The sequence below is a fragment of the Colossoma macropomum genome, unplaced genomic scaffold (genome assembly GCF_904425465.1).
Source record: "Colossoma macropomum unplaced genomic scaffold, Colossoma_macropomum, whole genome shotgun sequence".
In the NCBI taxonomy this organism is placed as follows: domain Eukaryota; kingdom Metazoa; phylum Chordata; class Actinopteri; order Characiformes; family Serrasalmidae; genus Colossoma; species Colossoma macropomum.
In genome coordinates this window covers 171,427-243,515 of record NW_023495286.1, presented here as the reverse complement: position 1 = coordinate 243,515, position 72,089 = coordinate 171,427, and the positions used below count along the sequence as shown (strand labels likewise).

At 36.7% G+C, this 72,089-nt stretch overlaps 2 protein-coding genes across 2 annotated transcripts in view; both read right to left on the bottom strand.

Annotated features, from left to right (window-relative positions):
* Window positions 1–12,266: 12,266 nt before the first annotated feature.
* Window positions 12,267–55,003, bottom strand: LOC118801599 (NACHT, LRR and PYD domains-containing protein 12-like). The gene is made up of 12 exons (XM_036561957.1): window positions 54,908–55,003; window positions 50,392–50,529; window positions 48,578–48,637; window positions 44,643–44,999; window positions 43,839–43,928; window positions 35,322–35,487; window positions 29,281–29,454; window positions 28,890–29,063; window positions 28,006–28,179; window positions 26,100–26,273; window positions 13,811–13,857; window positions 12,267–12,947 (listed from the first exon to the last, which is right to left on the bottom strand). The coding sequence occupies exons 2-12, from the start codon at window positions 50,411–50,413 to the stop codon at window positions 12,409–12,411; spliced, it is 1,977 nt and encodes a 658-aa protein (XP_036417850.1). The 5' UTR covers window positions 50,414–50,529; window positions 54,908–55,003; the 3' UTR covers window positions 12,267–12,408.
* A 16,466-nt stretch (window positions 55,004–71,469) lies between these two features.
* Window positions 71,470–72,089, bottom strand: part of LOC118801601 (zinc finger protein 239-like) — an 8,957-nt gene continuing 8,337 nt past the window's right edge. Inside the window, exon 2 of the mRNA XM_036561959.1 lies at window positions 71,470–72,089. This exon is cut by the window's right edge and continues 2,928 nt beyond it. The gene's annotated coding sequence lies outside the window, so the exon portion shown is untranslated.

Below are 72,089 nucleotides of genomic sequence, written 5' to 3'. Positions count from 1 at the left end.
TTTTGAAATTTGATCTCTGGGTCAAAAATTACTCTGAGATTTTAGGGATGGAGGGTGACATAAGGTGTAAAAAAGCCCAGAAGTCCTAGAAATCTTTCAGTAGATTTATTATGATTAAACACAATGAGTTTTACTGTCAATATTTGAATGAAATGACTGGTGGTCTAATTATTAACATCCACAGCACACTCTGATCCACTTTAATCCTCTTTCAGCTCTGACTACCAGACAGGAAAGGACAGTTTCCTGTCTCTTTTGAAAGACAGTGTGTCTGTTATCAGAGCAGTGCAGTTCCCAGGACTGATTATAGTATCCAAAACAACAGTCTGGGCCTCCTTTCCTCCCGATTCTTCTGTATGATACTGCTATACCAGGACTCTCGCTCCACTGAACCTCCCAGTAACAGCGTCCAGTCAGACTCTCCACACTCAGAACCTGAGCCATGCCATCAACAGCAATCATACTATAACACTATAATAACTATTACATACAGAACATTACAGAATAATGAGTGTTTGTAATAAAGGTAACGTTTATAGGTGAAGGTTGAGATGCTTCTGTGCCTTTTTCTTCATACACATGAAGTCTGTGACTGTGAACAGCTCTACTAGCGAGACTGAGCGTGTTCTTCTGTCTCTACGCTGCACCGACTTTTCTTGATTCAGATTTGTATATCGACATGAATAAAATATGTTCTCAGAGGAGCGACTGTGTCACATGATCAGAGTGTGGGAGCGCAGTGGGAGTTTGGGAGAGCAGAGCTGCTCTGTGTGTCTAAGGAACCTCAGGTGGAACTGCAGCCTGTTTGTCTAAATGACAGTGTTTCAAGGTGTCCATGGTAACGTGTATTTAATATTGCAGCTCACTGAATTACTGAAAACTGGCACAAGTTTAATCAGCACACAAGCATTTATCATCCCCACAACAAATCCCATCAGTCTTTTATTTCTTTATATATTCTACCATGTTAGGATATCATAACCAATCTACTGTTCATCCTCCACCATCTCTCTCTCTCAACATCATCGCCTCCACATGTGGATTTCTCAGAGAAAACGGAGGAACTGGTGTGTTCTGGGACTAAACTCTGCCTCTCCATCTCAGCCAGGATACGAGTTTTACCCAGAAAGTGTTGAGCACCATCTTTCAGCATACGAGGTAAACCAGTCTAATCTGTTACCTGTGTCACTACAACCTCAGACTGACTCAGAGGCTCCTGTTTTCTCCACAAAGCTGGTTCTACTTAATATCAGATCTCTAGGTAACAGATCGTTTTTAGGTAATGACATTATGATACTCTACAAATTCAGTTTCCTGTTTTCTTCATGGAGATGAGGTTAGCACAAGGCAGCAGTGCTGCTGTTCTCAATGAGACGCACCAGCAAACTTCCACTTTATGAAACGGTAAGAAAGGAAGAGTAACTGCTTTATTTAAAGATGCATTCCAAAGCAAAGAGATTGTACTTGGATACTTTATTTCTTTTGAATACCTCTGTTTCTTACTGAAGAGTGCTCCCAAAATTCTATTTCTCCTCATTTACAGACCTCCAAAATACTCTTTAAATTTTATTGATGATTTTGCTGAACTTCTAATTATATTATAGCTTATTTTTACCATAACAGATGATAATAACATGGACAATAATGCCAAAGAACTTGGCAGCAAAGCTGAGCTTAACTGGAGAAAAACTAAACTGCAAATCCACTATGACATCTATAAACAAAGCCTTTGTAGTTTTAACTCTGAGCGCTCGTGCTCTATTTGAAGTCAAATTTAATGAATTTGCTTGTTTTATCAATTAATAAATCAAAACCATTAGCCTGCCACCGATGCCACACAGTCATATAATGAAACTGTGCACTCTCTACAACCACCAAGAAATAAATACAACAAAAAATACTAATACCGATAATACTAATATTAATAATAACATTAATAAAAATGATAAAAATAATAAACTGCTACCCGGCATTTTCCCAAAGTCACTAAAATCAGCTTTAATTAAGCCACTCTTAAAAAAGAACTCTGGATGCTTCTGTGTTAAATACCTACAGATCTGTTTCAAATCTGCGTTTTACAGCTAAGATCATTGAGAAAGTTGTTCTCAATCAACTCAATAGTTTTTAAACTTAAATGGTAATTCTGACAAATTTCAGCCAGACTTCCTCACCACAGCACTGAAACTGCTCTTATAAGAGTGGTGAATGATGTACAGCTGAGTACTGATTCAGGTAAAAAGCAGTTCTGGTTTTAATAGATCTCAATGCTGCCTTTGACTCTGTAGATCATGGAACACTGCTGGACAGGTTGGAAAACTGGGTAGGACTTTATGAAAACAGTCCTTAATTAGTTCAGGTTTTATTTACTGGGTTAGGCTGGAGTTACTTTGTCAAATGGCAGTTATAAATCTGATACGATGGCTATGACATGCAGAGTCCCTCAGGGTTCAGTTCTCAGACCTCTTCTGTTCAACCTCCCCTTGTGAAAAGGACGTATACTTAAGAGCACTAAAAGTACATTCAAATTGTGTAAAGAACGCTGAAAGTGCATTTTTCATTTTATGTTCTTTATGAAAATACACATCAAATATATTTCTCTGTATTTCTATAAAATATATTTTGAAGAAATATATTGAAAAGTATACTTTAGTGTGTTGTTTGAGAATGGATTTAGAATAAATGTGCTTCTAAACAAACTAAAGCATATTTATCATGTCAACTAAAGTGTACTATTTAAAATTATATTTTTAAAAATTTATATTTAAAGTAGTGCCATTTAAAGTATGTTTTAATGCAACTTTAGAAGTACACTTCCATTAATATATTTATTCACATACAAAAGTGTACCTAAACAAAAATATCTAATTTTCATGTTAAATTAAATTTATTATTAAAGAATTATATTTAAAAAAAATCCTTTTAAAGTATACTTTAGTCTAACTTAGGAAATACCTTCAATAAATGTATTTGTTCACATACTAAAGCACATGCAACCAAAAATATATTTAATTATCATGTCATTTTAAGCGTGTTATTTAAAAATAATTTTAAATATTTAAAGTATGCTTTAGTACAACTTTGGAAGTACACTTGTGTGAATGGATTTTACTTACATACTAAAGTCAAGTCAACTGAAAATGAATTTACTTATGACCTAATTTAGACAACAAAGGGTTCTTTCTTTCTTTCATAAAATCTTTAGATGTATTGTAGTTTAAATTGTACTTTGTCATACTTTATACACAAAGCATAATTAATGTAGCTTAAAATAATGGAAACAAAGTAATATTTCTCAATGATTTATTAGTACATAAATGTAGAACATATTAAAACAAAACAAAAACACTTTCACACATTAAAATTCTCTTTTGTACCCAATGTGACAGAGTAAAGCTGATGAGCGTTTGATTATAGTCCTTTAACAAGCCTTTTAAATGCAACAAAAAAAATATTTCACAAAATAATCACACATTATTTCATGCATGCTTGAACTTGGATGAAGTGTTTAACTGACTATTCCTGACTTGTCAAGCTCCTTTATCACCATGCAGCACTGTTTTTCACCTGCACAATTTGCATCAACCAGTTCCAAAGCTACAAGGTTCAAGACTGCACAGTGTTGCATCTTGTAGCAAAAATCATACCAATGCACCCATTGAATAGTGTGGAGTTCCTGATTAATTTCATCAACTAATTCATGAGCTGCAAGACTCAAGACTTTGCACAATGTTCTGCAACAGAATTCTTTCTCTTCTGCAACCTGTTGTTACCTTCTGAGTGATAGATTACATCATCTATAAGGAACCGGCTGTAACTCATACACTGTTACTGGAACACCACTTAAGGCTTCAGTGGCTGAGATGTGTGATGCAGAAACTCTGTTTGAAGCAGCACCAAAAACTCTCATTTCCACTCAGGTGTTCTGATGTGGGAGTCACAGAACTGCTGTTCTGAAGTTGAGAGAAGAGCTCTTTGATGGTATTATCTGCATTCTTCATGCACTCCTCCCCCCTTTTAGGTAGACTCCTCCCACCTAAGGAATCTCTTTACTATCTGGACAGGTACATGTGTAGTTCCAGTGAAGTACTTTACAAGAGCGCCATTGAATGACTCAAAGAAAACATGGAAGTCGCCCACAAAGGACCTCAGTTCCTAACGCTGGCTGCAATGTGTGTCAGCAAGTGTACATTAAATGACACATTTTCAATGTCATTCATACCTCAAACTGGACAACAAGCTTCTGAAGTGCCATTTCTGCTGCATTAACACTGCATAATTCCACCTTTTCTTGAAGAAGCATGTGAATGGCAAAAACTAAAATAGATTATGTATTGTTAACATAATGCATTGTAAGTACTGTTCATTAAAAAATTATAAGAGCTCATAAGTTGTATTTGTCCGCTCTAAGTAAAGTGAAGCGTACTGTACTAAAGCCTCCTCCAGTGTTCAGAGTGAGGCTGAAGTATTTACTGAAGGATTTACTGAAACACTAAAACATACACAGTAAAGCACATTACAGGCTTCAAATGTCAGAGTTTAAACAAGTGCTTTACCCAATGAGGGAAAGTCAATGTACACCACTGTTAATGTACACGACTGTTGGTGCATCTGAATATTCAGAATATTCAAGCCCCAAAGATTTACATTTACATTTACATTTACATCATGTAGCAGACGCTCTTATCCAGAGCGACTTACAAAAAGTGCTTTGTCTATCCAGAGAAAGAATCTTTGCTAGCTACCAATAGGTTAGAGAGAAAGACAGTCCTAAACTTTGATACTGCTAGAATCAGAAGGTCATTGACACCTAGTGAAAAGGGACAGAGTTAAACACAGAACAGTGCAATACAATACAATACAATCAAAGATGCAGCCCTAACAGCACCAGCAGTGGCAAATAAAATATTGGAAATCTGTCTTTACGATCTCCAAGCTGGGACTGACTTCTTTGGCACTGACAGTATAACATGTTATTAACACTACTTATAATGCATTATATAAGCAATTCATGATGTATAATAAACATGCCTATAAAGTGTAATTCAGTGTAATTTATTTTTCTAAATATTTATAATCATGTTTATAATGCCTTATGAATGCAGCATTGTGGTTCAGTTTTGGCCCAGTCCTCTTGGAAAACCATCTTAAGTTCTCCAAGATTACACTTTGATGGTCAAGGTCACTTTGATAGACCCAATTTCAAAATGCTCTTTCAATTTTCATTGTGTTTCAAGTCAGGAAATGGGGCCAAGCCATGGAAGCAATCAATTATCATTTGGTGACTTCACATCCTTGTGTATCTTTGTGTGGTTCTAAAAGGGGCACCAGTAATATTACTGGTAATTGTCTACAGGCCTCATTGCTGGTACAATGCTAACTTTATTGATGAATTTACAGATATTGTCGTCTGTGTCCTCTGATTTTGATCATTTTGTTATTGCTGGTGATTTTAACATACATATTGGCAATTCCAATGGCAACCATGCCAATGAAGTCTGTACCATACTGGACTCTTTTGGACTCAGTATGTGACCAGGAGCGCACACTGTCATGGTCACACTCTGGATGAGGTCATCTCGAAGGGATTCAACATATCAGCTACTGTATCCTGCCCATCCTGTGCATCTGATGCTGTTCTTCACCTGTCTTGATCAGGTGCCCACTGCTTGCCTGCCTTCTAGACCAGTTTGACCACCATGGAGCTTCTTGCTGTACAACGCTGTGCAAACCTCACCTGCATGAACTGACCCTCCTGATGATGCTGCTGCTGCACAGATTCGAACAATTTAATGAGCCATTGGTTCACCTGTTTTTCCTCTTTTTATGTATTTTAATATTTTATGCTAATTGGTAAAATCATATTCCCTGTTCATATTGTTCTTGTGTTATTGTTTGCTGTCCAGTGTGGACCAGAGGAGGATGGGTTCCCCTTTTGAGTCTTGGTTCCTCTTAAGGTTCATTCCTTTTGCTTTTAGGGAGTTTTCTTGCTATCTGGCTTATTCCAATTAGGCAGGAATATATACACAACTATACATACATACGTACAACCCCATTTCCAAAACAGTTGGGATGCTGTGCAAAATGTAAATTAAAACAAAATACAATGAGGCACAAATCATTTAAATCCTATATTTCATTAAAAATAGTATAAAGACAACATGTCAAATGTTGAAACTGAGAATCTTTTTTAATATATGCCCATCTTCAATTTGATGCCAACAACACATTCCAAAAAAGTTGGGACGGGGGCAACAAAACGCAGGTAAAGTTGTGTAATGCTAAAAAAACACCTGGTGGCTGATTAGCAACAGGTCAGTAACATGATTGGGTATAAAGAGCATCTCAGAGAGGCGGAGTCTTTCAGAAGTAAAGATGAGGAGGGGTTCACCACTCTGTGAAAGACTGCATGATTAACGTTTCTCAACATAAAATAGCAAAGAACTTCAGCTTTTCATCATCTACAGTACATAATAACATTAAAAGACTCAGACAATCTGGAGAAATCTCTGTATGTAACGGGCCAAAAACCAGTATTTGGGGTTGTATTTTAAAGATTAAAATTGCTGAGTGGAGTCATCACACTTCAAACGAATCATCCCTTGGCAGTGTCAACACTAGGTTAAAGGCCACAAAATAATAATTATATGCATTTATTTGTTTACACCATGTGTACAAAAGTATGCAGACACCCTTTTCTAATGAGTGAATTCAGTTACTTTAAGGTCACTCATTGCTGACACAGGAGTTCAGTTACCCACACAGCTATAAAGTCAAATAGAAAAGTACTGAGTAATAGAATTGGACGCTCTGGAGCAGCTGCACATGAGCATAAGGGGTATAAAGCAACATTAAGGGGGCAAATTCTCTCTAAATACCTTATTTACTTGGTATGTAGATACAGTAGATGCATACATGCAACAACAGTTTATAAACAAGTTAATATGACTCAAACAAGATTTCTCTGGAACAGATGTGTGTAACTCAAGGCCAAAAACCAGTATTTGCTGGCTGTGATCTTTGGGCCCTCAGGCTGTACTGCGTTAAAAACAGACATGATTCTGTAGTGGAAATCACTGCATGGGCTCAGAAACACTTCTGAAAACCACTGTTTGTGAAAACAGTTCATCACTGCATTCACAAATGCAAGTTAAAACTCTAAAACTCAAAGAAGAAACTGTACATAAACAGGATCCAGAAATGCTGCCACCTTCTCTGGGCCCAAGCTCATTTAAAATGGACTGAGGGGAAGTGGAAAAGTGTTCTGTGGTCTGACAAATCAATATTTGAATTTCTTTTTGGAAATTTAAACATAAGTGTGTGTGTGGTAGTGCAAACAACAGTGATCTACATCACGTATAGGAATGTAATTGTGGTGCACAATAGTCTGAGTCTGAATCAGGGTGTAATAACTCTCTGCAGAAGACAGGAGCAGCTCTGGCCCAGCAGATGATATTACTGGCCATATTATTTATGGGTGATGGCCTGAGGAAAGAAGCTGCTCCTGTGTCTGACAAGCTTAGTGGGTTCTGTAGCGCCAGCCGGCGCAAAGGTGTTGAAAAGGGTGTCCAGAGTGTGAGGAGTCTGTAATGACTTTCCCTGCCTGTTTCCTGGTTCTTGAAAAGTCCTGAAGGGTGGATTTTTCAGCTGACTTTACCATTATTTGCAGTCTGTTCTTGTCCTGTTTTGTGGCTCTGAACCAGACCATGATGGATGTGCGCAGGACAGATTCAATGACTGTGGTGCAGAACTGGCTCAGCAGCTCCTGTGGCAACCCAACTTCCTCATCTGTTGCAGAAAAAACATCCTCCGCTGGGCCTTTTTGAGGATGGAGTTAATGTTGGTCTCTCACTTCAGGTCTTGGGAAATGTTAGTTGCCAGAAACCTGAAGGTCTTCATGCTGTCTAACTTTTAATATCTAGAAATAATAGACAGCTCTCTTAATTTGTCTTACAATACTTTAAATCATCATCATCTTCTTGACTGCTTAATCCAGATATGGTCATGGTAAATACTTTAAATAAGATGTTTATTACAAAGTAAAACAGTATCACATCAAGCACCATAAAGTACCTGAGAGGGGATCCGTGTCAATTCTGAAGTGTCCCCTCCAGAACAGTATAGCCAACTGCTTATATAGAGTGGTTGTTTTTGAAAAAGGGAACAGAACATATGGTCCTTTTTAAAATGATCTCATCCATCTGGAACTAAGAGAGGAAGGGAGAGGAAGGGAAAGGGGCCCATTCCCTATGGGGTCTTGACCCTTGGACCTTTGGACCAGGGGCCCCTAACTTTAACATTCCAAACCTGCAAAAACAGATAACACACAGAGCTCTAGATACCACACTACATTACAATTTTTACAGTGCATATGTTTCTAAATAAGTCATGAATGTAAGTAGTCCATAAGCCTAGGATAACTCAGTGTACACCACGTTTATTCTGTTATTAAGACTGAATTATGTCAATTTGAAAAACTGACATATTCTTTGACTAAATACATACATACATACATAGATCATCTAAACCGCTTATCCTTCTGGGTACACTCAACAATTTCAGCAATGGAGTAGATTATCATGTGGAAACTGGAGTAATTGATGGTCAGATAATAAACATAGAAGTGCAGATTCTGTTCTGTTTATTCTTGTGTGTAATTTTATTTAAACGCTTTTAATCAATAGGCTTTAATACAATGTGATTATGGTAACATAATGTAATTCATTATACTTCTGTAGTCTTTATTTAGTAAGATGACTGATTCAGAAAGAATCAGCAGGAAAAGAACAGGTGTCTTTCTCTACTTTCCTGACTCATTAAATGTATTCATTACTGAACTAAAGGGTTAGTAATGTACCCACCAAAAGGTTTGATGTGTTAGAGAGCAGGAAAGCACAGCATCAGGCAGGACTGCAGGACAGTGACATCACACACCTGGTGTTAAACACATCTCTTCCAGAGAAATCTTGTTTGAGTCATATAAGCTTGTTTATAAACTGTTGTTGCATGTATGCATCGACTGTATCTACATAACAGGTAAATAAGGTATTTAGAGAGACTTTGCCCCCTTATTGTTGCTTTATACCCCTTATGCTCATGTGCAGCTGCTCCAGAGCGTCCAATTCTATTACTCAGTACTTTTCTATTTGACTTTATAGCTGTGTGGGTAACTGAACTCCTGTGTCTGCAATGAGTGACCTTAAAGTAACTGAATTCACTCATTAGAAAGGGGCGTCCGTATACCTTTTCACACATGGTGTAAACAAATAAATGTGAATAATTATTGCTTTTTGGCTTTTAACCTAGTGTTAACACAGATTCTCTGAATCTTTTAATGTTATTATGTACCGTAGATGATGAAAAGCAAAAGTTGTTTTCTATTTTATATTGAGAACCATTCTTCTTGAATTGTTGCACTATTTGATGGTGCAGTCTTTCACAGAGTGGTGAACCCCTCCTCATCTTTATTTCTGAAAGACTCCGCCTCTCTGAGATGATCTTTTACACCCAATCTTGTTACTGACTTGTTGCCAATCAGCCACAAGGTGTTATTTTTAGTATTACACAACTTTAGCATCCTTTTGTTGCCCCCGTCCCAATATGGCATCAAATTCATAATGGGCAAATATTATTCAAAAAACAATAAAATTCCTCAGTTTCAACATTTGATATGTTGTCTTGTACTATTTTTAATTTTTAGTTTAAATGATTTGTACCTCATTGCACTTTGTTGTTATTTACATTTTGCACAGCGTCCCAACTGTTTTGGAAATAGGGTTGTAATAGTCTGCTATAAGGGATGCAGAAACTACTGAACACACCACATTACATATTCATACTCATTATCCAATTATTAGAAATACCTACCATATAGGTGCACTTTGACGGAGCTGCCCTCCCCCACAGTATATAAGCATGGACTTTGTGAAGGACATTTCATGTGACTTTTAACATATGAATGAACAGACAGAAGCTGTTTTAAATGCCATTTATTAATAGATGAGATTTATTAAAAGATGGAAAGTTTAACTGTCAACAAAACACATTGTTTTAAGAATTGTTAAACATTATAAAATATGATGTATATGCGAAACACATATGTATGTTTTACATCCATATTTCCAAAAAAGTTGGGATGATGTGTAAAATGTAAATAATAATAAAATGTAATGATGTGCAAATCATTTAAACCCTATAGTTGATTGAAAACAGTACAGAGACAACACAGCAAATGTTAAAACTGAGAAACTGTATTGTCTTTGAAAAATAAATGCCCATCTTGAATTTGGTGCCAACAACACACTCCAAAAAGTTGGGACGGGGTTAAATACAATATCAAATGTTGAAACTGAGAAAACATAATTTTCTCAGTTTCAGCATTTGATTTGTTGTCTTTGTAGTATTTACCTTTTAAAATGTGGTTTACATGATTTGCATACCATTGCATCATATTTTTATTTACATTGTGCATTTGTTAAAGCTTCACATTATCATGGATTAGTTATTTGATTATAGTAAATCCTATGGGAGTCTGGGATATTTTTTTCTACAGTATACTTTTTCAAATTAGCTTGTTATAAAGTTTACTTGTCATTATTAGTAAATCAGCCTTTTCCCTCAAGCTGGGTGAGTTGTAGTATAGCTTTAACATCACATTCATCACAAAGAGTGTAAATATACTGATAGAACCAATATCCCATTGTATGACACTTTTCCTAATACAGATTTATCATAGCACAGTGTATTGTAAACATAACTTGAAGCACATCACAAAATTATTATAATGTTTTTAATTGTGCTTCATTAAATCAGTTTTGACAGAAATAAACAATTCTTATACACAGTTATTATAAAAACATTTATAATTACATTTATAACTTGATGACAGCAATGCATCTCAAAAAATTTGGGACAGGGTCATGTCTACCATTGTGTAGCAACTTTTTTGAGATGCGTTGCTGCCATCAAGTTCTAAATGAGTTAATGTTTTTGAAGAAATGGTAAAATGTCTCTCTTTCAACATCTGATATGTGTTCTCTGTTCTATTGTGAATAAAATATGGGTCTATGAGATTTACAAATCAATCAGCGTCCCACCTTTTTTGGAATTGGTATTTGTTGTATTTACACTATAGATTTATAAAAGGCACAAAAAGAGAAAACCATTAAGTGATGATTCTATAGAGTATGTGTTTTCATCATCAGTATTTTGGATACATGCACAGACATTAAAACTCCAGGGAACCTAAATCCATGATTGTATAATGTTGGATTTGTGAGGATAAAGTCAAAATCAGGCCCTGTAAATAATTAGATGCACTCTCACTAATCACAATACTGATTAACAGTCCCATTCTCAGAGATTGAGCAACACTTTGTGCAAAATTGTGAGAAAATAAATGTACACCACCGCTAGCTTGGTGCTACTGTCACATTAAAAATGAGAAACTGTGTGTTTTGTTTACACCTGAAAAAATATGAACAAATCAATAAGTACATGGCTAACATTTATCTATAATGTACATTTAAATCAGATAATGATCAAAGTACTGTGCTTTTCTACTTATTTATTCATTCCATCCATTGATCTGATATAGAGACATTAACACATACAGAAATACAAAATGTTTATAGGTTCAATTTAAATAATAAAAAGATGAAACATGTCTGAGATGAACTGATAGACTGTTCCAGAGTCTCTGACCAGCATTCACTAAACCATGATCATCCTTCAGCTTTAGCTGGACTGAAGAACAGTCAGCAGTGGGAGGAAGACTTTAAGGGTCTAGAAGCAGAGCATGTCCAAGCATATCTGCAGTGTATGATAGATATGGATGACTTTTTTAGATCTTGCATACTTCAGAGCTGAAAAATCAGATCTAATTAACTGCCTTAAATTGTTCTTGAAATTTGATCTCTGGGCCAAAAATTATCCTGAGATTTTAGGGATGTATCATGATATGAGGAGTAAAAGAGCCCAAGAGTCCTAGAAATGTTAACGTTGTTGTTTGACGTCAATGACTGGTTGTCTAAATTTTAACATCCACAACACACTGACCACTTTAATCCTCTTTAAGCTCTGACTACCAGCTCTCAGTGGAATATAGAGCTTTCAGTCATCGATGTAACAGTGAAAGGATCTTATCTGTATCTATGAATTAAATTAGTAGTACTATAAAGTGAGCTAAAATCAAATTATGTGTATTATCACTTACATATCACACACAGATTCGAGAGATATTAAATTTGTGTGTGTGTGTGTGTGTGTGTGTGTGCGTGCGCATGTTTGCACTTGCCTAAATAAAAATAAAACTGTGGACATCTCTCAAATGCACACTCAATGGGGACACCAACTGGAGGGCAAACAATTAAGCTTTAAAATCTTTAAGCTATTTAACACACATGTGGAAGGTTATTCTATCTCACATAAACACACCGAGGAGTCAGGAAGTAAAAGCCAAAACCCAAACGCTGCATAAAGCGGTTCAGTGAATGTGGTTCTGAATGTGTGTAGGTGTGTCAGTGTGTGTGTATCAGAGGAGATGCTATAGAAGGACAGAGTGCCAGCTGGATAGTCCACATACACTCCTACTCTGTTTGACGGGGGCCTAGGAATGTAGATGTGTTTGTTATTGTGTCGGACAATATAATTTTCATTTCTGCAGACTAGACACCAGGAATTTCTACTGTATCCAAACATACTGTCAGTATCTCCTTTCCTGCCAATTGTTTTATAAGTCACTGTTACAGCAACCCACAAATCCCACTCTGCCTCCCAGTAATGTCGTCCAGTCAGTCTCTCTCTGCACAGTACTTGTGGATGATGAACAAATCTCTCTGGAAAATCAGAATACGGCTGCTGCTCATTCGCCAACAGCACCTTTCTGTTCCCATCAGACAGAGAGAGAAGTATGTGTGCTGTGTTTGGATCCAGAGTGAGCTTACAGGAATCTGCACACAAGAAGAGAGATTAGAGGAGAAACATCAACACACAAGGAGAGAGATTAGAGGAGAAAAATCAACACACAAGAAGAGAGATTAGAGGAGAAAACACAACACAAAAGGAGAGATTAGAAGAGAAACATCAACACACAAGGAGAGAGATTAGAGGAGAAACATCAACACACAAGAAGAGAGATTAGAGGAGAAACATCAACACACAAGGAGAGAGATTAGAGGAGAAACATCAACACACAAGAAGAGAGATTAGAGGAGAAAACACAACACAAAAGGAGAGATTAGAAGAGAAACATCAACACACAAGGAGAGAGATTAGAGGAGAAACATCAACACACAAGGAGAGAGATTAGAGGAGAAAACACAACACACAAGAAGAGAGATTAGAGGAGAAACATCAACACACAAGGAGAGAGATTAGAGGAGAAAACACAACACAAAAGAAGAGAGATTAGAGGAGAAACATCAACACACAAGGAGAGAGATTAGAGGAGAAACATCAACACACAAGAAGAGAGATTAGAGGAGAAAACATCAACACACAAGGAGAGAGATTAGAGGAGAAAACATCAACACACAAGGAGAGAGATTAGAGGAGAAAACACAACACAAAAGAAGAGAGATTAGAGGAGAAAACATCAACACACAAGGAGAGAGATTAGAGGAGAAAACATCAACACACAAGGAGAGAGATTAGAGGAGAAAACATCAACACACAAGGAGAGAGATTAGAGGAGAAAACACAACACAAAAGAAGAGAGATTAGAGGAGAAACGTCAACACACAAGGAGAGAGGTTAGAGGAGAGAGGTTAGAGGAGAAAAACACATAGGTAGAGTGTGTTTGTGTTTATCTTACATTTCTTCAGTCCTGGTTTCATCCTGATTGTCCCTCCATGGTCCACCCTAAAGAACACACACACACACACACACACACACACACACACACACACAGAAACGTTTAACTCGATTGTTGTAAGCATTAGAGACAATCAGCAATAAGCAGTAGTAGTAGGTCTAATAAACAGCAGAGCAGTGGTACTAAATCATTAATAAGCAGTAGTAGTCAGTAGTTATAAGCAGTAGTAGTAAATCAGTAATAAGCAGTAGTAGTGAGTCAGTAACAAGCAGTAGTGCTAAATCAGTAACAAGCAGCAGTAGTCAGTAGTAATGAGCAGTAGCAGTGAGTCAGTAATAAGCAGTAGTAGTGAGTCAGTAATAAGCAGTAATAGTACATCAGTCATAAGCAGTGTGTGATGTTTTACACACTGGAATGTTCTGAATGTTTGGCTACCACAACATACTCAGCTGTCACTGTGTCTTAAGATGTCTTGACAGTGTTTATAAGATGTCTTGAGACATTGTTTTATGCCAAGACATCTCAAGAACGTCTTAAGACGTGTGAGTGAAGACACTGTCTTTGTCTTGAGACATGAAAGTTCACGTCTTAAGACAAAGAAGTAATTATTTTGTGTGTGTTGAAGACGAGGCATGACTTAAGACATCACTTTGTCTTAAGACATAGAGATGTTGTGTCTTAAGACAGTTCAGTGGTCCATTAAAAAAGGTCCTGTGGCATGAATGTGGTATTCCTGTGATACTGCCAAACTGAAAATTACTACTGAGGAATACCAGGATTACCACAGCACTGCCTAATGTAGACTATAATGAGAATATAACAATATAAGAGAGAATATAAGTATGTCCTCAAGAAACAGCCTGCTGTAATCTTATGGTTTTTGTTTGATATTAATAAAAGAACATTCACTAAGGTTTTACTTAGTGTACTTACTGTACTTTTGATTATTGCAGAAATATGTTTACAGTAGCAAAACAGCAAAAGATAAAATCAATTCTTAAACCATTTACCTTACCTTAAAATGTTTACACTCATTTCCTTATATCATTGAAGTTCATGGTAGAATAACTTTTGATTTATCTCCATTGGTAAATGTTACAATCACAGTCACTCACAGCCTTTGGCTCATTTGCAGAAAACATGCTATGATTAACACAACATTGATCTATTTTCAAATGTACAGTGGTAACCAGAGACAACAAGCTAGGAACCAAGATAAAACAACTTTGAGCTAATAGGACGTAAATGTACTTAACAGCTAACCTGAGTACTTTAGAGATCACATACCACCAAAACTTAATGCAGAAAAAGCCCCTGGTTCACTCTCTTCAACATCTACACTTCTGTTTATTTTCTTAAGCAGATCAGGGCTGCCCAAAGTTAGACCATTAGGACTTTTAATTTGGCCCAACAGAAAAAGAGAACAAACTTTTTAATATACCATGTATAACTTTCAAAATTATTATCTCCAGGTATTTGGAAAACACAAACAATAATAAACAAATGTATTTGAGTAGTTATATAAAGATCTGTATTGTTTCACCATGTAAAATTACAACATAAACAGATTTTTGTTTAAATGTCCAACTTCATACTTTGACTTTAATATATTAAGACATGGCCTCCAGTGATGCTTTGTAAAATAATGCTGTACAGCTGTCTCGTGTATTTCAAGAGTTTGCAGTTTTCTACTCTGTGTCTAGATTAAAACAAACAAACAAACAAACAAAAACAAAACAGCACAGTTCATTCAGTACAGAGAGGCGCGAATCAGAAAAAAAGATCTATGGGAGGACAAACAAAAGACTGGCGGGAGTTTCAGACCAATCAGAGCGCGGGACTCCGCCTCTTGGACGTTCGGTTTTGAAGCGCGAGCGCTCTCCGCCATTCCTCCGTTTAAAGCCAAACGCGGCCATTACAGCCGTTTACAGTGAGCGAGTCTCTCAGGTCGCTGACGCGGGCAGTTTATCGAGTTTGTTTAGCGAGTGTTAAACCTGATAAGACTCTCTTACACTCCTTACTGAGACAGCGCACTGTAAACATACCGCCCAGCTTCAGCTCTGTACAGCTGTCTCACCCAGCAGCGCACTGTAAACACAATGACCGTCCAGCTTCAGCTCTGTACAGCCGTCTCATCCAACAGCGCACTGTAACCATACCGCCCAGCTTCAGCTCTGTACAGCTGTCTCATCCCAGCAGTGCACTGTAAACACAATGACCGTCCAGCTTCAGCTCTGTACAGCTGTCTCACCCAGCAGCGCACTGTAACCATACCGCCCAGCTTCAGCTCTGTACAGCTGCCTCACCCAGCAGCGCACTGTAAACATACCGCCCAGCTTCAGCTCTGTACAGCTGTCTCATCCCAGCAGCGCACTGTAAACACAGTGACCGTCCAGCTTCAGCTCTGTACAGCTGTCTCACCCAGCAGCGCGCTGTAACCATACCGCCCGGCTTCAGCTCTGTACAGCTGTCTCACCCAGCAGCGCACTGTAACCATACCGCCCAGCTTCAGCTGTGTACAGCTGTCTCACCCAGCAGCGCACTGTAAACATACTGCCCGGCTTCAGCTCTGTACAGCTGTCTCACCCAGCAGCGCGCTGTAACCATACCGCCCGGCTTCAGCTCTGTACAGCTGTCTCACCCAGCAGCGCACTGTAAACATACCGTCCAGCTTCAGCTCTGTACAGCTGTCTCACCCAGCAGTGCACTGTAAACACAATGACCGTCCAGCTTCAGCTCTGTACAGCTGTCTCACCCAGCAGCGCACTGTAAACATACCGCCCAGCTTCAGGTCTGTACAGCTGTCTCACCCAGCAGCGCACTGTAAACATACCGCCCAGCTTCAGCTCTGTACAGCTGTCTCATCCCAGCAGTGCACTGTAAACACAGTGACCGTTCAGCTTCAGCTCTGTACAACTGTCTCACCCAACAGCGCACTGTAACCATACTGCCCAGCTTCAACTCTGTACAGCTGTCTCACCCAGCAGCGCGCTGTAACCATACCGCCCAGCTTCAGCTCTGTACAGCTGTCTCACCCAACAGCGCACTGTAACCATACCGCCCAGCTTCAGCTGTGTACAGCTGTCTCACCCAGCAGCGCACTGTAACCATACCGCCCAGCTTCAGCTGTGTACAGCTGTCTCACCCAGCAGCGCGCTGTAACCATACCGCCCAGCTTCAGCTGTGTACAGCTGTCTCACCCAGCAGCGCGCTGTAACCATACCGCCCAGCTTCAGCTCTGTACAGCTGTCTCACCCAGCAGCGCGCTGTAACCATACCGCCCAGCTTCAGCTCTGTTCAGCTGTCTCACCCAGCAGCGCACTGTTAACATACCGCCCAGCTTCAGCTCTGTACAGCTGTCTCACCCAACAGCGCACTGTTAACATACCGCCCAGCTTCAGCTGTGTACAGCTGTCTCACCCAGCAGCGCACTGTAACCATACCGCCCAGCTTCAGCTCTGTACAGCTGTCTCATCCCAGCAGCGCACTGTAAACACAGTGACTGTCCAGCTTCAGCTCTGTACAGCTGTCTCACCCAGCAGCGCACTGTAACCATACCGCCCAGCTTCAGCTCTGTACAGCTGTCTCGTCCCAGCAGTGCACTGTAACCATACCGCCCAGCTTCAGCTCTGTACACCTGTCTCATCCCAGCAGCGCACTGTAACCATACCGCCCAGCTTCAGCTCTGTACAGCTGTCTCATCCCAGCAGCGCACTGTAACCATACCGCCCAGCTTCAGCTCTGTACAGCTGTCTCACCCAGCAGTGCAGCCATGGAGGCTCATAAGGTTTGGAGGATGGACAGGTGAGATGTTATGCTAGTGTGCAGCAGAATCAGTCAGTTGAAGCATTGAGGTAGCTGGAACAAATGAAAGGCTGCCTCAGAATTAAATCTAAGACTGATCACAGTGCAGCAGGGTCAGCGCACTGATCACAGCGCAGCAGGGTCAGCACACTGAACAATACAACAGTGAAACTGAACACAGTCCGTCAGTCTGTGTAGCTCAGAGAGGGTAGTAATGATTTTAATTTGCTCAGTTACATTTACTCTAGTAACGTCTTGGACTTGTACTTTCTAGAGTATTTTTAAAATGTATTATTTGTGCTTTATATTAATAATCTATGTTTTACTCGGCTACATTTATTAGTAATATATAATGACCAGTTTGTTTTGTGTTTAAGTTCATTGTTATGCTTTGCTGTTATTGTTTTGCTGCATTTACCTCATGTGTCTGTTTTGTTTTAGATGTTTCTCATCAGAAATCATCTGAAGCTGAGCAACTGGTGAGACTCAAGTTTTAATTTTTTAAATAAAACTATATGAATGTCAGACAAATGTTTAGATTTCATGGGTATTTCAAACAAATATATTTCATGAAGTATTTATGGTAATACAGAAGAGCAGAATGTTTAGGTAAAGCTGGGTTACAGTACTCAAATATCTGCACTTTGTTCATTCAATTTATTAATATGTTATTTGCCATTACAGCTGTGTTCAAAATATCGATATGGCAATATCACCAACACTGTATCAATATTGATGAATTTACTTCTTCACGGTGCTTTAATGTGTAATACTGCAAGTCTCAGAGCCCTACAATTTATAGCATAAAGCATGTGGTAAACATGCTCTAATAGAGTTTAGCGCTGATTAATAATCATTTCATGTAATAATTCTCTGTGAGAGAGATTAGAGGCATTGAACTCTTCAAACGCCTGGTTCTTGTCACTGCCACTGTGAACAACTCTGACTCTGTAAGTTTTTCCACAGTGGAACATTTCGTATCAGACTACTTTTTTGCATCTTAATGATGAAACTGTGCTTAAAAATGGTGTAATTCTCCTTTAACTCAGCTTTTAACAGATACAGGTATCAGTACTAAGCTCACACCTGCCTCAACTGCAAATGATCATTTCTGTTACGTGTTGACTTTGGCATGTTAGAGGATGAAAACAATAGAATTGTGAATTATCTAATCAACGTTGTTGTTTTCAATCCTTCCAAAGGAACATCCTCTCTTTGGGCCTCATCCAGTATGGTGGCAGTCCATATCATTCTCAACACTCAACTGTGCTCTTACACAAGTGGCCTCATCCTGATGCTTCTTTCATTACACTGAACATCATTGTCTGAACATCAGCTGTGCGTGTGAGTTGGGTGCCACGCTGGAGTTCATGCATAGGTATTATTTAAAGCCTTGTCACATTTCTTTGTGTACTAAATGCCTGCGTTGATTTTAGATGAGTAAACGTATGTATACTGTACATTATATTCTACTTATAAAGGGAATATATAATGCTTTCCCTTTTATTTACTGTGTTATGTAGCTTTTTGTGTGTGTAAGATACAAAGCTGAAAGTATCTGCCAGAGGGAGAAACTCTCTCCCACAGAAACCACTTTTCTCAGCTGCCTGAGGGCTGGAGTTCCCCAGCCCTTTTCCTTTGTTACAAGATGATGTAATCCCATAACACAATCCTTATTGCCCACCTACCAGCGAGCTTGGCACGCCCTCACACAACGCAATGCATCTACCGGAGGCTGTGTATTGGCGGAACCGCTCTGGTGCTTGATCATTCAGAGCCAAGTGAGCGAGCTAACTAATCTGAGCATACTGGGCTCATCAGGAAGGAGGGGCTTAAAGACACAGGAGCTCTAACAGAGCGTTTCAGACAGAGGGTCAGTAAACAATTACAGTATGAGAAAAATAATGTGTTTCTGCAACGCTGAAGCATGTAAATGTATTATAGTCGACCCCAAAAATAAATTTATGAACATTGGAAATTAGCATAATAGGTCCCCTTTAAATTCAGCCTGCTTGTGTACGCAGATCCAAAAGTAATTTCAAATTTATTGTCTTAAAATTGATTTTTTAACAGATGCATTTTCCTCATATCTCTGACAAAGAAGACCAACACTGAGAAAAAACAGAGGAAGAAGCGATGGGCTGTGAATCTGACAGTTCTCTCACTCATCACTGATTTAACTGTAAAAGGAGAGATCGGTAACATTAGCAGTGTGATATCAGTAATGTTAGTGTTCAGGCATTACGGCATGGACATATGCACATCGAGTTATCTGTGTCCTGTTTCCTGTGTCCACATATGTCCACAGCTTGGCTCTATTCCAGCTACCAGCACATCTGAGTCTGGTATTAATTGTTTGACAGCTGATCATTATCTGGCTCAGGTATGTTATGAGTGCTGGGGTTCAGACCTCTGTATCACTCTGTTGGTCAGTTTTTCTTTTAAGTCCATATGAATTTGTCTTAAAATTGTTTCCTATCATTTATAATCGTTCATAGTACTATATTGTTAATAACCTCAGCATAACTTATATATGGAATAACAGCAGACCTTAAATCAGATTCATTGGTTTGTGGAACTGTGTATTTATTGCAGTATATTTCAAATTTCTACACAAAGTCAGTTAACATGTTTTTTCCTTATCTGTAGAACATATCAAGTGTGATGACGCTATTGTACTATGCATATACACAGTTGTAAAAACAATAAACAATAACTGTGATTATATTTTCTGAAAGCTATGTGGGAGCTTTTTCATAGGCTATGCTTTGGATTGCAGAGTAAATTATCTGAATGTAGAAGTATTCTGAATTTTTAACAGATTAACAAGGAAATACAAAACTGTAAAATAGTGATTTTCCATACCCCTTTAAATTACATTACTGTAGTTTATGCATGCTTATTATTGTTCTTGTTCTCCTTCTTCTTATTATTATTTTAAAAGTTGATAAAATGATACCTTCATTATAAAATGAAGCAACTGTAAAATAGTATAACACATTTTTACCACATTTTTTAAAACATTAAGGGTTAATTACTATAAAAAGGTATTTAAAAGCACTGAATTAGATTTTTAAATTTTGCAGCAATGCTGTATTACAAAATAGTTGCATAAGAGTCTTCCCTCATACTACCACCATGTTGAAGGCATGGTCTGAACTCACAAATAAATTTTCACTGATTCCATAAGCTTTTCTAACGCAACAGAAACATTTAAAGGGGAATTCCACATTTTTCTAAACGTGGCATAATTCTGTCATTGCAATGTAAAACAAAGTCATTTAGTGGTTTCATATAAAATGGCTCATTGTAGAGAAAGCTACAGACTGGGAAACATGTGCTTATTATTATTATTATTATTACGTTTGTTAAATTTGTTCTGAAATTGTGTAGTATGTACTAACGTACATAATGTTTGTTTATAAAATAATATACAATATATATTAAAATAAATGAAAGTATTGTGCATTCTACATAGAATAAAACAAATAAAAAAAAAAATTAGACATATCTTTAGACATATCTTAAGACATCCCAAGACATTGTAATGTCTAGGTATGAACTGCCCAAACCCTTAAATAATAAACTCATACATGTACATAAAGCTGTTAACTTCTTATCTACCATCATTTGAATGTTCAGTTCCACCTTAAATGCTGAAGTGTTGTAGCTACACTGAGGTAGAACAAATTTAAAAACAGGAAGCTGGCAAATACCAAGCTAAAATCACCTTATTTCAATAAATGCATTAATTTACTTTATTAAATACAAGAATTTCCCAAAAAGTTGGGACACTGTATGAAATGTAAATAAATGTAAATAAACACAAAATGCAATTGTAACCTGACGGCACTGAATCAGACGCTCACAGGTAAAAATAGAATGAGAAGCTTTTGTGAAGAATGAGAGTTGTGATCCAGAATTGTGGTCAGTAAACAGGCACAGGTCAAATCCAAAACAGTCACAAAATACAAAGACAGAAACATAACACACGGTGAACAATCCAAAAAGGGGTCAGGCAAAAGTTGAAAAATGGGAAATCAATCAGAGCTTCCCAGAGAGGCTGAGTCTTTCAAAAATAAAGATGAGGAGGGGTTCACCACTCTATGACTGCACGATCAAATAGTGCAACAATTCAAGAATAACGTTTCTGAACATAAAATAGCAAAGAACTTTAGCTTTTCATCATCTACGGTATATAATAACATTAAAAGATTCAGAGAATCTGGAGAAATCTCTGTATGTGAGAGACAAGGCCAAAAACCAGTATCTGCTGGCCGTGATCTTTGGGCCCTCAGACAGCACTGCATTAAAAACAGACATGATTCTGCAGTGGAAATCACTGCATGGACTCAGAAACACTTCTGAAAACCACTATCTGTGAAAACAGTTTACCATGCAATCCACAAATGCAAGTTAAAACTCTAAAACGCAAAGAAGAAACCAAATATAAACAGGATCCAGAAACACTGCCACCTTCTCTGGACCTGAGCTCATTTAAAATAGACTGAGGTCCAATGAATCAAAATTTGAAAATCTTTTTGGAAATAATGGACACTGCATCCAGGTTTTGGCAACATATGCTGCCATTCCGACAGCGTCTTTTTCAGGGAAGGCCTTGCATATTTCACCTGGACAATAAACCACATACTGCATCCATCACAACAACATGGCTTCACAGAAGAACAGTCTGGGTGCTGAACTGACCTGCCTGCAGTCCACATCTTTCACCAATAGAAAACATTTGGCGCATCATGAAACAAAAAATCCAGCAAAGGAGACCCAGAACTGTTGGGCAGCTAGAATCCAACATCAGACAAGAATGTGTCAACATTCCTCTTCCATAACTCCAGCAATCGGTCTCCTCACTTCCCAGACACTTATAGACTGTTGTTAAAGAAGAGGGGATGCTACACAATGGTAGACGTGGCCCTTTCCCAACTTTTCTGAGATGCGTTGCTACAATCAAGTTCTAAATGAGATGGTAAAATGTCTCACTTTCTCTGATGTGTGTTCTGTGTTCTATTATGAATAAAATATGTCTCTACAAGATTTGCAAATCATTGCTTTCTGTTTTTATTTACATTTATTTACATTTTACACAGCATCCCAATGTTTTTGGAATTGGGGTTATATATTTACTTCAATAAATGCATCAAATGCATTTATGCATGCTCATTAAACACATGAATCCACCTCAGTAAATGCTCCTTAATCAGGCAACACCTCAAAATTTGTCTTGGAGATGCTTAATGAGCAGCTAATGAGCAGCTCAACAGAGCTATAATCAGCCACTGGAGCTGCTGGACTGTTGAACGCATCTCACTGGCTGATCTAATGTCCCAAACCACACATTTCTGTACTTTACCTACTACACTAATGACTGCACTCCTAGTAGTACTGCACTGTTTTTTGCACACTATTTAGTGTGCTATTATGCGGTTTGGGAAATATTAACACAGCAGGAAATCTCAGGAGATTTCCTGCTGCGTTATTAATGCCACTTACCATACTAGCACACTAAACAGTGTGTAAAAACAGTGCAGCACTACTAGAAATGCACTCATTAGTGTAGTAGCTGAAATATAGAAGTGTGTAGTTTAGGGACACAGCATTAGATGAGCCAGTGAGAAGCTTTCAACAGTCCAGCAGCTCCAGTTGGTGCTGTTTACTTTTATTTTAATTCAAAACTGTAATGCTAGGCTAGCTGGCTACAGGTGCTAGACTGTTAGCAGTTAGCGATCAAGGCTAAATAATTAGCAGCACAGATAACTTTATGTCAGTCAGTAGAACACAAATGTAAATTACAGCTGCCTTGTTTAGGAATATAGATGATGGTAGCAATAGCTTTAAGCTAGCTTGTTGTAGTTGTTGTAGCTAATTGAAGCCTTAAACAGTTCCTGCATTGGCGGATGAAGCAGGTCAATATATCTAAAATGTTTGACCAGTTTTATCAAACCTACACTGTTGACAGTTAAATTCCACATTGTTGAAATTTGAACATTCTTTTACTGATATATAAAGCTCTAAATGGCCCTTCAGTACCTGAACATCTCACTTATTATGAATCATCACACTTACATCACAAGGTGCTGCTCACTATTAATACCTAGAATTTGCTTTGGAATAATGTTCCAGTCAGTTTCGGGACTCAGACACAGCCTCAGTATTTAAGTCTAGGCTAAAAACCCACTTGTTTAGTGGAGCCTTTGGTAATTAGTTTTCCCTGTTAGATAAAAGGTACAGATCTGGGGTTCATGGTCATAGAGTATTATGGTAAACTAGGAGTGTTGGTGCTTTCGTCCTGCTGCCTCATGCGTTCATTGAAGTTAGCTGACGGTGGAGTGGAGGGGCGCTGACATCTCAGGGAGCCTCATGACTCTGATACCTTCTGTCTCTCCCTCTTAGTGAGGCTGTAATAACTAGACCTGCCAGAGTCTCTGCTGCTCTCTGTTAACCCTGTAAACTGTAGTCAGTCACTCTTAACAGAACTAACTGTCTGTGTGTTTGATCAGGTGTCCAACGCTGTGCAAGCCTCACCTGTATGAACTGAACCTCCTGATCCTGCTGCTCCGTAGACTTGATCTATTTAATCATAGCCATTACTTCACCAGCTTTTCCCCTTTCTGTATTTTAATATTTTATACTAATGAAGAGCCCCAACATTAGACACTTTTAAATCCACAGTTAAAACGTTCTTAACGGAGCAGCTTTCAGCTCAGTTTAAAATACTGTTAGCTCTACTGCACATCTCTCCTGTGACGGCACTTATTATTGTCACGATGAGCTTCACACAAGGTTGGAGTCAGGTGCAAGTTTACTGAGATGAAAATCATGAGGGTTGAGCCAAAAAGCCAGGTAAGACCAACCATATAACCCCCCCCCTACCAAAACCAAACAGCCCCAAAACACTAGACAGAAATCAAAGTTGATATACCAAAATAGAGTCCAAGAAAAGAAAACAAAAAAGCAACAAGGTAACATGCTCAGAAATGCAAGGGTAAACACCAAACAAGACTTCGCAACATGTAACTGGAAGCACAGGGTTTAAAAAAATGGCATCTGATTCCAATCAGGTGCATGATCTGACTTAGTATTCAGGATGGATGAAACAGAGCAGTACCATTTGAAATTATGGGGGCAGTGTAGCCAATAGTTCAAGCAAGACATGACCAGCCATCGTCTGTAAGTTCTCTTATTGGTAATAAAAGTGAAAAAAAATACTCCATCCACATGTAAAGTATTTAATGGCCTCACAGACCAACACAGTCTACAACGCTGCATCTTTTGTAGTAGGTACTTTATTACTAACTCCTCTACTGTCACCATGTTTGTTGTTGTCAGACTTTTGACTCTGCACTGCCCTCTAGTGGATGTATTACTTAATATCCATGCCAACATAAAGGATGCATCAAAGTATGTGGGCAGTGATGGTTACATTGTTTGAAACAGACAAGTTCGTTTTCATATGTAAATGGAGTATAAATAAGCCTTAAGGAGTATGTTCTATACTACCAGTTAGATGTGATTGTCTGACTTCACTTAAAGCCTGTAAAGATAATTTGCACTGAAATTAACAAAATTTTGCATTCATGGGAAAAAGAAAGTACACCCTCCTTCAATTCTGTTATTCAGGGCCTGATTAACAACTGTGTGTACCTCAGGAACATCTATTAAAAAGAGATTATTAAAAATAAGACAGATTTTAATATGTAGACATTTTCCCAAAAGTAAACCAACATTCAGAAAACAGGTGGGTAAAGTAAGTACACCCTTCCTTATTACACAAACATTAAGAGAGTAATTATCAGCCAGGTGTTACTAATTAAATGCACAAGATCAGTTAAGCATAACGAGGTATGACTACCTCTATAAAGCCAAACTTTTGTCAGTTTGGTTTTGTTGGAGCACCTGAGTTGTGTGTCTACATCATGCCAAGAAGAAAGGACATCAGCCAAACCTCAGAGAAGGAACTGCAGCTGCTCATCAATCTGGGAATGGTTTAAGCCATCTCCAAACAATCTGAAATTCACTGTTCTACAGTGAGAGGGACTGTTTACAAATGGAGAGCCTTTTTGGGGAGGCCTAATTTAAAGCCAAGTACTCTTAGGTCTAATCGACGTCTCTGTCTAAGAGGCACTGACAGCTAATAAGACTGAGACAGTGCTGCACTTACTGACAGAATACGCAAATTCCAATCAAATTCAAACATAATTCTTTACTAAAGTTATAACGCATTTCCTGTAGTTAAGAAGCTTCCCAAAATGGAAAAGCTGCTCTGTGTTCTATGTGAATATAATAAGTGCAGTCTAGGAGAGTGAGAACAGTCTAGGTGAGTCAGCTGCATTCTAGGTGAGTGAAAGCAGTGTAGTGTATATGAGCAGCCATAGATATTACAGCATACATAAACTAGAATCAGGACACACACACACACACACACACACACACACACACACACACACACACACATATCTCTTGTTCATACCTGAGAGTACTTAGTGTGCATTGTGGATCCTCCAGTCTAGCAGAGAGTACCTTTACTCCTGACTCTCCTGGGTGATTGTAGGTCAGATCCAGTTCTTTCAGGTGTGACCGGTTTGAACTCAGAGCTGAAGCCAGAGAAGAACAGGCTTTCTCTGTGATCATACAACCAGACAATCTGCAGAGAGAGAAAAAAGAAGACACATAATATAGTGATATATATTGAAACATAACTTCTTTGGCAAATGTGGCAGATCTCAATGTAAATAACAGCATCCAGTGTTAGAATTTAATTCCTTTTTTGCACCTTATCTTTTTCATGAGAAAACCATTTGATGTCCCATTTGATTAACCCTTAGAACTTTATTACCACATTGTGTGGGTTTCATTCTCAGGAACGGATTAAAACAGGCAAAACACATCATAATATAATCTGTAGCTCTTACCCTAAATACATACTAATTATAGCACTTATTTGTGTTAAAGTATCAGCAAATATGCCAGTTTAGATTTGGAACCTCACTGCTTGTCTTGACATTGTATTCTTAATTCTAAATACACATAAAATATAGTACTTGCTTTGGTCTGGATAGTGTAGATTATCAGTGATCTGTTATCAAGTCATAAAGATACAATTTACAAGTTTGAGTTGTTGAGAAAAAATGTAAACTTGAACGATGTCCAAAAAAAAAATGTGTTCATAAAAAGACATAATTAAACATATTTAATTCTGTTAGCAAACTTTTGTCTGAGTAGACAAGAGTCTCCTGAAAAAAATACACATGGCATGTATGACTGCTTTTTGGCTAATTATAATGTAATCATAAAAGATATTAAACTTCAGAATGTATCTTTCATTATAGCACCCAGCTCTCTAATGAGCACCAGGGAAGAAAATGTCAAGAAAAACTCCATAGGAGCTTAAGGAGGAGGGGAACCAAGACTCAAAAGTGGAATGCCTCCTCCTCTGGGTTGCACTAGATAGAGCAGAGTTACAGAGACAGGGCTATAAGAAACAGAAAAAATATGATGAAACAGAAAATGCAGATATGAAAGCTTGCAAATGCTTTTTGTAGTGTTAGTCTTTCTTATCTTGTTTCAGAAATTTTCAACCACACTTCCTTGCAGTACACTTCTAGTTCTTTTTTTCTAAAGAACAGAACTTTGACAATGAATGTAAAAATCCCAGTCAGTACAACTGGCTTGATAGTATCGAAATGTAAAATTCATGTAACCACAACTAATCATCTCCAGTCAAGTGCATCTCACAAGATTTCTCAATGCACTTAGACCAATAATAAGGAAGGAAAAAGAATCTAGCAGTTACTGTTTCAGGACAACTTGAAAGCAGCTGGAAAATTTACCCAGAGAACAATAAACAATGAACAATGCACTTGCTACCCTTGGAAGTGTGAGGCAGTAAGAAACAAGAGTGTGAGTTGTACATATATATATATATATATATATATATATATATATATATATATATATATATATATATTGTGAAAACAGAGGCCAATTTCTGTAGTTATTTTTGGTAGTTATTTATCAAGTCTCCAGAACTACAATTAGACACCAGCTCCCTGCGAACAAAATATCTGGAATGCATATGTAGAATGGGTGGCAGAAGAAAACGTGCTGGACAATGATCCAAAACATACATCCATAACCACACATGAATAGTTCGATGACCACATAATCAAGCTTTTGTCATGGCCATCATGGTCACCTGAGCTAAATTCCCTTAAAATTTTTTGGTGAGCTGAAGAGGAGAGTCTAAAGGAAAGGACTTGAACACCTGGAAGATCTGGAGAGATTCAGTATTGAGGGGTAGACAATTTGCTCCATATTCTCTGTTCTCATCATTATAGGATATGTTAGAAATTTTTATGAAATGTATGAATACTGACCTTAGTATTTGCAGTTTGCAGTTTGAACTGTTCAATCCAACAGTGAGGTTTTCCACTCCTAAATCATACAAGTCATTGTTACTGAGGTCTATGTCTTTCAGGCAGGAGGTTTCTGTTTGTAAAACTGACTGCAGTGTGTTACAGGACTGTGCACTGAGTTTACACATAGCAAGTCTGGAAAAGAAGAGTAAAAGTAAAATATAGTAAATTGAATAAAAATAATTATAAATTGGTTGCATATTCCCATAGTGCTGGTATAGGATTGCAAAATGTTATGAAATTTTTGAATTTTGACCTGAGTATCTCCACTTTACAGTATGAATTTTTCAATCCTGCAGAGAGATTTTCCACTCCTGCATCCTGCAGGTCATTATTACTGAGGTCTATGTCTTTCAGGCAGGAGGTTTCTGTTTGTAAAACTGACTGCAGTGACTTACAAGACTGTGTGCTGAGTTTACACATAGCAAGTCTGGAACAGAAGAGTAAAAGTCAAATATAGTACATTGAATAAAAATAATTATAAATTGGTTGCATATTTCCATAGTGCTGGTATAGGATTACAAAATTTATGAAATTTTGGAATTTTGACCTGAGTATCTCCAGTTTACAGTATGAACTTTTCAATCCAGCAGAGAGATTTTCCACTCCTGCATCCTGCAAGTCATTATTACTGAGGTCTATGTCTTTCAGGCAGGAGGTTTCTGTTTGTAAAACTGACTGCAGTGTGTTACAAGACTGTGTGCTGAGTTCACACATAGCAAGTCTGGAAAAGAAGAGTAAAAGTCAAATACAGTACATTGAATAAAAATAATTATAAATTGGTTGCATATTTCCATAGTGCTGGTATAGGATTACAAAATGTTATGAAATTTTGGAATTTTGACCTGAGTATCTCCAGTTTACAGTATGAACTTTTCAATCCTGCAGAGAGATTCTCCACTCCTGCATCCTGCAGGTCATTATTACTGAGGTCTATGTCTTTCAGGCAGGAGGTTTCTGTTTGTAAAACTGACTGCAGTGTGTTACAGGACTGTGCGCTGAGTTTACACATAGCAATTCTGGAAAAGAAGAGCAAAGGCAACATGTAGTACATTGAATAAGAATACATATACATTGGTTGCATATTTCCATAGTGCTGGTATATAATTACAAAATGTTACACACAGCAAGTCTGGAATTAAAGAGTAACATATAGTACATTCAATAATAATAATTATAAAATAATTATATTATTTAATAATATAATTATTTAAAAATAATTATAAATTGGTTGACCTGATTATCTCCAATTTACAGTGTGAACTCTTGAGACCAGCAGAGAGCTTTTCCACTTCTGCATCCTGAAGGTCATTATTACTGAGGTCCAGCTCTTTTACAGAGGAATTTTCTGTTTGTAGAGCTGTACTCAAAATTTCAAGGGACTGTGCAGTGAAGTTACAGCCAGCAAATCTACAGGTAAGGAAGAAAGTCAGTAAAATATATGAAGATTCTCAGTGTTTGCATTTGAAATTATCTGAAAAAAAAATCAATACTGACATCGTAATTCTTGATACTGTCTTTTAGTCTTGCACTCCACTGACACTCCACTTCGCTCCTCCTGTGTTTTCTCCCACTTGCTTAATTAATAGTCATTAATTGTTAACAAGTTTCCCTAGACTTAAAACAAGGATTTCCCAGAGCAAGAAATCACAGACCATTTTTTGCTTGATAATTAAAAAAAGGAACTTTAGCATTCCCTGTTAAGGTTTGCAATGACCTTATACTGTAATATATGTACTATGTTAACAACTGCATTTTTAAGTACATTAAGTAATTATCATTTAAAACAAGCAAGTAGTGATTTATGATATGATTAAAATCAGTCTGATGGACATACAACCCCATTTCCAAAAAAGTTAGAATGCTGTTCAAAATATAAATAGAATATAATGATCTGCAATTCATTGAAACTGTATATTTAATTTCAATTACATCATATCAAATGTGGAAAATGAGAAATTTCATTGTTTTTTGAAAAATATACACATTTTGAACTTGATGCCTGCAACACATTTCAAAAAAGCTTGGACAGGGGCATGTTTACCATTGTGTTGCATCACCTTTTCATTTACAGATACACTGTAAGCACTTGGGGACTGAAGAAACCTATTACTGTAATTTTGAAAGTTAAATGTTTTCCCATTCTTGCTTGGTATGGGATTTAGCTGCGCAACAGTTTAGGGCAGGGGTGTCAATCTCAATCACTAAAGGGCCATATTAAAAATCTCAACAAATCCATGGGCCACAGAAAAAAAATGTTTTAATTTTCAATTAATGTTGTGCCATAACCCGAACTGACCACTGTTTGTTCAAAATATGCAAAAACTTCAGCAGTAAAATATAGCCAGTTATAATAGACCTTGGAATATTACATGAATACTTGAAATATTCTAACTTTTACTCCTTACTAAGAGTGTTAGAGCACACATTAAGTTGCAGTGCATGCTGGGGACTGTAGTGCAGTGCATTGCGAAACAGGCCAATATTAATAGAAAATGAAAATATGTTTGCGGGCCGGATAGGATTGTGTCTGACACATGGGGTGTAGGGTCTGCCATATTTTCATTTCATAATGCACCAAATGTTTTCAATGGGTGACAGGTCTGGATTGTTGGCAGGCTAATTTAACTCCTGCTTGATGGCCATGCTGTTCTAATACATGCAGAATGTGGTTTGGCCCTGTTTTGCTGAAATCAGGATGGCAATCTGGATGGCAGCATACGTTGCTCCAAAACCTGTACATATTATTCAGCATTAATGGTGCCTTCAGAGATGTGCAAGTCACCCACTAATGCACCCCCATACCACCAAAGGTGCTGGCCTGTGAACTGTGTGCTGACAACAAGCCAGATGGTCCCTCTTCTCTCAGGATTCATACACCTTTTCCAAGGTCAAATTCAAGCACCCTTATGGCTGTAGTAAATCACATATTTATACAAATACATACATACTCAAAATAATTAATTCACATTTTATCATATTAAAAGAGATGGTATTATGCCTATAAACAACCAGAATTGTGTTTGGTAATAGCAGAAGGATAAGAAATTAATGGAAAGCACTTAAATATGTTTCAAAATGTGTCATCTGTTTGTAAGTAGACTTTTCTTGCTATCTAACTTTGCTAAATCACCCAAAAAATCACTCAACAAATAACTTCACTTCCAATAAATTCTTTACTGAAAATGTCAAAAATAACAACATTCACCTTTGAGGTAGGCAATCAACCTGCTCTGTAACCTTTTCCCACAGTATTGTGCAAATCAAAACAATAGGAATAGTGGCAAGTTACAACTTGAAAACAGACCGGCAGATTGCAGTCACACACTAGCTACAAATGTTTAGAAGAGCCATTTTGTCTTTTCAACAAAAGCCAAACCACCTTGTAAGCCACAACATTTCATGTCCATTTTAACATCTTGGCTATAAATATGACTCAGTATGTGCTAATGTACTAAGTACTAGTATAAGTTAAAACATAAAATGCAAACTTATTTTGCTTCAAGCTTTAGCTCAGCTATAGCCACACTGCAAGTTCGGCAGGAAACTTTTCAACAAAAGTAGAACAGTTTCTTGTAAAATGTCTCTTAACGTTAGACTTTTCACAAGGTTGAAGTCGCTTCTCATTCGCAAGCTTCTTGTTCTACTTTTTGCATTGCACCTTAAACGGTGCCTAAAGCACCAAAATGCAAGTGCTGCACTATTTAAGGCAGAACAGGACAATTCTAATGAGAAGCTGACTTCAGCTTTGTGACTTTTTAGTGTTTGACAGGTTCTTGTTGCAGATTAAATGTATCTGGAAACCAAATGGAGTGCAAATAAATGCAAATAAGTCCAGTAGTCTCCAAAATTATCAATGTTCATCTTAAATCTCTCTCTTTGCCGTTTCGTTAGCTACTAGCTAGGTGAGGTTGTTGTGTGTGTTGCTGTGGTGACCAGCAGTCTCTGCTGATCTTCAGGGTTAAAGGGTGAATTAGCAGTTATACATTAACTCCAGTGTTTAAGACCATTTATTGTTAAACTGTGTTGAACGATCAGCAGAGATCATTTTACTGTAAAGGAAGATTATTTTATTTTTACCTAAAAATCGAATTCTGCTGTGGAGCTGCAACGGCAGAATGTCAGGGTGATCCTCTCTGCGGTGGTATAATGAAGAACTGTTTGGGAGCCAAAAGAGCCAAAATTCCCATCACTATCACACATGCAGATGCAAGTGAACCCAGTCAGAGCAGTTTTAGGCTGTGACTTATTTTATTTCTCCATCTAATTACCGAACTATTCAATCAGATAGCAATTTGTTGTGAAAAAAAAAAATACAGTTACAATTTCAAGCATTTTCAAGCACTTTATCCAAAATTCCAGCACTTTTCAAACCTTCAAAATACTATATTAAAATTCAATTTCAAGCACCCTTACAAACCCTGTTCTGTTTAGCTCAAATGATGTGGCCTCCATGATTTTCAGTCAAATTTTAAATTATTATTCTTTAGAACAAGGGACATTTTTCCACTTAAACTCAGTCCATCTTAAATAAGCTTCAGCCCAGAGAAGGTGGCATTTCTGGATCCGGATTTCTTCTTTGCATGGTAGAATTTTAACATACATTTGACGGAGCAACAAACTGTGTTCACAATGGTTTTTGGAAGCTTTTTTGAGCCCATGCAGTGATTTCCACTACAAAATCATGTCTGTTTTTTATGCAGTGCGGCCTGAGGTCCCGATCATCACTGTGATCCAATATTGGCTTTTGGCCTTTTTCCTTGCATACTGCTCTTTTTATACCCAATCATGTTACAGAGCTGTTGTCAATTGACCTCATCAGTTGTGAGATCTTGTGTTTTTTTTAACCAGTCTTCTGTTGCCCCTCTTCTGTTTCTCAATTTCAGTATTTGATATTTTGCCTTTATACTACTGTCAATGAAATATAGGTAAATGTATGTTTTTATTCACATTTTACCTAGTGTCCCAACTTTTTTGGAAATGGGGCTGTACAAAATACAACTACAGATGTGTATAGTAAGAAATCCTCAAAAAAATGTAAAAAAAATATGCATTTATTCATTTTGACATTGAGCATTATACTTTCAAAGAATCTTTTCACAGGTGCACATACTGCTGTCATGATGTACTGGCCTTGCAGTGATATTCATACTTTTACTAAACTCGGTGTGTTATAAAAACAAACTTTACACCAAATTAACACCACTATCCTGCCGCACTGGGGATGATGAATGCATTAATTCACAGAGTTTTGTTGGTTTAGGTAATGGAGAATTTTCTTCATTACCTAAACATCAGATATGCTAATCGAAATGCAACCTAAAATTCCTATCAGATTGACACAGCTAGGACCAGTATTAATCAAACAGGCTATATTTTCTTACAGTCCTTCACTGTCTAATGCTCTTTCAGTAGAATTAAATTAGTAAATGCGTTCTTTTTATTTTATTTTTTTCTATTTTATTTTTTATTCAACACACATAGTACATAATACATAATACACAAAACATAGACAAGATTACAGTTGTTTTAACTTGTTTGAAATTCTTTTCTTGTCTGTTCAAAACATCACTGTAAGCTAATTCGTTATAAGGAAAAAAAAAATAGGATAAAAGAGGTAACGAGTTCTGGCATTGCCTGTAGTAATGGTGACCATCTTTTAAAAAAAATATCTGTCCTTAGCTGTAGTCTTGCTGTCATTTTCTCCATAATAAAGACCTTTTTTACCCTTTCTTTCCATTGTGCTATGCTGGGGAGCTGGGCTTTAACCAGGGAGTGGTTATCATTTTCTTGTCTATTAAAAGCAAAGCTCTTACTAATTAAGTCAAGTTTCCATCCGTCATTTTATCAGGGAGAATACCCAATATAAAAAGCGTTGGATCTAAATTAAGAGTAATCGCTAGAATCTGTTTGATCTCATTGTGAACACTCTTCCAAAATACTAAAAGTTTTGGACAATCCCAAAATATATGTGTGAGGTCCCCCATCAGACCACAATCCCTCCAGCACAGCTCAGAAACATTCCTGTACTTTGAAGTAATAGAAAAGGCGTTAAAATACCTCATCTTTATTTTCCAGTCAAATTCTCTCCATGTTGGACTACAAGTTAGTTTATGCCCTGCTTTGAAAGTTTCCTCCCGTTTTTCATCTGTTATTACAATGTTTGCTTCCAACTTCCATTTTTCTTTGACCTGCATGTTGTTATCCTTAGATTCATGTTGTAATGCTTTACGATTTTTGATATAATCCCTTTTTTTTGTTGTCTCTCTCTCTGTAAATGTTATTAACAGTTCCTCTAGTGTGGATGGTGCTTTGCAAATATTCTCCCATTCCTTATGTTTCTGGAGGTAATGTCTAAGTTGTAAGAGTTTATAAAAATCATGGGCTGGTAGTTTAAACTCTTGTGTAAGTTGTTCATTTGACTTCATGGTTTGTCCATTGAACAATTGTGCAATGTATAATAAACCCTTGTTTGACCAATTATTATATCCTGCATCCATGATAGATGGTAAAAAATCTGGATTTGTTGTTATTTTAGTGGCCCTACAGATAGAGTTTTAGAGTTTTAATTTCTTTTGTACCACTGACCATATTCTCATTGTTTCCCTAATCCACTCATTACCGATCTTGACTTTCCTCTTTGCCTTTTCTGTCAAAAATGGGAGTGATTCCAACTATTCATTTGGAATCAGTAAATGGGTTCTTGACTTAAATTTAATAGTTGAATGCACTCATGACTTAATTCCAATACCGGGTCCCAGTGGCTGCCCTAAAAAAATTAAGCAATCACCTACTGATGAAACCTAACAGAAAATCATATACATAAATGCAGGAGCCATTCAATTTTCAATGTAGGGCGAAGAAAATTGCACCATCTGTATGAAACAAAACAGTACAGGAGTAGATGCCAATAGATTAAATAGGACTAAACATTAAACCATCGGGGTATAGCAAGAGACAAAACATCTTGCAGGACTGTCTTTGTCTCTTTTTTAGCAAAGCTGGTGAGGCAGTGTATACTGCATATAATCTGGATGAAGAACTCTCAGGTATGCAAACTGAAAGGTGTTCCTACCATACACATGTATATGTGCAACGTATGTAATGCTTTTATGTAATCTCTCATGCTTTTATGTAACATAAAAATGCAACATAAAAGTAACAATACTTTGACAAGACAATTAACCTTGTTTAGACCCCCTAGACTTTTAACAGTTTGCCCACAATTACACCACAGTATTAATATTAGCTTAATAATCATTATGTTAAACACTCACTGAGCCTTTCTGCAGTTTGTGATAGCTGGGATGAGTCTTCTGTATCCTTCTTCTGATGTGTTGAATCTCTTCAGGTTCAGTTCTTCCTTCATATTTTTTGACTGGACACGCATATAGTTTATGACTGAACATTGTGTAGGAGAAAGCTGTTTTTTAGAGGATTTATCTAAAATTAGAGAGAAACAATGGAAAGCTTTCAGAAACCACCACCATCAATTGACTGTAACTGGTTGAACAAAGGAGAGATCTTGAAGTGAACAATGTCAGAATGTTAAAGTCATTTTGTAGGAAGATTTCAAAAATATTAGCTTTGTGGTTCTGATGCATTTGTCAGTACTTTGGGCCCCACGGCCAAAAGTATTATTACAAACTTCTATAACCTAAGATTGCTCTATTAGTCTGCAATGAAGTCCCTCTAGTAACTGAATAATAAGCCTTTTTATGTAATAAGCCCGGAATGTTAAGGGATTAATGACAGATCAACACTATATGGCCAAAAGTACGTGAAATTATCTACAAGTATGTGAAATACCTACAAATTGCAGCCATTAGAGCTTGCTGTACATCCAGTTCCAAAATCATGATAAGAATATACAGTTATAATAGTATAACGCTATAGAATAGTATAGTAATACTATTCCCCCTTTGTGGCTATAACAGCCTCCACTCTTCTGGGAAGGCTTTCCACAAGATTTTGGAGTGTGTCTACGGTAATTTGTGCACATACTACTTCTTCAGGAGGATTCTACTTCATAGAACCTCCTGTGCTCTCAGTGTCTGTTTGTTCTTTAATCCCTGCCATGGACTCAGATGCGCTCTAATTAACAAACTATGTTTATGTTATCTGTCTCCTCTGTTACAGTGCTAAAGATAACATTTTACTTTCTACTGCTATTTATTACCACAGCAGAACTACAGCCCTGATTCTTTGGTCCTAGATCATGCAGGTGTGCTTAGGGAAAAATAATTGTTTTGTTTCAATAGGGATATACAAGCCTCCTTCTGCTCCTTCTTCTACAATTGATGAACTAACTGATCTCTTATTTCCATACATATATGCTTCATAAATGCTGATACTTAGTGATTGTAGTCTGTGTAGTGAACTTGGCTATTTTTTGATTCTTAAACTAATCAGAACATTTGGACAAAGTTAAACCTTTGATTTAAGATACAAAGACCAATCCCCCAGTCAACAGGATGGCTGGAGAAAATCTGACTAATCAAGTTTATGGCCCCCAGAGTGTTCTTAGGACCTACACATTATTTCCCAACACCCCCCTCATCTGGTCTCAAAACAGAGATAACCAATGTTTGAAATGTTAATGGACCACCTCACAAAATCCATTTTCCAACACTGTAAGGAGGACAAAAGTAAATTCTGTATACAAACTGAGTTTATGACTTATGGAAATTCCTTTTTCCCAGGATTTTATTTTACTCTACACTTTGTAACGTTTCGTTCATTTAAACATTGTTTAGAAATGTAATAGTGTTAATTAATCCTTCAGAATTGTGCTCTTTTAGTTCTGTTTAGTTTAGTAAATGTTATTTTTAAGTAACTTTATGTACCCATAGTGTCAAATTAGAATACTTTTAGATATAATCGTCAGTAAACTTTTCTTGTAATACTTAGTACTGAAACAGTAATGATGTTTATATATGAAATTGCATGCTTATAATGTTACTTAATGCTATGTAACTATGCTCAGAAATATATGTATGTTGAAGTTGGCTTATACGCCCATTCAGGTCTGGTTAGTTGCAACGCTTTTGGAGTTCACCCCCCCACCCGCCTCGCCCTTTTATTAATCTACCACTTAGTGCTTATATACCTTTATCAGTTAATGACTATTAAAGTTATCACTTATTTGGTTGTGTGTATGATTACCATAGCCCAATCAGTTGATCACTGTCCACATGAAAACCCTAACCTGAGATGAACCGAACAGTAGGTTGTGTTTATGGTGTAAGTGTGGAAAAAGTGGCTTTCTCCCACTACATTTAAATTAGTTGACTAATGCATCTGATCACTTAAAGGGAATTTGTGTCAACTTTACCCTCATACAACTTATTAGATCCTGCTTATTACTTGTTAAAGGATCCTACCAAGTCTACCCTGACAGACTTTAATTTTATCCCCTACAATGGGCAAAATTTTTGCCTCAGGTCTTGGCTTCAGTAACCACTGCCCTATTTAATGCGTAAGAAACAGTTACATAAAAAACAATGTCCCGTGAGATGGTAAGAAGAAATTTTTGAACAATGTAGTGGACACCATCTGGACTCAAAACCTTTATCACCAACACAAGAGTTAAGAGCCCTGGCTCCTCAAAGTCTGGGTCAGGGCCATAAACTGCCTTAGGAACACACAAATTCTGAGGTTTACAGCTTGTGTCAAGAACCAGGCCTGACCTCTGTGGCTTATCTTTATGCACTAACAATGCAGCAATAAAACACTTTGCTGGAGTCTAGCTGGATAGCTTGAACAAAAACTGAACAGAAATCAAAGTGTATATCAACTCCAAATTGGAATCACTCATCTGGGTTTGTTCCAAGGAGATATCAAGAATGAAATTGTTCCTAGAATCTATCATGAAGTTAGACATTTCTGGATTTTATTGATATTTCAGACATGAGCCCATAGCACCACCCAGTGGTGAGAATGAGATATACCACAGAGTCACAAAACCATTTCTCCATGGTCCAAGAGGACTCTGGTTATATTCTCTTTGATATGTGAAGCTCCATATTGTTGTAAACAATATTACCTGTATGTTACTTAGTTGGTTCCCTAAAATAAGTATCTTTTCCATTTTTTGTTTTAGATGTTAGGAATATGTAATGTATGATAATTTACTGATCTAGACATTTGACTGTAATGAATTTAGAAAACTGATAAGTATGTGACCTGAATATGTATTCCTTTTTCTTTAGTTTGTTTCTTCTGTCACCTTAAATAACAACCATATTGTGGTTGAATTTACTCATAACAAACAAAATCAAAGATTAAATATACTATTAGCTTGTGTCCTCCAATATGCATGGGGGTTTTTAGGTAACAATGTTTAAAACTGTCAGTTATGAAATATAAATGAATGTCCTATTGTCCTTCCCTTGGTTTTGCAAGGTTAAGGGAATAATCTGAAGCATTTTTGGTATTTGAATTATTTTTTATTTGCCAGAATAAAGGAGGGTGTGTCTCTTGGGGAGGCACTCATAGATTATGTCCATCAACAGGGCCACTGGAACTAGCGAGCAGGCATTCACCCCACCATTTTTCAAAGTACTGTGGTGACACCCCACTACTTTTTGAGTTCAGGACATGCACATAAAAACCTCTGCTTTCCCTGAACTGCATGAAGCACTGACCAGCACAAACAGACAGAGTAAAACTGAGAGGCAGAGCCAATCAGAACCTCCATTTCAGCTGAGAAGTGTTTTCAGACCTGCCTTGGTTGGTGCAGACTGTCAAACTTTTTCTTTAGTTCAGTTTTGACATGCGACTCCACCCGAATTCAGGCAGCACCAAACACTGAACTGCACTATTTCACAAGGGAATTCAACATGAGATCATGTTTTCTCCACTGCACATTTTCTCTGTACTGTCTGCACAATCTGCTGCTTTAACATTTCACTCTTTACAAACACTCACACACCTGAGAGTTTGTTTATTGATCAGAGGTTTTGCAGGCATGCATGCGCTCATTCCTGCACTGCGAGCTTCTGTAAATAATGAAAGACAAGCTATAAAATAACGATATGCATTTGATTATGGATTGAGGAGCAAATTTTTGGCCAAGCATCAGTGACCTGATCGGTTTGTATTCACAAAGATGATAACCGTCTCTATTTTCTGTTTTTCTGTTTTCATGGTGGTGATTGTGAGAGTAAGAGTGCTTGATCAAAACTTCTGATAAATAAATAAACACCCACGTGAGTAATTTAGTCCACTTTAGCCCTTGCTCTCCAACACCCAAACCAAAGTAAAAAGATAAAACATCACAACATCAAAATGTGGTGTGGTCTTTAGAAAATTAACTGGGCATGAAAACAGCCCAATGTTCTTTAGAGATGTTGGCTAACAAATACTGCTATCTGAGGCTGCAGCTACTGAAGCAGCATCAAAACAAACACTGACACTGTTTGTTATCAAAATCAGAGGTGGGGAGTGGAACCTAATTCAAGTAAAAGCATTGATACTTGAAATAATTAAGTAAAAGTACCTTCCCCAGAACAACTTGAGTTCATCCAACATTTATCAGCACAGGAGCTGAAGACTGTGCAGCTCTGTTCTTTTTTGGGGATTTTTTAATCTAAAAAAATTTGTATGACATGGAAGGTCATTTTAGTCAGTGGCTTAATTGCATTGCATCACTCAGCCACTTTTTTTTTTTTTAAACAATATGTTTTGCCCCACCACTTTTGGAGGTGTGGCGCCACCCCTGACCACCAATCAGAGTTGGAAAATGTGAATGCCCTTTATGTGAGAATGACCTATCAGCACTCTGGCTACATTCCAAAGGGGAGGGTCTGCGTCTGAACAAAACCTGAGGGCAACACATTTTTGTAGTCTAGTTCTGAGTTATCATTTAAGCAGTTGAGGAAGACAAGAACCAAGTCAGATTATTGTCTTTGTCTGATCAATAGTTTTTCTTCTTCTAATATGCACAAATTTTGGAATGCCATAAACTCTCTCAAAAACCTCTTCCATATTCTGACCCATATTGCACTAGCTAACAATGTACTATCTGAAAAAGAGCTCTGCCAATCTTTTTATGATTTTTTGTCTGCAGCCAGTCATACACTTAATACTTCTTTCCATATATAGCGTCTAACACTCTCACAAAAAAAAAAACAAAAAAAAAACACAGGAGAGGATAAACTGGACCCCTTTCCTCCATCTTGCCACCACACTTGTTTCAAATGATAATTTTTACAGCCATAGACAAAAAGAGGCACTGTGCTGCCCTTTTTATTGATCTGACCAAAGCTTTTGATACCATTGATTATTTGCTTATTTTTAAGTAGCTTACACACAATTGGTTTCAATAAACATGTATCAGACTGGGCCCAAAGCTACCTCTCAAATAAGCAACAATGTGTTGCACTGGGTAACTCCAAATCAGATTTAATGCCTGTCACAAAGGAGTCCTGCAATGTTCAATGCTTGGTCCAGTCTTATTTGATTTATATATTATTAATTTTGCTGCTTCTGCCTCTGAATGCTAAGTGCACCTATGCAGATGTCAGCTGACTCTGTTCATGCAGCAGTGCTCCTTCAATGCCTTACAAATTGGTCTGTATAAGTATAAGCTAGTTTTAAATGCCAGGAAAATTACATTCATGCTGTTTTCCACAATCCCTAAATAGATTTTAACACTGTGAATGCCAACACCCTAACCCTGTGCAGCCAGAAAATCATTGGTTTGTTTTTTATTTATAGGGCACTGTCCGGTCATTTGCCATCTTATATAACATCTATGCTATCTGTAAATAATGGTATTCTTAGACTCACTCTAGTGAATGGATCACCTCTCAGGCTAATAGATTTTTATTGGATTGGGAAAATCTGTTTTTAGGCACAGTGCACCAGTGAACTGGAATACATTACAGGAAACTCAAAGCTCTGCTTGCTGATGTTACTCAACCATTTAAAATTTTTAACTACTTCCACTCAGCCTGCAACTCTCTTATTTGATCTTAATTCTTTCACTGTTTTATTTCATTTTACTATTTTAACAAACAGTTCATTTGTGAAGATTTTTAGTTTTTTTCTTTTTGACCGTTATCTTAGCTGTTTTTTATTTACTTTTTATTATTACAGATTAAGCATAGATGCATTCCATCACATGGCCTTCCTCAGCACACTTAACTAGTGAGTTTAATAAATATTTTGTGAAGAGCAGATGTAGCCCAGCACCAAGTTTAGGAAACACTGCTCTATAGCACCAGTTCAACGATTACTGCGCTACAGCGATGTCTAAAATCAGATTCTTTCAGTAATATAAATTTCTCTAGAAGTGCCATTACATTTTATTTAATTATAATGTAGGTATGTCTAACACTTCAACACAGGAATATCAATTTCTGCACATCCTCATTGAATATATAGACTGATCAGTTCATGCATGCAGTTTTGGAGTGTCAATTTATGTTCAGATTAATGATAACCAATCTAATTTCATCTGTGACATTTAATAGGTCAATAGGTATTATTATTGTAACATTTATTTATTGACACTATATTTCCAAAATTATTCGCTCGTCTGCCTTCACACGCATATGAACTTAAGTGAGATCCCATTCTTAATCCATAGGGTTTAATATGATGTCAGCCCACCCTTTGCAACTATAACAGCTTCAACTCTTCTGGGAAGGCTTTCCACAAGGGTTAGGAGTGTTTATGGGAATTTTTGACCATTCTTCCAGAAGCGCATTTGTGAGACACTGATGTTGGACGAGAAGGTCTGGCTCGCAGTCTCTGCTCTAATTCATCCCAAAGGTGTTCTGTCGGGTTGAGGTCAGGACTTTGTGCAGGCCAGTCAAGTTCTTCCACACCAAACTCCCTCATCCATGTCTTTATGGACCTTGCTTTGTGCCCTGGTGCGCAGTCATGTTGGAACAGGAAGGGGCCAAACTCCCCAAACTGTTCGCACAAAGTCACTCCAGAGACCACGTCTCCACCGCTTCACACCACTGCATCCGATGCTTTGCATTGCGCTTGGTTATGTAAGGCTTGGATGCAGCTGCTCAGCCATGGAAACCCATTCCATGAAGCTCTCTATGCTGTTCTTGAGCTAATCTGAAGGCCACATGAAGTTTGGAGGTCTGTAGCGATTGACTCTGCAGAAAGTTAGTGACCTCTGCGCACTATGCGCCTCAGCATCTGCTGACCCCGCTCTGTCATTTTACGTGGCCGAGTTGCTGTCGTTCCCAATCGCTTCCACTTTGTTATAATACCACTGACAGTTGACTGTGGAATATTTAGTAGTGAGGAAATTTCATGACTGGACTTGTTGCACAGGTGGCATCCTATCACGGTACCACGCTGGAATTCACTGAGCTCCTGAGAGCAACCCATTCTTTCACTAATGTTTGTAGAAGCAGTCTGCAGACCTAGGTGCTTGGTTTTATACACCTGTGGCCATGGAAGTGATTGGAACACCTGAACTCAATGATTTGGATGGGTGAGTGAATACTTTTGGCAATATAGTGTATTTACAACTATGTTTTTATGCAGTATCCCCATAATTCTTTCACACTTACACTTATTTTTAAGCTGCATCATTAAAAATGGCCATGACCATTTATGTTATCAAATGTTTTTAATCCTATTTCCTGTGAATAAGGACAATTATGACTATGACTGAAATGTTAATACATTTACCTTAAAGTATTTGATTAATATGCATAATATGTGTTTCTGTTATTGACCATGTGACAGAATAATTCATAAAACAGCCCCCAGATGCACATATGTAAGAAGATGGGGTGCAAAACATCCAGTGATGTGTCTGCAGTATGCACTCGCAGTCTGTGTTATACAAACTCGATTCCTGTCACTGGAGACAACTAAGACTGCCATCTCATAATTACAGAACTTTCAGTTTCTTTTTTTGTCTTGAGCTTGTTGATGGTTCTATGATTTCACTGCCTCTTTTAAACCCTGCATGGTTATTGGTCAGGGCTGGGCGCAGTTTATGTGATAAACTGCAGTCTTAGTTAATCGAATGATATTTGCAGGTGCACTGTGGGTGCATATTATGGGTGCATTAAGGCACATCCTGCTCTGCCCTTGCGTTCATAGGTGGCCCTCCATATTTTACTGTGGACTGTCCATGTAAATGGTTTTGTAGTGGTTGTGGTCCATCATAGAATGTAGTCTACTCACATACAATGTAATCTAAACATTAGTATAGTCCAGTATAGTGTGCTTTATAACATACTACAACCAGGAACACAAAAAACATTATTTTATGTTCTTAAAATTGTATATATACAGAGAATATATTGTTTCTCTGTAGGTTAAATTCATAAAAAAATCATATGCTGTTGTGTATGAATGCTTCTGACCACAGAGCCATCAAGCAGCTAACTTCATCATTTAATCAAAAAGATTGATGTTCCTTAATCTTGAGGTAAGTAAGCCAGCAGAACCAAAGTGGCTGCACTGTTGGGAACTACAACAGGTTATGTAATTTACGTCATACACATGCATCTCAAAACTTTAAAAATTTAAGTAAAGCACCATTTTGTCATTGTACTACTGAAATGTAACCTCCGGATACTTCAAAACAAGTACTAAAATGTTGTAAAATGTAAATATTTACTGATCTTTTTTAGCACTAAAGAACCTGACAAGGAGTTCAGCTTTTTGAGTGTGACCATGCGAAAGCATACACTCTCTCAGAAGTCATGACATTGCATGGCATCATCTTTTCTGCACATGCAAACAGTCCATATGGAAAATGTTCTTTTAAATAACTTATTGCTGAAAATTCTTAATAAAAAAATTACCTTTCAAGATGTAAGCTGTGAAGGCCGTTAACATAATGGCAAAGACTGACATGCAGATGATAGCAATCTTCCAAGCATGAAAACCTTTTCCTGAAATACAAACCAGATAAAGTTGTACTTACTTTGTGATATATTAAGCATAGTTCAGACTTTAAAATGACTATGTGCAAAAAAATATTTTTTTTTTAGAAATTTAAAGTTTCTTAGAAATCTTTTTTTTTTTACAGTAATATATAAATATATATGCTTGAAAATACCTCTGATACTAAATACTTAAAATGCTGACATCATTTCAAATTTTATAGTTAAGCATTTAAAATACTGTGTGTGGTATTTTAGCTACTGTAAAGATGAGTTGGTAACACTTGAGAGTCTCAAAGCTATAAGTAATTATGTTGTTTACAAGTAATTACCTATTATTGATAATATTCGTTAACTGTTAATTCAGCATGGTTATTACTTAGTAACTGATTAAGTATTTAGCAATTAGTTGTAGTCTTTACTAATAATATAATTTGTCATAAAGATCATTGAAAGAACTGGGATGGGGACATAAAATAGTAACTTAGCTTTGAGTTACTTGAGTTACTTTCTATTTATCTACCATAATACAAATACAGAAGCCTCTTCACTCTAAATTTACATTTTTGACTTAATCTGAATTGAAAATATGCTTTCATATTTATTAATTCTCTTGTTGGTTTTCAATAACTGTGAGCTTATAATAATTACAACAACAAAACAACAACAAGAACAACAATAATAATCAGAAGAAGAAGAAGTACTGAAACTGTTATCACTCACTTTTGACTTCAACATGAACAAGGATGTCATCAAACCAGGACTCTGATTTAATGGCACACTGATAAACTCCTCCATCAGAAGGTTGCACTGCTGAGAGTTTCAGGGAGGTGTTTCCTTTCTGCAGTTCAGTTTTAAACAGAGCTGTTCTTCCTCTGTATGACTTAATCTGCTTATCATTTGTGTCTTTATGGTCTTCATACATATGAACTAATCTATTAGTTTCAGTCTGATCTGTTCTGATCCACTCCACCATCATATCCACAGCACTGATGTTGGGTTGGAGAGAACAGGGCAGAACCAGATCTTCACCAGCTTCAACAACAAGAGGAGCAGCTGGACCAACTACCTTAAAGTTCTCTGTAATCAAAAACGAACATAATGTATAATACAATTACAGTAATAAAAACAATTCCAAGTAACACTTTACATTAAGGGTCGCTAATCAATCATTAAATATATAATAATCAACTATTAGTTTCCCATTGTTTGGTTATTAGTTAACTCTTCATTAAGCATTAGCTATTACTTAGTAATTGATTAAGCACTTATCAATTAGTAATTAAGTACACTGTTAGTTCATAAGTTAGGTTGTTGTTAGTTTGTGGCTTACTTACTCGTTATCTGTGTGCTAATTGCTGCTTATTACATTGTTAATTAACTAATAAGTATTTTTCTAAATAGTAACGTGATAACTCACTAGCAGTTATGTGTTAATCCTGCTAATTATCTGTTAATTAACTTTCCATCACCTCCATATATTCAGTTGCTTCACTTTTCTCACTTTGGTTTATTAAAGATGCTTATGGTCACATCTGACCGTAAGATGGGCGCACACAAATTCATGGACGGTTTTGTTATTCATCACGTTCATCTTGGCATATCTGTACTCATATCTGGTAGGAGTGCATGTAAATTTGGGCATAAATGCTGGATATGTGGCTAATTAACCAAAACTATTATCAACATAATCTGTAATTGCAAAAATAAGAACAACAGTAGAAAATTTCAATAATACTAATTTGTGTGCATGACAGTCCAGTACAAAAGTGGATGTACTGACTTTACATGCACATTGATATAAACAAGTGCTGCAACTATTTCATGTTCCATTTAAAGACACATTACACTGTGCTTTTGTTTCATACTACTGACTCACAAACACAGCTTCGGTCATACACTGCAATAATACAGCGTTTATTTTAGGGAATTAATTACACTAAACAATCACTCTACTATGTTAACAACACTGAGAGTATTTAGTTTTATTTCACATTTTATTTTTTTTCCAGTTGTTTTCATTTTAATACTATTAAGTTTGGTCAGCAGGGGAGGAGTGCACTCACTGCTGGACATCAAACTCCACCCACGAGCACGGCCATTAGCTTTCATGCCAAACACTGCCATTTTATTGGCTGGCTACTGAAACATCTGCATGAATTAGTGTGTGCTTCATGTAAATGATATGTAAATGAGGTGCTGGTCGGCTGGTTTCATGCACTGAAGCTGATTTATTATTTACGCTCAAATCTCCACTTGTTTCCACATCGTACAAAATTGTTATGCATCAGACGCAGAGCAGTTCAAACCTTATAAAAGACAAAGTGTAAAAAAAGTGTTCTTTTTTTTACGTAACTTTGATGATTAATGGGCATTAGATCTTTACATTTTGACCATTAATTACTTCTTAAATTCCACTTAATGAACCATTCATTGCTTCTTAAATTCCTCTTACTTAATCATTAATTACTGCTTTTGTGTCCCTCCAAGTAAAGTGACAACACAAAAGCAGTAATTAATGATTAAGTAAGAGGAATTTAAGAAGCAATGAATGGTTGATTAAGTGGAATTTAAGAAGTAATTAATGGTCAAAATGTAAAGATCTAATGGCCATGGGCCCTTTTCACAAAGAGTCGTGATTGCGTCCAGATTAAGCATTAGCAGTGAACTATAATGCTCAAATACTGAGCTACAACAGACATATGTTAGTTTTTGTGCACTATCATGACAAAATGGCCATTAGATCTTTACATTTTGACCATTAATTACTTCTTAAATTCCTCGTACTGAACCATTAATTACTGATTTTGTGTTGTCACTTTACTTGGAGGGACACAAAAGCAGTAATTAATGGTTAAGTAAGAGGAATTTAAGAAGTAATTAATAATTAAGTAAGAGGAATTTAAGAAGCACTGAATGGTTGATTAAGTGGAATTTAAGAAGTAATTAATGGTCAAAATGTAAAGATCTAATGCCCATTAATCATCAAAGTTACGTAAAAAAAAGAACACTTTTTTTACACTTTGTCTTTTATAAGGTCTGAACTGCTCTGCGTCTGATGCATAACAATTTTGTACGATGTGGAAACAAGTGGAGATTTGAGCGTAAATAATAAATCAGCTTCAGTGCATGAAAGCAGCCGACCAGCACCTCATTTACATATCATTTACATGAAGCACACACTAATTCATGCAGATGTTTCAGTAGCCAGCCAATAAAATGGCAGTGTTTGGCATGAAAGCTAATGGCCGTGCTCGTGGGTGGAGTTTGATGTCCAGCAGTGAGTGCACTCCTCCCCTGCTGACCAAACTTAATAGTATTAAAATGAAAACAACTGGAAAAAAAATAAAATGTGAAATAAAACTAAATACTCTCAGTGTTGTTAACATAGTAGAGTGATTGTTTAGTGTAGTTAATTCCCTAAAATAAACGCTGTATTATTGCAGTGTATGACTGAAGCTGTGTTTGTGAGTCAGTAGTATGAAACAAAAGCACAGTGTAATGTGTCTTTAAATGGAACATGAAATAGTTGCAGCACTTGTTTATATCAATGTGCATGTAAAGTCAGTACATCCACTTTTGTACTGGACTGTCATGCACACAAATTAGTATTATTGAAATTTTCTACTGTTGTTCTTATTTTTGCAATTACAGATTATGTTGATAATAGTTTTGGTTAATTAGCCACATATCCAGCATTTATGCCCAAATTTACATGCACTCCTACCAGATATGAGTACAGATATGCCAAGATGAACGTGATGAATAACAAAACCGTCCATGAATTTGTGTGCGCCCATCTTACGGTCAGATGTGACCATAAGCATCTTTAATAAACCAAAGTGAGAAAAGTGAAGCAACTGAATATATGGAGGTGATGGAAAGTTAATTAACAGATAATTAGCAGGATTAACACATAACTGCTAGTGAGTTATCACGTTACTTCTTTATATGAAGAAAAATACTTATTAGTTAATTAACAATGTAATAAGCAGCAATTAGCACACAGATAACGAGTAAGTAAGCCACAAACTAACAACAACCTAACTTATGAACTAACAGTGTACTTAATTACTAATTGATAAGTGCTTAATCAATTACTAAGTAATAGCTAATTCTTAATGAAGAGTTAACTAATAACTAAACAATGGGAAACTAATAGTTGATTATTATATATTTAATGATTGGTTAGCGACCCTTAATGTAAAGTGTTACCCAATTCCAATGTATGTATAACCATGTATATATGAAAATATTCAAAAGTATTCACTGCTTTGTAACTTTTTTCACATTATCCTGCAAACTGATGGCTAACATGGTCCAGTACAGTTATTGTTTTTAAATCTTAATGTATCTAATCTAATGTCTCAGCCAATAAACCTGAAGACTTCTGCTCATGTGGCTGAACAACAGAAAAGCATTGTTGGTCTCAAGCTCAGAGTTAATGTCTGAATTTCCCACGTGAATGGTTGATATGTAAAATAACAATGGGAACATGTTATGTAACAACGCATTAAAAATACAGAATACTGAGATTAGAATATGTTTTTTAGATTGAACTGATTTGTAAATTACATTAAAGAATGTAATGTGCTTGTCATTTCATAATTATGTAAAATCTATAAGTATGCAGATACACAGCTTTGATAGACACATACCTGATGTGGTCTCCATAAACCCAGAGAAAATCAGTAGCATCACACAGAGAAACATCATTCCTGCAAGACAGTTTGAAGAGTCAAAAAGCAAAATTAGAGCAGCGCACACAAGATGAACCATTCAAATAAAAAAACATAAAGCAGCATAAACACTGCAGATAAGGGTCACTTAACTTAAACTTAATCTTAGTTATAGTTATAATTAAATTAAAAAGCACACTGAGCAGACATCTCTGGAATTTAATAACTGTAACTTAACAGCTATCCTGATCTAGACAGATAGCTAGCACAGCAATACGTTTGTAGATTCTTTCAATCTACATGAACCTGTGCTGTATTTCAAAATGTGATCATGGGTATGTGATTTGCAGTACACTGTAATAAATAGAAACAATTATATATTCTCTCAAGAATTTTCATGATGATTTTAAAGATAATGTGTAGCTTTCCTAATAAGGTAATAAGGTAAGAAGCTGATCTGGCTCTTACAACTACTAAAATGGGCAAGTCTGACAGAACTGAGACAGGAGCTTCAGTTCTGTTTATAAGCTACGATGATGTGATGAGTATTACTTGATTAACTGTCACAAAGGATTTTGGTATATTTAGTAAATTCAGCTTTTTAGCACAGTCAAAATATATTCATTAAGTTGTCATAGAGCTATTTTGATGTAATTCAAGTCTAATTTATTTTACTTTTTTATAATGTGTTTAGTAAAGTATCATGAATAAAATAGTTTGCTGTGGCTTTTTATTTATTTTTTTTCCCCAAATTAAAGAAGGATGACAGGACATGTAGTGCACTGCTACATCTTAGTTCTTGTCAAAATAAAATCAAAAATAAGCAGTGGAGGAAAGTAATGAATTACATTTGCTCTCATTACTGTTCTTGAATACATTTTCCCTGTAACTCCCTTTGAGAAGAATTAAATCATAATACTTTTACTTAATTTATAATAAAGCACTTTTACTTTGCTATTTTCATTTTTAATGACAATACAGAATAAAAACTCATGAACCAGTTAGAAGAAAGTCTGGTTGAATTTAAAATATTAAGTCAGTAAAGCCAATCAAAACAGAGCAGCTCCCAGTTGCAAAATAACACTACATTTCAGCCCTGATGTATTCAAAAATGTCAATGGGGGACACAGAGGAGAACTTTACCAGCACAGGGAACACAGGGAACATATTTTACTCAAACTGTCGTCTTTATTTGTTTTCAAATGAACTAATGAAAAAGGGGTTATTATAAACACACCTCCCAAAACCTGGAGAGATCCCTGCTTTCACACCTCATCTTCTACCCTGAGAGAGCAGCTGTTAGCTGACTGGCTAGCTAATCGTAGCTGAACAACTGTGTTACAGAAAAAAAATGGCAGCAATTTATTAAACTTATAAGCTGTTGCATGTTTTATTGTTTGTTAGCTAGCTAGTTTGGTTTACAGGTGTAAACCCATAGCCTGCAGGTTTACCCATATAAATATGGTAGACAATAACTCTTCTGTGCTGAGATTTCTTTTTCATGTACTGATTTTTTTTTCTTACTGGCCTAAATAGTAATCTGATCAGACTGCGGGTGGTGGGGTGAGAGCATAGGTATTTGATTTATATGATTTTTTCCCACAAGCACGCTGCACATGGACAAAACAAATATCGCCTCTTGTAAGAAAACATCAGAGCATCACACACTAGATTTTAAAAAGTGTTGCTGTAATATTCAGACCATCGTTCACTTTGATTGAAGAACAAGTTGCTGCACTTGTAGTGTAACTTAAAAATGGATTAACAAAGATACAGTTACACCTCGATCTCACCTTGGAGAGGATACTGCATCATCAGAGACTCGTTGGTCTGTCAGTTCATCACAGAACACAGCCTGACTGAGTTTTGTTTGTACATATTATTTCCATTGATGTAGCCAAGCCAACTCAGAAATATTTTTCAGATTATGACTGTGGATACACAAAAGCAACTCAGTTAATAAACAGCTGTAGCAGCTGTAAACACACAACCACATTCTAGTTCACTGAAGCCTCACTGACACAAGTTTAGAATAAAGACCCAAATTTCTTATAGGCCTGACAGTTTGTGTTGATACAAAAAAGGCTGTACAATATAAAAATTATTTCGTTTTTAAGAAAATATTCACACTATATTTACACATTTCTACAGAAAAATATCCAAATTATGTGTTGTGTATTACACAATGACTGAATATATAGTTTATATTCACAGTTACTCAGCAGATGCTCTTATCCAGAAAGATTTTCAAAATATACAAACTAAGGAAGCCAAACTTATACTAAGTTCCAGGAACTGCTGTGAGAATCTGTAGTCTGTAAATAAGACGTGTGAGCCAAACAACAGCACAGTCTAGTAAAATAAATAAAGACAAGTGTAGCCGTTTAGCTACATGGGATTTAAAGTTGACTGATGGTATCTTGAAATAGTTATAATAATGATATTTTGATAAAAGACAATCTAATAGTGTAATATTGTGTGATGTAAGATTCTTTTTGATGTTCTTTTTGAATACGGGTTGATGCTCTAGTTAAACAATGATTCTGTAGTTGAGTGCCTGCCCCTCTGAGGGTCTCTGCATAGCCTTCCATGAAAAGATGATGTTTTTAATGAACATTCAACGGCTTCAAACATGAGGAAGAGTCACTGAAGAAGGAAAAACAGAAATTATATTACCTAAATATGCAGTGATTAAAACATTTGTAATGGTAAAAAGCAGTGCTGTCACCACTGCCACCAGAGCTCCATCCAACTAAGCTTACGTTGAAAAAGCAAGAAATCAGCAAGAAGTACTGCATGGTGAGACAGAGCAGTGGATCCAGAATGCTGAGAGAGTGATCCGTAATTTAAACTGTAACTTATTAGATCCCCAAACCAGCATGAAACCATCAGCAATTCACAAATTAGCCAGTTATAATGACATAATTTAGACAGCCTGGTGTAGTCACAAGGCCTCCTTCACCAACCGTTCCTAAGAAGAAATGTTTTCTTTAAACCCACTTCTGATGAAGATTCTGACTCACCAATGTTCTCTTATTTGGGATTTGTTCTTAGGTGAAAGCAGAATCTACACACACTCAAGCACAAATGTGAGAACATTCCAGATTTATACATGATCTCTGATCTTCTAATCTTGACTTTTACCCTGAAATTGTGAAAATGTGTTCTGCACAACCTTTCTTTAACAAGCCCAAATTACTGCAGTCCACTTCCTCCCTCTGCTGGCTAAACCACGCTACTGCATGCAAACATGTCTGTTATAGTCTGTGCTTTAATCAACACTCTATTTAATAATTTCTACTTAAGGAGCATCGATAAAACAGTGATGTTTATCAAAATAAAATATACAAATATATTAATGCAAACTGATATGCAATACATTTAAAAAGACACATTACACTGTAAAACCTAACTGCACATCTTAATGAAAGAATTAACACAATTTAAATGCTACAGAAAGTTGGAGTAACTTAATCTGAAAAATTCAGATTAACTTGAAAATTATTTGTTGAGATAGTAACTCAGCCATTTTGAGTTAGATCTTTTTTAGCATATTTGGAGTTAAGATAACTTCATTTAAATATATTCACTATTTTTATTTAAACTGTCATTACACACAAAAACAGACAGGCCAATAAGGGGTTGTTTTTGAAAATTGTTGAAAATTTGTGTGGCTGGGTTATTTTTCCCTCTTCTAACTATATATGCACTCTTATAATGAATGACAGACTGTTTACTCCATGAACCACTCCTAGTTTTAGCCTATTCAGAATTACCCATGTTAAAAGTGATGGTTGTCAGGCAGGAATAGTCTTGTGTGCCTATCAGGAACAGCTGGTCGCCTCAACACAAGTGAAATATGTTCTAATGTTTTTAACTTAAACAACAGTTGATTCAGTGGTTGAGCTGTTGAAGTTTCTGTATCAGTAAATTTAGGTGACAGACTCACATAATTTGGACTTTTTGTGTTTTTATTGATTTTACACATTCAAATGAGATCTGTGAGCTGAAGTAACTTATTGAAATTTAGTTTAGACTCAGCTTTACTTAATAAATTTTTGGTCAATGCAACTTTCTTGAGTAAAACCCGAATCATTCCTATTGGCTCTTGGTACCATATATTTGCATATTGGGCATGTCATTCTGCCTTCTGTACCCTACAGTCTGTGAGTTGTCATTCTCCCCAGCCTAGCTTACTATAGGTGTTTGCTTATTTTCTAAGTATTTATAATTCAGTTTGCTCAATACTTTGAGCAAGATTGAGGGAGTTGCGCTTGCTTGCTGGGGTACAGCAGTGGTAAAATACTTCATGTCTGCTATGAGCTGAACAGTTAGCTTGTTGGCGAGATGGTGCAGAGCAATTAGAAGATGGATAATTGAGTTGGAAAGAACATTGTTAACAATGACAGAGTCGTTTTAAGATAAACGAAATGGAGAGTGTTAATTCACTTTACCCAGTTTACTTAAGTGTATACCACAATAAACACACGTTTTGTTCATACTTAGTTCAGGGAATTATTTATGGTTAAATGGTTTAAGTTATTTAACTTGAACCATTTGAGGCAGTTGGTTTCCTCAAACCATTTGAGTTGATGTAACTGGTCATGTTTTACAGTTTTACCAAAACAGTTTGCAGTTCCTACTTTAAATTCACTCTTACAGTGTTTATAGTTATACATGTTTACACAAAAACATTTTTGCCTTTTGACCTCATGTTTCCATGTGATTAGAACTTTCATCTTAATGGCTTAATTGTATCATCCAGTTAATCTGTCTTGAAGCACTCGTTATGTTTCTCCACTCATTTATTCAGATTCTTATTTTTAGTTTTAACTCTTCTGTACATGTGACAGAAAAAGTCCATGATATGGAGAAAATTCATTTTTCTATTTTTAAAAATACATAAATGAAATCATTTATAAGAATCTTAACTGTATTCTTGAACACTTTTCTTCAAGGTTTTCAATCATTGCTGAGAGGAACCCACACTCAAAAGGAGAATCCATCCTCCTCTGGTCCACATCGGGCAGCAAAACAATCACACAACATGATCCACATGACTTTTCTATCTCAGAGTCAGTTTTGTTTGTCAGATATTCAGTTCACACAAGGAGAGACTATGGATTTCAGCAGATCTCACAGAGCATAAATTACCGCAAACAGCAGAACAAACCATAATACTCTGATTCTGGAGCTGATATTGATCATGTATTGATCAACAGTGTATTTTGTACATAAACTGTAAATCAGATCCACATATCTTGGTATCTGTGCTTGTTTTTGTTCAGGCAGGTTCTTTTTGGAGTGTTAGAGCTCAGAAACCCAGTTCTTTTAGATTTCTCAACACCTGAACTCAAAGCTCGAGCAGCGTTTTTCTCTCTTAAACGGTTTACCATAAAATCCAGAGTAGATGAGCTCCTACATTTTTACTGTAAACACAGTGAGCAGGTTTTTTTTTTCTGAACTATAGCTTTAATTGAACCATTGTCGGTTTAGTTTTTCATTAATAAATCAATAATAAAGCTCCATTTTGAAACTCTATTCAGTTATAATGATCAATCTGTTTTAGGGAGTAGTTTTTTATTTCACTTTTATATGATGAAGACTTTCCGTGACTCATTATAACACGGCAGATTCTCCATGTGGAAAAGAAATACATCTGTAATGAGATACAGTTCAAATATAGTTTTTCCTTCCACTAAAGTACATTAAGCAAAATATACTTTTTGGCCATTTTCCTACATTTTCAAATGTTTTTGATAAGTACACTTAACAGATGTTTCTTTTCCATGTGGATTTACTAAAAGCTTTCCCAATCCTGGTCTTGCTGTGCTCACTTGACTCAGCTCATTAACTCATTAACCAGCGTCTCATTGGCAGCCTTAAACAAACGAACTAACAAAATTTATTTACATAGCACCTTCTCTAAAAGCTCAAAGCACTTAACAACGATGAAGGTAAAAAGGCTCAGGTGTGTAGAGTAGATAATCCATAGACATGTGCAGAGCAGAAAATGTGCAGAGCAAAGAATCACCAGGGCTGGCATTAGGAGCCCCTGCTCTACTCTACAGCCTGAAAAAACAACGTCTGAAAAGAACACAGTTCAGTGTTCATGCTTTAAATTCAGGTCTGTTGTGTTACATCAGGTTTACAGTTAAAGTCTTCCTTATACACAGAAACTTCTCTGCTGGACATTCACTTCTACTAGAGCTTTAATCCTCCACTGAGTTTAGTTATAAACTGTACCACACTTGTTATTTCTTTAATCTACACACCAGTGTTGTAAATGTGTGTTTATTATAAACTTACCGTGTGGAATAAAGTCTCTGTTACTGTGTAAGTTCTCTCTCTCTCCCTCCGTCTCTCCTTCTCCTCCTACAGCGCTGCTGCTCCCCTTTACTTTCGGTTTCTCAGTCAGGGAGTGCTCTGTGGTGCAGTTTAGTTTTAGTGAGAGTCTCTAATGCAGCTCAGTCTGAACTGATATATAAACTCAGACTGACTCTGTCCTCTCTAAAGTTCTTACTCCAGCTCAGTATAGAGCCCGTCTCAGTCTCTACACTGTGGATTAAGATCAGGACTCAAAAAGTTTTAATAAAGACTTCACACTCAAAACTCACCCTCCGATTCAGCCTCACATTAATAAATGAATCAAAAACTATAAAAATAGGAATATATATCGATGAAGGAACTTCATTCATGGGAGCAAATACAATATTGTTCAGTCATTGATTGCAGTAGATGACATAAATAAGGGGGTAAATAATCAAAAACAGTTTCATAAATAAACATAAACCAGTGAATATTAAGACAGATGAACACAGTGATGTGTTTATGTCGTAAATTGTATATCAGAATTATAGAGAACATCAGGTGACTGAAGCAGAACGTTGCATGCAAATGTATGAGCTGGGTTTCTGTAGTCAAATAAGGAACGGTGTAATCATTTGAATGTTTGTGAGATAAACTGCAGGGGTGACAGAAGAATGATTCACACACAGAAAACTGCCTTAACCTTTAACTGTAACTTAGTAATGTGGAGAGAGAATGTACTGTTTAACCAGATGCCTAAATATTTGCACACCCCACACCCCAGTCTGTTCCCCCACCTCTGACACTACTTACAGTATGAGGCTTAGTGAAGTAATTCAAATAAAAGGTTGAAACACTGTAAAGAGCAGGAAAGATGGAAAACTTAAAAACATGATTACAACATGATTAAAACAATACATTTAACAGTAAATAATTATATCAGAGATGAAAGTAGGATCATTAAAAATCACATTAAAAATGACAAATTAAATGAGGATAACAAAGGATAATAAAGTGCCGTCACAGAAGAGAAGGACTAGAAATGCTAACAGTGTTTAAACTGATTCATGTTTTCAGGCTGGTTTAAAGTGTCCAGTGTCGGGCTCTTCTAATGCTCTCTGTCCACTGGGTCCATTTAAGAGCAGCAGGTTCTGCTCGGCTCATATCGCTGCTGCAGGTCAGATAAATACGCTGCTCCTGACCATTAAGACGTTTATAGAGGAGGAAAGGAGAATAAGTCAGTCTTTCACCAGTTTTGGGTCACTTTTATGGTACCATTTTCTCATAAATCCAAAAAAAGGCTGTTCAGTGTGACATCACCTTCACCTGTTAGTCTTGTAGGTCATGTTAGCTTTATTAGCTTTGTTAGCCTCTGCTGACTCTGCACGTTGGTATATCTCTCTTATTGGTTTTCAGTCTGAATGTTTGTTTATCATCCTTCTGTGTTCCGGTTCTCCCTGTTCTCCCACTCTGGAGCTTTTCTCCTTAAAGGGAGGTCAGAGTGGATGTGTGTGCACCTGGACTTACACCAGTAGGTGTATTATTTTCTACACACAGTCATCTGAGGGCTTTTTTCAGAATAGCACTGAGTCACAGGTAGATTTCTTTCCATTTTACACCACTCACTGTTCTGTCATGTGAAGTTTCTGTTGGATAAAAAAAAAATAATGTACATCGCAGCAAATATCTGAGCCTTCATGCAATAATAATTGCTGAAAATGTGGAAGAAACATAATCAATGTAATATTGTTGTAGACATGAGAAGTGTTAAGGTGTAGAGAGAGTAAACGTATTATTCACAAACTCTGAAAACTCAAACTCTTCATACAAGCCGGGATGCCCCTGCATTGGAGCACTGAGGTACCCACTGGACAGCCATCGCGATGTTTAACCTCTGTTTGCAGCTTCCGGGTGCAGACCCCTGTACCCCTTCATGTGTCTGGCAAACGGAGATCACTTCCAGCATCGCATGTAATGCAATCGATTACACACACGTCAAGATATGTAGAGTATTTCTTTGGTTCAGGTTGCTTCATCCTAACGGGAGTTACAGCAGAATATTCAGGGCCTCTTTCGAGTTATAAAGACAAACAGCCTCCCACACAGGTAAAGACAAACAGAAAGGCAGAGAGAGAGAGCGGAGAGAGAGAACAGAGAGAGAGAGCAAAGAGAAAGAGAGCAGAGTCAGTGAGAGAGAGGAGAGTGAGAGAGCAGAGTGAGAGAGAGAGCAGATTGAAAGAGAGCAGAGTCAGAGAGAGAGCAGAGTGAGAGTGAGAGAGCAGAGTGAGAGAGAGAGCAGATTGAAAGAGAGCAGAGTGAGAGAGAGCAGAGTGAGACTGAGAGAGAGGAGAGTGAGAGAGAGAGCAGAGTGAGAGAGAGAGCAGATTGAGAGAGAGCAGAGTGAGAGAGAGAGAGCAGAGTGTGAGAGAGAGAGAGAGAGAGAGAGGAGAGTGAGAGAGCAGATTGAAAGAGAGCAGAGTGAGAGAGAGAGCAGAGTGAGAGAGAGAGAGAGCAGAGTGAAAGAGAGCAGAGAGAGAGCAGAGTGAGAGAGAGAGAGAGGAGAGTCAGGCTGAGAGAGCGAGAGCAGAGTCAGGCTGAGAGAGCGAGAGCAGAGTCAGGCTGAGTTCTGTGATGAACTGACTAAAGTGATCTCCTTCAATAGGAGATTGAGGAGTGAATGTATCTTTGCTAATGCAGTTGTAAGTTATACTCCAAATGCAGCAACTTCAGAGTGTTTCTACAGTCAGACTGAACGATGATCTGATTATTACAGCACAGCACATTCTCATTTCTGCCGAGTGATGCTCTGACGTTTTGCCTTGTTTCTTATGTGAGGTGATATTTGTTGAGTCAGTGTGTGTACAACGTAAACTTCACATGGAGTATGTCTGTGCTCCTCCCCCACCACCTGCAGTCTGATTTTTAATAGGTCCAAGCCTGCTGTTTAGGCTAGTCCTAAAATATAGACAGAAAGTAAAAAACAGTCTAAGTGTAGAACTACTGTCCAGGGTTTATGTTGTATCTGTAACAGACTAGGTTTCCTGTATCACAGCCTTTCTAGCTGTATAAATCGTTTCAAAATAGAGACAAAAACTAATTTTATATGGGTAAATTATACGGGTTGAGATTATGTATTCTGCTGCTTTGCTCTTTGCTAACCTGACGACATGTTACTCGCCCTGCTGAGCAGCTGCTCTCTCACTTTCCTTTTACTGTCCAAACACAAACCTGCAGCTCTCCTTCTCTCTGTTTGTACAGCAAACAGGCTGGTCAGGATGTGATCATTCAACTGAAATGGACCATTTAGCCTACACTGTCAGCGGTGGAACGAGTAAGACATGTTAGCTACTCCTGACATAAAACGGCTCATGAATGTTTTTATGTTTGCAGCCATAAACTGTGTAAATAAAAGGCTGAACACACTCAGTGTCAGCAGTAAATGCAGGTGAATTCAGTTCTACTGCTGATGCAGTACAACAACACCGGTTTACTGAAATGAATGTTGACTGGGTCAGAGGAGACAAAGAGCTGGCTGTGGTTATGCCCACTGGTAAAGCCAAAAGGGTGGTGTGCCGTATCAATGGTAAAATCTGTCCTTGTTTTTGGTATGATTTTGTGCTGTTAGAACGCAGATATACAGAAGGTTCTCAGGGTTCTGTTTATGTGTGTGGATGTACTGCTTCCTCAGGTTTTCTGAGGCTCCACTCATGATTAAGTTCTGGCTCCAGATCTGGGTACACTGTGAAGAAAATGAAAAGGAATAATGAAAGTAGAGATGTACACTGAGTTAAAGGAACCTGCCACTTGTTAATAGATCCAGCTTACTAATACTGTCTACACCAGAGATGTTAAACTGGGTTCCTTCTGGTCCACAGCTCTGTAGAGATTAGCGCTTTCCCTCTTCTAACTCTGAATTCAGCTCATGAAGGCCTTGATGATCTGGAGTGCATTTCCTGAACAACGACGCAAGTCACCACAGAACCAACGCAGTATGATGGATCATTAAACTAACGAGCGTCCCACTAATGATTGTTTCCCAAACCCACTGCAGCTCAGTCGGACTACAGGAGTCTGAACCACCTTAGTTTGAACTACAGTGCTGTGACCTGTGTTTTTAATGGAATTTGCAGTGAACCACAGAAAGCTAATGTTAGCCAAAGCATACCAAGGTGTGTAGTTTTCTTGCAGGTTTTCCCATCAATCAAATCGACCAGCCATTTTAACAGATGTTTATGGCAGAACTTACTCCAACTATACAGCATGTATCATTTTTAAGTTATAACTTAAAGCTACTTTGAAACTGTGTTACTTGGTGCAACCAGTTCAATTCTACTAGCTTGTAAACAGTTTTCATTCAAACTAGGCCAAACCTTCATTAAATTAAATCAGTTTACTCAATCCGTCATTAAATTAAATCAGTTTACTCAATCCTTCATTAAATTAAATCAGTTTACTCAATCCGTCATTAAATTAAATCAGTTTACTCAATCCGTCATTAAATTAAATCAGTTTACTCAATCTTTCATTAAATTAAATCAGTTTACTCAATCCTTCATTAAATTAAATCAGTTTACTCAAACCTTCATTAAATTAAATCAGTTTACTCAATCCTTCATTAAATTAAATCAGTTTACTCAAACCTTCATTAAATTAAATCAGTTTACTCAATCTTTCATTAAATTAAATCAGTTTACTCAATCCGTCATTAAATTAAATCAGTTTACTCAAACCTTCATTAAATTAAATCAGTTTACTCAATCCTTCATTAAATTAAATCAGTTTACTCAAACCTTCATTAAATTAAATCAGTTTACTCAATCCTTCATTAAATTAAATCAGTTTACTCAATCCTTCATTAAATTAAATCAGTTTACTCAAACCTTCATTAAATTAAATCAGTTTACTCAATCCTTCATTAAATTAAATCAGTTTACTCAATCCTTCATTAAATTAAATCAGTTTACTCAAACCTTCATTAAATTAAATCAGTTTACTCAATCCTTCATTAAATTAAATCAGTTTACTCAATCCGTCATTAAATTAAATCAGTTTACTCAATCCTTCATTAAATGAAATCAAATCATAATTTTATTAAGTTAAATCAGTTTAATTACTTTTTATTAAATCAGTTTAAACACTGCTTTATTCATTTAAATAAAGTTATTTGATATTAAATTTAATCAGGTGCTGCTGATGAAGCTTCACAGTGAGAGATCAGGAACCAAACCTGTGATTGGTTATTAATAAATAAGCCCCAACTGGTAAAGAACGCAGCTACTAGAGTCGTTACAAGGACCAAAAGTTTGACCACATCTCCCCAATCCTGTCATCATTACACTGACTACCTGTTAAATGTGGTGTAGAGTATAAGATCCTCCTCTTAACGTATAAATCAGTAAATGGCCCCACAGTGTCTTAGTGAATTAGTTCAGTCATATGAACACACACATACAAAATAACAGCCTGAGAGTTCTTAGAGTTAGAAAAACCACAGCAGGTGGTCGAGCATTTTCTTACGTACCCCCGAATTTGTGGAATCATCTCCCAACCTCTGTTCAGGATTCGGACACACTCTCTACATTTAAAACTAGACTCAAAACTATAAAACTCTGTTTGCACAAACATTCTGCTAATATCAGTTGTTGCACTATTAAATCACTAATATCTCTCCATAAACAGACCTGTCCTGTTAATCAATCTCTCTCTCTCTCTCTCTCTCTCTATCTGTCTCTTTCTCTCTCTCTCTCTCTCTGTCTCTCTCTTTGAGTGACGTTTTGCCTGAGTCACCAAATGGGAGCCACCAGAGCTGCTAGAGTCACCAGAGCTCCATCTCCGTTGGCTCGTCTGCCCCATTTTGACCACCATGGAGCTTCACGCTGTACAGCACTGTGTAAACCTCACCCTCATGAACTGACCGTCCTGCTGCTGCATGAACTCGAACTATCTAATTAACCATTTCTCCACCTGTTTTTCCCGTTTTGTATTCTAATATTTTTGTTTGCTGTCCAATGTGGTCCAGAGGAGGATGGGTTCCCCTTCTGAGTCTTGGTTCCTCTCAGTGTTTCTTCCTGTTGCGCTTAGGGAGTTTTTCCTTGCCACTGTCACCATGACGATGCTCATGGGAGCTCGGACCCAGATTTTTCTGTAAAGCTGCTTTATGACAACACCTGCTGTAAAAGCGCTGTATAAATAAATAAATAACTGATTTGAATGTGATCTTCTACTCTTCTTCAGCTGTTAGTTTAACGTTTTAAAAAAACAATAACTGGATAGATTTACTCCTCAAATAAACTTTGTTATTATAAATTTATTATAAAACAATAATAACTTGTTATTTGTTATTATTTGTGTACTGTAAATAATTTTCATGGCCGTCTTTGACTTCACAGTGAATTGTGTTGGTTTTTACGCACAGTGAGGACATGAGCTTCTTCATTATCTCTCTTTCTTTACCACAGTAACTTACAGACCTTCACAGTAACAGTTACAGTTCATTATCCAGATGTACTGAACAGAATCTTTAGGAGAACTGATCATGTGTTCCTCACTGCTGGATCAGTTATTCACAGATAAAGATTACTGATCATCTACACCAGGTGTTTCTGACTGTATTTCTCTACACACTGTAACTGTCACGTTCCATCTTTCTGCTGTTTCTCTCTTTTCTTCTCTCAGTTTGTTTGTTCTCTCTGTCTGTCTGTCTCTCTAAGTGGCTGAGAACCTTTGTGTTGGTTTCAGTCCATGAGCTCTGAAGTCCTCAGAACACTTTGTGTTCATTCTGATCTTCTGATGATCATATTCACTTTTTAAAGTGGGTAAAGTATCAATATTTATATATTAATACCAACATTAAAGTACATGCTGTTGTTTTGACCTTCGACAGTCCAGAAACCAAAATAAGTAAAACACGGTATCTACAGGTGAACCAGACCTGCTGGAGGTTCAGCCACATTCCAGACTTTGTACGTCATCAGTGACGTGGTGGGTGATCCGATAACAAGTGTCAGATTATAGAGCTTTTTACCACCAGTGTCCTCACAAGAACAGCCCCCTCAGAACAGGAGGAAGAACCACTGAGAGGAACCAACACTCTGAAGAGGAACCCATCCTCCTCTGGAACACACCGGATAGATAAACCATAACACAAAAATGATCAATAAGCATAATTATACAGTTGAGATGTAATCAGAGTGGTTCAGAGTGGTTTGGTGTGAAACACTCTGTTCTAGATAAACTTACTGAGTCAGAACTGTTCACAGTGGTGGTGATAGGAACCAGACGTCCACCTCTAAAAGCTCCCTCACAGAAAGTTCCTACAGTAAATGGTTATGAATTCACTGCCTGATGACTGAGACACTGTTTTATGATAGTTTTGAAATCTTAATATTTTTGAGGTACACTGGTGGATTTGTGTTGTCATGGCGACCCCTGGTTCCTATTACTCTGAATCACTCTGAATCTCACACAATGAATTATGGGGATGTTCCACTGAAAAATGAGCTCCACTTTGACACACCCATATTACTGCAGTCCTCTTGCTCCCTCTGCTGGCCAAACAGCAATATGGTGCCTGGCAGTTTACAGTCTGTGCTTTTTATGTTTACTTTGCTGCTCAAACAGAAAATAAATAAATGTAAAGTGTATTTATTACTGACATTTGAAAATGTATTGTTCCTAAAGTGTTTAAGTGTTTTAACTTCATTTTGTAATGAAACAGTATATTTGAATTGTAACTCATACATATACAAATACATGTCCATTTATTTATTTACCATGGTGGTGCTTTCGGTTGGTAATTTCCTGCTTCGAAAGAAAGCCTATAACAATAAATAAATAAGAAAAACAAACAAACAATGGAATAGATAAATCCAGGATCAAACAAATTAAACAGAAAATAAATAACAAATAACAAAATAAAACAGAAGCAAAAAATAAATTAGTAGCAAAGAAATAAAAATTGTGTTTTATTTATTTATGCACTTATGTAATACAAAATTTGTTTATTTATGTATTTGTTTATCTTGAGATTATTTATATAGTTAAAGTAAACAAAAAAATAAAAAAAATATATATAAATTTGGGACATAAAACCATCAATAAATAAAGAAATATATGCTTTATTTGTTTATGCATTTACACATTCTAAATTTACATATTTCTTCTTTCTAGATGTATTAATTATTTATGAAAAATAATTACTAAAAATAAACAATAACAAATAAATATTCTATTTAATTATGCATTTACATTAGTATAAATTAATTTATTTATGTATTTGTTTATTTTTAGATTTATTTATTTTATGTGTTTAAAAAGTAAATAAATACATATGGGACATAAACCCATAAGTAAATGTTTTATTTATTTATGTATTAATGTAATTCTACATTTATTTGTTCATGTATTTTTTTTTACATATAGATAAATATATGAATGAAGAATTAAATATATGAATGAATAAATAAAAACATTTGGGAGATATATCCATGAACAAATACATGTTTTATTTATTCATACATTTATGTAATTCTATTTTTATACATTTACATGTTTATGTATATATAAATCTATTTATTTATGTATTTAAAAATAAACAAGTAAATTAATCTGGCACATAAAACCATAAATAAATAAATACATGCATTCTGAGGGCAACTTATTCAGTGACTTCATTCTAGCTCATGTAGAACTGACCGTATCTCAATATAACTTATTTTGATATGAACTCTCTGACCAACACGCAGCAAGACTGTCAGCTACTACAAACTGTACAGTGTCCCTCACAACTTTTTTGGGTATTGGGTTGTATCTATCTATCTTTGCTGGCAGGTCACAGCTCCAGAAAAGACTTCAGAACTGGACATGATCTCCAGCAGTTTTTACATCTCAATGTCTAGACAGAGAAAACAAGACCTAAATAGACCATAAATACACAAACACTACTAGTCTTATTATCAGTTAGTAAAAGCTTTTCTTGCCTGTAGCAGGTGTCAAATCCTCCTCTGGATAATAAACTATGCTACTATTGCTTTCTGATCCAAAAGTAAAGTCATGCCAGGAGAGCTGCTAGGTGCAGCTCCCAGAACTCCATGTCCCAGAAGCCCTAGCGATAATCAGTGCTGACTGGTGGCACCTGGGGAGTGCTGCATAAAAGCTTGTACAAACAGCAGCTCAGCATTACGCCTTTGTAGAAGGGTAACTGGCACAGTACTTCAGCCCAGATGGGTAGAAAGAAAGAAAGAAGGAAGGAAAGAAAGAAAAAGAAAGTAATAAAAGAAAGTAATCAAAAGAAGGAGCATGAAGTGGACAACAGAAAAGAAAAGACAAGAAAAGAAAAGACGAGAAAAGAAAAGAACAATATCCAAAGTAAAAGACAGTCTTAAGGGAGGTCGGTGAGCTTGACTCACCTTTGTGCCCTCTGGAGGTTGAGGGTGGTTTTGTGTTCTTTTTAGTTACCCAGTTCTTTTCCCATCGCTGCGTGACACAGTGGTAGCGCTCCGCTCCCTCATACGATAGGTTGCCTGGTCTAACTCAGTGTCCGCTCACACCAAACATATCCATTTCACTTTATTACCTCATACCAGTAAGTAATCTACACATTTCAATAACAAATACATTACTGAACAAACACCCAAGAGATCTGCAGAGCGATGGGCAGCCCTATCCACAGCACCCGGGGAGCAGTTGGGGGTTAGGTGTCTTGCTCAGGGGATCAAACCGGCGACCTTCCGGTCACAAGGCTGGAAAATTGTATTCATTACTTGTAACTTTGAATGGTTTCCTGAACTGTTACTGTCAGTGGATTTCCCTTTAAGTTAGCAGAACCCTGTGTTAGCTTAGCCATCCAATATCCAAAATATCCTGACCACTGAAGAACAGGGTAACAAAGTATCAGAGAAACAGATGGACTACAGTCTGTAACTGTAGAACTACAGAGTGGAACTATGTGGTCAGTGGAGCTGATACAGGGGACAATGAGTGTAGATACAAGGAACTGCATGTGCACTTAATGAAGTAGCTCATCTGTATATATTTTATAGGGTCTTTACAGTGAGATGATCAGACGCCACAGCAGAAGATACAGAAACCCTTCATTATGAAGAGAAACCAAAAGGAAAAGAACAGGTGTCTTTCTCTTTCTTCACAAAGTCTCTTCTGTTCACTATTAATGCTGTCTAACTTTTATTATCTAGAAATAGTAGAGAGCTGCCTTCATGTGTCTTATTATTATACTTTAAATATAATAAAAAATGAAATATTGTGTATATTACATTTCTAAATGCTTATTTTTTTATTTTATTTTTTATAGTGTTCCTTAGAGCAGTTTGTAAATAAGTCATGTTTATAATCCATAATGTTAGGATAACTCAGTTCATACAAAGTGTATTCTGTAGATTAAATAATGGCAATTTGAAAAACTGGCATCTAATTTTGCTAAATATTTTCAGTGAATTTTATTTAAATGTATCCAATGTAACCATTCATTCACAGTTTTCAGTCTGTTGTCAATGAGGAAACATCCAGTACACTAAACAATTTCAGCAATACTGTAGATTATCATGTGGAAATTGGAATAATTCATGCTCAGGTAATAAACATAGAAGTGCAGATTCTGTTCTCTATTTAATCACAGTTTGTAATTTTGGTTTAATACCTTTAATTTATAGACCATAATCTATAGACCTTCTGTAGTCTTTATACAGTGAGATGGCTGGTTCAGAAAGACTCATCAGGAAAAGAGCAGGTGTTTTTCTCTACTTTCCTGCTAAACATCATGACTCATTAAACGTATTAATTACTGAACTTATGGGTTAATAATGTACCTCCCAAATGGTTTGATGTGTTAGAGAGCAGGAAAGCACAGCATCAGGCAGGACTGCAGGACAGTGACATCACATATTTTAGATTCTTCAATGTAGCCACCTTTTGCTTTGATGACAGCTTTGCACACTCTTGGCATTCTCTCAGTCAGCTTCATGAGATAAACACCTGGGATGGTTTTCAAACAGCTTTGAATGAGTTTGCAGAGGCACATTATGGGGTTTGAGGTTTGCATGACTGCACTCGAGGACACGTTGCAATTTTCTGGATTGATTGATCTTCATGTCTTGTTGCTCTTTACTTAGGTGACTGATTCTTGCCATAATATGGATTAGAAAAGTAGCCAAATAGGGCTATTTACTCTATAGAACTGTGTACCAACTCTACATCCACACAACACAACTGATGGGTTAATTTAGAAAATAGAGAACATTTTGCAACATCCACTGAGAAATATCTGACACACAGCTGGTCAGTCTGTGTACAGAATCTTGATCATCAAAAGCAATGGAAATGTATAATTGTGTGTCATCACCATAGCTATGAATTTTTTTATTATCATGACATCACCTAGAGGCAGCATGTACAAGGAGAAAAGCAAAGGCCCTAAAACTGTACTTTGAGGGACTCCACAAGAAATACCAAATAATTTTAATTAATGATTTCCTATTGAAACCATGAACTGCCTATTACCTAAATATGATCTAAAACATTCTAAAACTGTGCCTAAGAGGCCGGCCCAGTATTCAAGACGCTGGATTAAAATCTTGTGGGCAACAGTATCAAGGCTGCACTAAGATTTAATAAAACCAGAATAGAAGGATTTTGTGCATTAGGGTTGAGCCTGAGGTCATTCATAACGCAAGTCAATGCTGTCTCTGTACTATGGTTAGAACCAAAACCTGACTGTAACTTCTCATATAATTTGTTTGCTATTAGACACACATTTAATTGTTTGAAAACATTTTTTCTAAGACATTATTTAAAAAAGGTGGGTTTGAAATTGGTCTAAAATGATTTACTACAGAACAATCTATGCTACTCTTTTTTTAGCAGAGGCTTCATCAAGGCAGTTTTAAAAGCATCTGGAAAAACACCAGCTGACAGAGAACAATTTACAATAGATAAAACGTCATTGTGAACACAATCAAAAACTAGGAACAGGGTCAAGATCACATGTGCACAAATTTAGCTTGTTTACAACAGTTTATATCAGGTCTATTTTATTTTGAAAATGAATTGCGAATTCTTCGTTTAGAACATAAATCATCATGAGATGTACTAGCAGAAAAGCTGGGGTTAATTAGTCAGTTTATGGTGGAGAAAAGGATTTTGGTATTATCTTTGTGTCTATTAACTAGAGAGGTATGACTGTCTGGATATTTTCATAGCATTATTATAGATTGAGATCTGACCTTTAAAAAAATCCTAATATACCTGTAGTAGAACTGAATCATGCCACTCCTCCTCCTCGTCTGCCCTGTCTTACTGCATGCATAAATCTGTAGTTTTCAGGAGCAGCTTCAAGTAGAGTTGCTGCGCTGTTATCACTGAGCCACGTTTCTGACAGAAACATAAAATCAAGCTTATGCTCTTTAATAAGATCTTGAATCAGAAGTGTTTTGTTATTTAGTGAGTACTGAGTTATTGAGTAAAGCAAGGTTTAATTTTCTGCTCTCTACACTATGTGTTTGGGTGGGACGGGTCTTTTTAAGGGGTATACGAATTAAATTATTGAAGTTTTGACCACACATGTTTTCCTTTAATTTATTAATTGTATGGGGTTTAATAATGCTAATGACAATATTGGAGCAAGTTACTTCTAGAGGCATCTACATTTGGATGTTTTAATACAGAGATTCCAATTATAAGAACACTCTCCTGAGTCTCTGTTCGATGCACTGAAGCAGGCAGAGAGCTTTGAACCAGTTACTGGACGGAAAATCCAGCAGAGAAAGGATTGGTAAAGACTTTCTCTTTCCCTGGCCACACTGGCTTCCCAGCCCTTCTCCGGTGCAGGCATAAAAATGGGCAATACGGGTTTTTAGATTGTGGAGCTCAGTCTGCTGCTTCAGGAGAGTCCTGAACTGCTGTTCCAACTGCTGCAGCTTTCTGCTCAGCATCTAGAGATCGCATTCAGTGGCACCAGCCATTTTCTCATGGTCCAAAGAAAGGATTTAAGGTTAGTTAAAAAACTGAAAACACAAACAAAAGAACAATGTTATAAGGGTGCAGAAATAAGTTACATATTACAAGATACATATTCAGTAGAAGAAAGTAATGTGAAAGATTAATAACAAGATAAAAAAGTAAAATATATCAAACAGTAAGTGAGCAAACACAAAAAAGTGCATCAGCCTTGCACATGTGCAAAAAGTATAAAAAAAAAACATTACTGACATATAAAGCTATAAACAGCCTTACTACCTGCCTGAACCTAGGTCTTATTATGCACCATCTCACCCACTTAGATCACAAGGCGCTAGCATACTATTAATAGTTACATCAGGGGTAAAGCTTTGGGATAACCTTCCAGTCAGTGTTCAGGACTCAGACACAGCATCAGTCTTTAAATCTAAGCTAAAACCTACTCTACTCTACTGTTTATTCATGCATTTGTTAATTAGTTTTGCCCATTTGATAAAATGTGCAGATCTGGGGGTTTGTGGTCATAGACTATTATGGTAAGAAGAAAACGTTGGTGCTGTTGTCCTGCTCCTCTCATGTTCACTCAACTTTTTTGATGGTAGAGCAGAGGGTGCTGGTATCTCAGGGAGTGCTCAAAAAGCTAGACCTGTTGAAGTCACTGCTGCATTCTGTTAACACTGTATACTGTAATCAGTCTCTCTTAACAGAACTAACTGTCTGCATGTTCTTTGCTGAGCTGAACAACTGCCTATCCTGTGCAGTCTGACACTGTTGCTCAATCTGCCTCGATTGGGTATCCTCTGTTCATCCACCCTCTGGACCAGTTTGACCACCATGGAGCTTCCTTCTGTTCAATGCTGTGCAGAATGCCTCACCTTCATACCACTCCCCCTCCTGAAGATATTGCTACTTGCACAGACTTAAATTATTTGATCATATACATTGCTTCCCCTGCCTCACAATACTCTTTAGCCTTTCACAATTTCATATTAACAGTCATGAGATTAATTTGAATAGATCTATGCAAAAACAGGTTAGTTACTTTATTCTGTTTTTCCCATATTCACAATTTTAATGAATATAAATTTCTGTTCAAATTGCTTTTGTGTTATTGTTTGGCTTTCTGGTGTGGAAGATGGGTTCCCATTTTGAGTCTTGGCTCCTCTCAGAATTTCTTTAACATCTATTGTAGGAAGTGCTATATAAATAAATTTGACTTGATTTAGTTCCTGGATTGATTATTTCATATTTCATCTATTTTCACTTTCATTCTTGTTTTTTCCTTTACATTTGATTGTTTTCAACAAAAGTATATTGGTTCCTTTGCTAAATATATTTTAGAAAAGTAAAAGTATTCCATCCATGACAGTTTATGAACTGAAAATAATTGACTACACTGCTTTCAAACTGAGCTCCTGAATAAGTTTGAAGAGTACACTCACAAAAAACAGACTCAAGATCAGATCTCAAGTCTTCTTTGTAATTTGCATGGAAAAAGATTCAAGATATAGGGTATCATGTGTATAGCATTTAGAGACCCTATTTTCTTCATCATTTTTGCAGGTAGTAGATGTAAGAGGGCTCTCCAGCACTGCCACAGGTTGGAAGTTTGTCCAGAAATACCAGAGACCTGGGCCTGCATTGTAGATCATTCAGGAAAGTTTATACCAACAGGATTTTGAAGTTTGTCAAAGATGCTATTTTACAAAAGCTTTGACCTTGCTCTGGGATTTCTTTTGTCTCCATCTTTGAATGCTGTCACTAGTGGGGTACCTTTTGTAAATAAGCTACCCCTGGAGATAAATGCAACTAATTCATATATTTACCTCTACCAGGAATGAAGAGATGCAGGCACATTACTCCAACCCTCAAGGCACTGCACTAGCTATGAATTAACAACAGTATTGACATTAATGTGCTTCTTATTGTAGTTAAAGCTCTGAATGGCATTGGACCAAAATACTCTGCTGAACTTCTTGAAGTATACAAATGCAATAGGCCTTTCGGATCACTCAGGACCAGTCAGTTAGTAGTGCCCTGAATTTGAACCAAAGAAGATGAGGCAGCATTCAGTCATTATGCTGTTAACTGCTGGAACTCCCAGATTAGGTCAGATCTGCTCCACTCCTGATTACTGAGGTACAGCTCTTTCAATGAGGAGATTGCTGATTGTAGAGCTGATCTCAGAATTTCCCAAGCTTTTCTCCCAAGATTACAGATAGCAAGTCTGCCAATAAAGTGAAATTGTAACAGATTATACAAAAAGAAACATATATGATGTTTGCATTTATTCCACTCAACTGAAATGTTCCCCAAATTAAAGAAAATTACAGAAACATCGAAAAGTTTGTTCTACTTATCTAACCATCACTCCTCTTCAATCAATATGCAATTCACACATTCTTGACTTCATTATAATCTTTGGTGCAAGCACAGATCAATTAGCCATTCATCCCCAGAGCACAGCAGTCTTATATCATGACCTAATTTCATATGAAAATCTATGAAAATTCACTTTAGTCACAATTTATCTTAATCTCAACCCTATCGTGTGAAGTTTAAAATAACATGCTCCATAGCTAGTAGCTTTATTGAAAACTTCCCAGAGCTACCAGCTGTCCAACCTACTTAATTAGATATTATGACTGGATAGCTTTATAGAATACAGAAGGGCACTTACTGCAGTACACTCAACTTCTCTCTTCTCACTAAAAATAAAAAGAGTATTCCTAGAATATTATTTAGCAGTCTTTTACCTGTGCTTCATTTTAGTGGTGATTATAAGCAATGAGAAGTGTTTGTTTATTATTATTAAAGAATGTCATTTAGAGAGTCCTTCATTCATTACATTGAATTTTGCTTGTTGGATCTGATACTGTAAACTGTGGCGTGGTATTACATTGTGTTTTCCACAATGGCAATTAATGTGCTTGTTTCTTTTTTAAAGGGACAACTCTGATTATACCCATTATCAGTTTCTGTTTTATATTTTCTCTTATTTTTCTTATTCATCTATGTTTGCTTTTCTAGTATTTTAGTCTTTTATATTTACAGCGTTTAGCAGATGCTCTTATCCAAACAGCTTTTTTGTCTACTCAGAGAATTTATCTGTACAAATAGGTTAGAGTACAAACTACCCCTGAGCTCAGAATACTGCTAGAAACAAAATCCTGTGTTGATACCTAGAAAAATGATACATAATTAGAAACAGTGCAATGCAAGACATTTCAATACGTACCTGATTGCTGTTTTATTTTGCTATGGTTTTTAGCATTTTTACCATTTTGCTATTATTGACTGTGTTTTTATTGCTCTCGCTCCGTTTGTTTCTTATGAGCTGTGTGCCTGTGACTTATATTCAAAACCAAGTCTGCATGACATGAGTGCCCCCTGCCTTCTGAAGCCTGTTGGGACTGCAATGGTAGTGGCAAGAGAAATACTGATAAATATTCTACACGAGTGTTGGGCTTTCTGGCCTTTTTTCTGTCCTTTGCAGGAGCCTCTTAAATGTGGTCAGTGTAGCACACCTGACCTTCTTCTCCATAGAGCAGAATGAATAGACTCACTTGCCAGTTAACACTAAGAAGACAGTATGCAACAACAGAAATCAATTTATTATAGAAATATTTGGGGTATACTTGATGGTTAACACTAAAAAGACTATGCCATGGAAACAGAATTATAGAAGTTTTTTTTTCCATCTGAAGGAAAATTTTATAGTAATAGTCTTATTCATAGTAATTGTCTTAGTCTATTTGAATTTCTGCTACAAGGTACATGCATAATTACTAACTTACAATATTTAATTAAAATAATAAGACAAAAACAATGTAGAATATACATTGTGGTGGCCATCTCTAATAAAGCTAACAGCATATCACAGAGCAACAATTAAATCATCAAAGTAATATGTTTATTGAAACTCACAGCTGGGAAGAAGCTCAAAGTAAGAACCCAGAAAGGCCAAATTTACATGAGGTTATACAGTCCCCAAAAGTGGAGTTACATATCATTGGGCAAAAGAATGAAGAAGGTACAAAACATTGGTTGCACATAACTGTGACATAACTAACCAAAAGTGTTAATATATGCACATAATAAATCTCTTGAGGAAATAAAGATCAAACCTAGGCCTAATGTGTAAGGAGTAGCTGATTTGTTACAATCCAGCACATTCCTTGCACACACAAGAAAGAACAGAAAAAGTTCCCTC

What these genes read in the sequence shown, in the direction of transcription:
- LOC118801599 (XM_036561957.1), bottom strand. Translation starts at nt 50,413, where the DNA reads ATGATGCAGTATCCTCTCCAAG. An exon ending in TGTTCATGTTGAAGTCAAAA is followed by an intron (nt 43,929 to 44,642) that starts GTGAGTGATAAC and finishes TTTGTATTTCAG; the next exon opens with GAAAAGGTTTTCATGCTTGG. An exon ending in GAAACCAGGACTGAAGAAAT is followed by an intron (nt 12,948 to 13,810) that starts GTAAGATAAACA and finishes TCTTGTGTGCAG; the next exon opens with ATTCCTGTAAGCTCACTCTG.